We start from the raw sequence: 72,089 nt of genomic DNA, 5'->3' as shown, positions 1-72,089 counted from the left end.
AGATCTATTTTCTTTATATATTTCTTCTAATATTTAAATGAATTATTTTAAGGCCTTTATAGGAATTAAAAGCCATCATTATTATAGAAACTTGCCATCAACAACAATAGGGTTAAGTGGTGAAACAAGTGGGGAGCACACTGTACATTTAAAGACATGCATAACATAAAAACAAAGACAAAACATAAAAAGGTAAGCATGTATGTACAATTTAGTGATGGTATAGATCCAGACTACTTTCACAAATATATCGATGCATTAATGAACTAATCCATATATATTTACAGCAATTGTGACAGATAGACAAACAAAAAAAACAAATCGAGTTTATGTCACTCATTTACGGCAGCCAGAACTATGTGCTGCAAACAAAACAAGTGTGTGATCATAAACACATTCTTATCGAGGGGAAAATCAAAATCAAAATCAAAACAGGAGACGCATAACGTTACTCCCCAAGTATCAGCTGGGTCAGAAACCCAATCAGCTCCTTCGCTCTTCTCAGGAACATTAATGAAACGGAGATTGTTTATACGGCTCCTGTTTTCAGCTTCATCCACCTTCTCTTTTAGGTAAGCATTCTCCTCCTCCAATGTGTGCACTCTTGTTGTTAAGTTATCTACATTGTCCTCATTACTACTCACTTGCTGCTCAAGCTCAGATATTTGGTCTCCAAGCGATGATAAAGCACCATGAATATTGTTGAGACTTATCTGCAGTGGTTCGATTTTAGAGTCGATATGAGCAGTCATTTCAGCCTTGCTCTGTTGGATGGCCTCCCAAATTGTTTGTAAGGACATCTCAGCCATCTTGAAATTTGGGTTCAGTCAGTCTATCCTTTAAGGCTGTTCAGGATATATTAGACAACAATGAGAGCTTCAGATGTACATACAGTTGTTAATTGAGTTGTTCTGTCGATTTAGGATTTGCATTAAGTCATATAATCAAAAAAAAAAAGTAGTAGCCAGCGATCCTTCAGAAGCCAACTAGGCAGTTGCGGCCATGTTGTGCCTAAGGTGTTGTGCCCATCTCCAAAGGCCTTTCAGAGAATTTGGCAGTACATCCAACCGGCCTCACAACTGCAGACCATGTGTAACCACACCAGCCTAGACCTCCACATCCAGCATCTTCACCTCCAAGATCGTCTGAGACCAGCCACCCGGACAGCTGCTGCAACAATCGGTTTGCATAACCGAAGAATTTCTGCACAAACTGTCAGAAACTGTCTCAGGGAAGCTCATCTGCATGCTCGTTGTCCTCATCGGGGTCTCGACTGCAGTTCGTTGTCGTAACCGACATGAGTGGGCAAATGCTCACATTCGATGGCGTCTGGCACTTTGGAGAGGTGTTCTCTTCACGGATGAATCCCGTTTTTCACTGTACAGGGCAGATGGCAGACAGCGTGTATGGCGTTGTGTGGGTGAGCGGGTTGCTGATGTCAACGTTGTGGATCGAGTGGCCCATGGTGGCAGTGGGGTTATGGTATGGGCAGGCGTATGTTATGGACAACGAACACAGGTGCATTTTATTGATGGCATTTTGAATGCACAGAGATACTGTGACAAGATCCTGAGGCCCATTGTTGTGCCATTCATCCACGACCATCACCTCATGTTGCAGCATGAGAATGCACGGCCCCATGTTACAAGGATCTGTACACAATTCCTGGAAGCTGAAAACATCCCAGTTCTTGCATGGCCAGCATACTCACCAGACATGTCACCCATTGAGCACGTTTGGGATGCTCTGGATCGGCGTATACGACAGCGTGTTACAGGTCCTGCCAATATCCAGCAACTTCGCACAGCCATTGAATCAATCAACAACCTGATCAACTCTATGCGAAGGAGATGTGTTTCACTGCGTGAGGCAAATGGTGGTCACACCAGATACTGACTTGTTTTCGGACCCCCCTGGACCTCCCCAATACAGTAAAACTGCACATTTTAGAGTGGCCTTTTATTGTGGCCAGCCTAAGGCACACCTGTGCAATAATCATGCTGTCTAATTAGCATCTTGATAAGCCACACCTGTGAGGTGGATGGATTTTCTCGGCAAAGGAGAAGTGCTCACTAACACAGATTTAGACAGATTCCGTGAACAATATTTGAGAGAAATGTACAAGAAATGAGTACAAAAAGGCCTTTTGTGTACATAGAAAAAGTCTTAGATCTTTGAGTTAAGCTCATGAAAAATGGGGGCAAAAACAAAAGTGTTGCGTTTATAATTTTGGTCACTGTATATATAAAATGATAACTTGAAATGTCAATGGTCAAAGCAAAAGCAAAAAATCACCATTACCATCAATATTTGAATCTTTTAAGCAACAGAATACCTAATTGTGAAATGTAACCACTGCTGCTGTTGAAATTAAGATACCACTGAAATATTTTACTTTCAAAACAATCTGTTTCAATGTTATTATATTTTTTTTCACAAATTCAGATTCAACGCCAATTCAAGTACCCAATATTAAAAACAATAAAATCCTAATAACTTAAAACAGGGATATATTATGAGAAATTCTATTAAAGTGTGTTCTTTAGTTTCGGAATGCGAGAAAACAAACTTTCAAAGTTTATTTGTTTGCTTTATATACAAATCCTCTACACTGTAAAACCTCATAATCACATATACTGTATCACATGTAGAACATTTTATAATTTCACAATTAAAATGATGAGTTAACTAAATTTTTAACAGGCCCTTCATTAATCAAATTAAGTTCCATTAACACTGTTAACATATTAGCAAACTTGCCAGCATGCAATGTATTTGGATTAGATGTTTTTTTCTTTAAAAATGATAACAACGTATCCATTATCCCTATATGCTTGCATCTCTGATACCTTTAACTGGCTCTATGTATAGATTATGTTTACATTTTAATTATGCAGGTCGTGGCTACGGATCAAAAGCAACTGAAATGGCAGAATTGCCATTTATACTCATGCATGATATTTTTGTCCTTTTGAACTTCATATTCCTGAGTGCTGAGGGAAGCTAGTACATAATCAGGTGCTGTCAGATGAAGAGGGGAAAATATAACATATTCCATATCCCATCTTTTGTTTATTTTTACTGTGTCAAAGTGCCAACAGTCACGGTTGTTCTGCTTGCTTCGACTTTGACAGAGAGTTGATATCTCCCAGGTAGTTTTTTTTTTAACCGCTCCACCATGAGACACTGCTGACAGCTCTCAGCAGCACTGTCAATGTCACCACAAGTAAAACACTCATACAGTATATGCTTTTTCTCTATTGATCCATCTTTATTTCCACCTACTGCCACCATCCTGTTGTCCTCTTCCTGTCTCCAAATGTTCCAAAAACTTTAATTTGGCAAAAAAAAAAAAATGTATCTGTCTGTCCTTCTCACTTTATTTTACCCCTAAACATTATTGCAAAAGTTATTCAAAGGCTGAAATGTCAAGCAAAAAGTTTTTAGGGATGAAGCAATACACTGAAATCTGGGATTCACAGAGCGTGGTTATTTTATGGAGATTTCACAGCGATTTTACAGATGCTTTGAAAGCTTTATGGAGGTTCATGGGAGGTTATTTTGATTTTGATTACCCCAAAAGTATCTATATAGTTTGCACCAAATTATTAAAATCCAAACATTTCTATAAAGAGCTAATTCAGGACCCAAGGGAGGACCAAATACACAGGTATGAAAATTGATATCTTGTCTCTCAAAAATTAAATAATGTTGTCAGATTTAAAACAATGGCAATTTTGCAATTTTAGATGTAAATTTGTATGTAGTTTGTTAATGCTTTCCCAATATTTCCCCACTAAAGTTCATGTAGCATATTAGAAAGTGTTCTTTGGCAAATACCCAAACACCTCATAATATAACTGCTGCTATTATTATGCAACAAATAACGGTAGTAACAAAACCATTATTAACAATTAACTTTCACACTCACCCAATTTAAGGCTATGTTTCCTAACCTAGGGTCGGGTCCTCCCCTATGAGAGGACAAGATAAATCTTAGTGGGTTGCAATGTTCAGGGGTTCATAATGTCTTTCAACAATTTGAGTATCACAACAAGATGCACAGGAGAATAAGGGTTGGGGTGAAACTAGATATTATGAGAGTGTGTGTGTGTGTGTGTGTGTGTGTGTGTGTGTCTCGCTTTGCCAGACCCTCCTCTAAAGCGCGCCGAAGGAGGAGGAGGATGTGGCTACTCCACATAGCATTCGGGGATTTGAGGAAAAACGCTGCTCTGGTTTAATTGAATTTCTTTAAACCAATTACAATCATCATGGGCGGTGCTAAACTCCACACAGAGCCGCTGCAAAATAGTCGTGCGAGAGAAAACTCAGATTGGACAGATAGTCTAGCTAGCTGTCTGGATTTACCCTGCAGAGCTCTGAGGAGCAGTTAACCATAGTCCTCAGAAATCCACCAAATTTAAAATTCCAACACAAAGAAAGTGGAAGGAAACGAAAAATACATGCATTTGGCGCAATTTCCTGCGGCACCGGAGCAATCCCGGAAGTGGAGCGCGAAGGATATAGACTAATCACAGGCTGACCCAATGTGCGGAGGATAGCAGGACCATGGTCTGATCAGAGCAGCTAGGCTTGGTAGGGCCAGTTGGATAACTATCAGTAAAATGTATTTTATCATCATCATATTTCAGCTTATTAAAAAACTACTGGCCCGTCTCAGGTCTGATCCTGAGATCATCCCTGTCAGAAGCGGCCTAAAAACCTCAGGAGAGCATCTGCTTATTAGGAACTGATACGTTCAGAAGTGAAATTTTGTGGAGATCCAGACAAAAACATGGAAAAATACGGACACAACAATGTGGCACACCCTCACATTTACCTGAGGAAAAGCATTTGTGGTTGAAACTTTGTCATATCCGTTGTTACAACCCCTCCCTTTTCTACCTGCAGGAGCTGGCAGTTTGGGAGGGTTATGGCGCATTCCAGGCAACCCGTAACTCGTGTTTTCATTACTTTACATTACATGTCATTTAGCTGACGCTTTTATCCAAAGCAACTTACAATTGCTATATATGACATATATATAGTAATTGTAAGGTTACACGCCTCTGGAGCAACTATGGGTTAAGTGTCTTGCTTGCTCTTGGTTGATGTATCACAGTGGGAATCGAACCCGGGTCTCCCACACCAAAGGCATGTGTCATATCCACTGCGCCATCACCACCCAAGGTTTTCACAACCTTCTACCCATGAAAGTGCCCTGGAACAGCAGTCAAACCCGTAACTTACTACCCATGAGCTCGTACCAGATGGTTGTACTCCCAGTTACAGTTTCTGACGTCACACACACATAAACAACAATGGCGACCCCTGTTGATGCTGTACAGACGCCGGTGATTAACGGTGAGAAATAGAAATAAATAGACATAAATATGCAACGTAAAGTAATTCTGCACATTGTAATCAAAACAATACACATACAATTGTGTACTACTACAGGTTATGTTTATTAAATGAAGCCCAAAATATGTCAGCAACTAAATTTAGAAATCGCTAGCATACGCGGAGTTTGCGGGGGGACAGGGAGAGCACTACCCCCCCTGGCGGCTGAAGCGGGTAATTGCATTGTTTCATGGCATGACCAGATATTTTATAAATATTTTAAATAACACAAAACAACTGAATTGTGGTAGGTAATACATCTGATTTCATATAGCCTAGGCCTACTGCTTTAGTAAAAAAAATATTTTTTCAGGGCTCTGGCTCTCACCTGAGACTATTGTTGACGCATATGCAGGACGCAAAAAATGAAAATAAAATGCCATGTAGCCTATATAAATTTGCTGTCAGCTTACTAATTGATTGCGCGTTTTGTGTAGATTTGGACTTTTATATGTTTATTCCACTTTGTTTAAACGGCGTGAATCTACTGATCGCTGTGGATTACTTTTGTCCGTGTCATTGGATTACGGCAAAATACGGATCTTATTTCTTAACGTGTCTTAGCGGTTTATGGTGTGACTGCGCTTGGTTTCTGCGTTTGGATAGGCATCTCAACAGACTGTAGGTCTAACACTGATTGTTCACTGTTACATTTTAGTTGAATTTAAGGGTCGGGGCATTCCGCCACATCTGTCTATCGCATTCCAAGACAGCCGTGCCGCGATTGGATTTCATAAGGGCGAATTGTTAAATTGTTAGAATGTAATTTAAAATCTTCTTTAAAAATAAACATATATGTTTATTTAGCATGTTTGTTTTATCCATATGTGCTCGTGCTGTGTTCCCCAATTGGTAGGCCAGGTCTCAGCTTCTACAATGAGTTTTTTTTTTTTTTTTTTTCCCCCCCTTGGCTCGAATGTCAAACTCCGCCTATGATCGCTAGTATCAATTAGCGCTAGCAAACATCAACATTAGGTAGCCGCTAGCTAACGTTAACGTTAGGTAGCCTAACCTGAAGCCTGCCAACGGCACAATGTTTAGCTAGCTAGCTAGCTTTGACGGTGTGCCAAATATCATTATTTTTATCATCAGACGCACAAATCTGCTGTACATAAACGTAACTAAACCGACTTTCACTCAATCACAGTTTACCTGGATGATGACTTGTTGTGACTCTGCCTGGAACGCTACCAAGTCATGAGTCGTGACTTGAAGTTGTAACTTACAGGCTAAAAATTGTGTCTAGAACGCAGCATTAATTGGCTAATGGGCTGACACCTGGGTAGGCCTCAATCTAGGCCTCACCCAAGGCTATGAGAAATGACTTATACAGCCATGCCATGTCTTGTGTTGTATTGTGTTGTTCTGTCTCCTAGATCCACATCTCCTGGCTTTGGGTTCGTTTTGACACTTCTGTTGCAGTTAACATGCATCCATACATTCCTCACTCATCCATACACACCACTGATCCTATTTACTCACCACACCTCATGTTTTTGTAATTAGTTATCATGCTTATTTATCAATAAACCTTTCATTGGCACTTGAACCTGTTTGGACTCCACTCTTTTTGAGCTGGTTTGTGACACCATATAGAAAAAAAGAAGATATTAAAATAATAAATAAAAGGGGGATATTTCTTCGTCTTTTAGTGCACCAAACATTCATTTGGTACAGACAAAGGCTCACTTGCCCATTGTCTGTGGATACGTTTTATTCTATTGAACAGTGCTAAAACAGCAGAGTATCATGGTACTGTTATACAATATTAACTATATCTGAGCCGTTGACTGCAAAACACTCTACATCATCGTTTCGAACCAACCACTGTGCAAAACGAACGTCAAATCTCAAGATCACATCGCAAAGCAACAAAGGGACGCTTAACCACTGACTCATGTCACACCACATCAAGTGCAATCCAGTTATTCTGCATGTGTGCCCACCACGCACTTAAACCCTTGCAGTCAATTGTTCTAGTCATATACAGATGCTAAGGGGGTAAAAACTCACTCCTGCAAAGTCAAAACCCACAGGAGTCATGAGTATGCTATATAGTTCAGTGACCTTTGCCCTCTATCAGCATGGCTGCGCTTTTGCTGCATGATGTGCATCCATAGAGCCTCTGGATGGTGCTCTATGTGCCAGCCACAAACATCCTGCCATTATAAAGTAGGTGTAATGCAATTGAAGTAATTCCCCATTCTCTAACATCGCTCAAAATATGTTTCAATTGTTCAACACTAATAGTGGTAAAAGTATACTGTATGAGCAATTCAATTCCTTTATTCTCAATGATGGAGAGTAAGAAAACAAACAGAGATTTCAAGTAATAAGTAAAATAAAATTGTTTTGTGAAAAAACAGTTATGCTGATCTGAGGATAACGTTGTAACTATGAGAAGTCACTATATTACTAGAAAAAATATTTTGAAGCTTCTGGAAGATATTGGAAAACAAAAAACATAATATCTAGAAAATGCATCTTGTTGTTGTAAACATAGCAGATTATTCTTGACTCTGGAAATTGTATGTGGGACAAAAAGATGTCCACTCAATGGCCACAGAGCTTTCAACTGACAGTCTTGATCAAATCACAATCAGAATCAGCTTATATAACACATACAAGGAATTTGGCTCTGGCTTTTTGTTGCTCTCAATGTACAGTACATACACAGAAATAGACATACGGCCAATATATTAATATATTATAATATAGTATATATAGTATATATTACGGCCGTGTTCATTTTGACAGCCTTAATAGTGATGATATTAACATAAAGAAAGTTAAAGAACAGTGAGTATTTAAAGCAGCTACGAAGAACTTTCACTTTGTGTTGATTCTAGCGGCCCCTGTGTTTTTTCCACACCTGCTGTCGTAAAGATCGTTCCTAGCTGTCACAAGCCAAAGCGTTACCAAGAGTTTGTTGGAGCAACCAACGTAATAATAACTAGAACTGCAAGCAAGTCGCACCAGACGGACCGCGGAGGCAATGCAAGTCAGTTATATAGCGCCTTTAATGAAACCCAAGGACGCTTTACACAAGTACAGGGGGACAAAAAGTAAATAGTAAGCTTACACAAACACGGACAGAAAAGAAATAAAAACTGGGCGCTAAATGCAACGGGGACATAATTTCATGTAGGCTTCTGATGTACAACCACATTACACGCTGTAAAGTTATTTTATGGATGAAATAGACATATTACATACCTGTCTTGGAGGAACAGGGCCAATTCAGGGTTGGTTTTGAATCACTAACAATCCCTCAATTGTCTCCATCTGTTGAAAGCCTGACTGAAAATACAATTAGGCATATATAAATAAATCTCCTGCTACCTTTTACCTGGATGGATACTCAAACACAGGCTTTTCTGGTGTTACAACGAAATCTGTGACCCCTTAGAATGTGTTATTGTCTGCCAAAAATAATTTCGTGACTTTGCAGGGAAAATCTGACAAAGGCATTAATACATTTTCCTGACACAACAGACTGTTAACCGTTCATCATAGTGACGGCCTGTGGGGAGAAACTGTTGTGTCTGGTAGTGTTGGCGTATGGTGATCTTTAGCGCCTACCAGAGGGGCGAAAATGGAGCAGGTTGTGTCCAGGATGTGAAGGGTCTGTAGTGATGTTTCCTGACTGACAAAAGGAACTTGTGCAAGTGTTATATACGTGGATTTGTGCAATATAGTTTTCTTTCAAGCACCGCTGGGAAGGCCACTCGTAATTTTGTTGTATATATTGTAATATAATGACAATAAAGGCTTCTTATCTTATTCTTATCCGACCTAAGTGTGGAACGTCTGTCACTGAGAACATGTGGGGGATCGTAACTTCTAATGTGCTTTACTCACCGGAGTTTATATCTAAATTTAAACTCTAACCACTACATACAACATCCGATATCAGTGGTGAGGATCCTCCGGTGCAGAGCGCAACATCTTATCAGTGAGGAGTAGGCTAGAGCGAGGGAGGTGCAGCAGGTCTAGGGGGCAATCTGAGCCAACAGGTAGTGGATGATGAGAATCCAGCCCTGACCAGGACCGACACTACTAAATCAAAGGAGACAAGAGCATCTCAGCTGGACTCCTTATGTGGCTGGACTGTCACAAGAGCTATCATGTCTTTAAGTCACAAGGAGTCAGCACTTACAATAAATCATTCAATACCTCTATATCTCTGCAGGTGCACCCTAAAGACAGAAAGTTACACAGTCCTCTCATGTAAGCCTGAGCCTTGTAAGTGGACCTTGACATGAGTTTATTCTGTCCTACATTTTACTGTCTCCTGCTGAAGTTAATTTGTGTTCATTCACACACACACACACACTCATTCATTCATTCATTGAATGTAAAAGGTTATTCTTGGCCTTGGTAAAAGTAGTGTGACAAGAAAGGAGAAGGAGTCTGAGTGGGTTTAGTGCTAGCGACTTCAGAGCTGTTTCTGGTTCAACAGAAAGGTCTCAAAGAGGTTTTAAAGGTCTGTCTCTGAATCCTTTCCATAATGTTGTCAGACTCACACTCACACTCACTAATCTGAGCCTGTCAGTGGCAAAACGAGCACTTTTGTGAAGGTAAATACAAGCTGGACAATTGCCCTATTAACTCACATTGTAGCTTGTTTTGCCGCTGCCGACTGCAGCCATCTTGCTTAATACTGGACTAATGTTCCCATCAGTCACTTAGACGCAAAAACATAGGAAAATAGGGTTGAAGGTTGAAAAAAACAGTAGTTACCCTTTAAGGGGATCTGTGTTTTAATGGAAACCACAATCTTTTTTTAACTCTAACTAGTCGTTTTGGTGCCTTAACAGTTGTATATATCCCGGCTGCGGTTTAAAGCAATAGATGTTGTGCTCTGTGCGTGATTTTGCGGGATCTCGCGCGATAGCGCAATAGCAGCCGAGAGGAGTGTCCATCAGGCAAGTGTTATTTAAATATACTTCTGGTGTAGTTACAAACTTCCAAATGCCTTGTTTTATAAGTACAGAAACTATTTGTACTACTGTAGAAGTTTAGTATCATTCCGGGCATTATTAGTGGGGTAATTTACGAGATACAAACGTGGATCCATTAGCGCCTGCACTAAGCTAACCAGCTGATAACGCTAACTCGACCGACGTTATAACAAGGGAAAAAAGCTCGAGGTCAAGGTGCAAAGCAGCCTAGGGTGAAATTACTCTGAACCATCACTTTAAGAACACTTCAGCAGAGCAGAGGATTTCTAACCTCAAATTTCAGTTGACCTCTACCTCTGTGGCGACGTGCAGCGCCCGTGCAACAGAGAAAAATTAGCCTTCTCAATGTCACAACCAAACTGCTGACTTGTAAAGTAGGCTACTGTTAATTTGTCATTTGTAGATGACGTAACAGTAAGAGTGACTACGGTAGCGAGTAGTTGGTAAAGGCTGTTTTATGGTTCTGCGGAGGCTCCAAGCAGAGCTTTCGCCGTAGCCTACGTAAGTGGCCTGATGTTTATACTTGTGCGCTGGTGTGTGCATCGAGCCGGCATGTGTGTGTGTGTGTGTGGGGAGTGGGTGATAGAGCGAGGGAAAAAGTCAGAGAGTGATGGCGATTAGCTTCAGAGCAAGTTGTGACTCTAGAGAGAAACAAAGTGTCTCCCCTGTTCTTTCTTACCACGGTGGGAAATCTGGAGCAGGAAAAGTTAACCCTCTCCTTGATTTCATGTTGTTTATGGAGAAGGAGAACCAGGAAAGAGTAGGGGGAAATGCAACGCTACCAAGCCACGGCCAAGCGACGTGCGTCACCGCGATGTGTAGTTACATTTTTAGGTGCACGGCTACAGCATAGGTTCCGGCGTAGGTTCGTGTCTCCACGTACCTACCATTTTACGTAGAAGTATAAAACAGCCTTAAGGCTGAAATTCCGCGTAGGGAGTTTGGTTGGGGTGGTGGATGGGTCAAACACAGGACTTTCACCCAGGAGACCGGGGTTTGTGCCCCGCATGTCACATTTCCTAAAGTTGCTTTCTTCTTTTCCTAAACCCAACCGTCCCGTTCTTCCCGTGTGTCACGGAAACGTAAGCCCACCCACAACCTTTTCCTTAACATAACTACGTCAAAAGGGACGCCAATAGTTAAAGCGTGTTTAGATAAAGCGTGTTATATGACGCTAAAGGAGACTTTTAGCATCAATAACAACGACAAAGGCACCTGACCAAGCGTCTGTATTTTATGAGATAGGAATGAGAATCTGTTGCACACACACACACACACACACACACACACCCGAATGAGTTACCCAAAGGACTTAACACATCTAATCAGTGTTGTGGACATAACTTGTAGACGCTGGAACAAAGGAGAGAGGGGCAATGGATCTGAAATGATTTGGCTCGGAGAGAATTATTCAACAGTTTATCAGTCTTTTTTAAATTTCAAATTCAGAGGGAGCACACACAGTGAGACGCAAACAAGCAATACAATTCATTGAAATGATTAGACATCAGGTGGCAGCTCTTCCCCCATGTTATGTTTAGGTAGCGATAAAGAAGATTCCTAATATGACAGTTGCATGGTTGCGGAGTCTGTTGTGTGAGTGTAAAGAAACCTTTTGCGTGGTCAACAAAGCACTGTATCCATTATATTTGCATTCAATTACCTCAAATGTATCTTGCATCCATGTTTCTCTCAAAAAATGCATCACCGTAATTGTAATCATTTTTGTGCCTACATGGGGGCAGAAGAACTCCACAACTGTGACACAGCTGAGACATATTATCTATCTTATAAAGTGAATGTGGTTAAAGCTATAGTGCGTAGTTTCTGCTGGCCCCATGAGGAATTCTAAGTAATGTCAACAACACTGTCGGCGCGTCCACATGATACAAGCCACCCAGTGAATGTAGGTCCAATATTCACTCTCCTTTTAGCTCTGGTCCAGTCTCCACCAACTCCTGAGAAAAATATTTGGCACTTCAGCTGCTAAATGCTCCACTATGTTCACCAGCAAGTCTCTAACTGTGTCTGTCTGCTGTTTGGTGCTGGGCAGGCTAATCAGTGCTTCTTTTGCAGAAAACAGCAACAAACAACAGCCCAGGACCTGTCATTAGGTGAGGTTATTAAGGTTGCCAGGTTTGGTCTGGAAACCCACGCTATAGCCTATAGAGCACTACACAAAAGCACTGGGCAGATGGATAGTTGATGGACGATTGATGGTTGCCAATAGTGGTCCCAATATGGTTTGCATTGAATGCCCCTTAAAACTACAAAGGGGTGTTAATTATTCAGATTTATAGGTATTGGCAGGTGTATTTTTGAACTTTGGACAGAGTCTGGCTAGTTGTTTTCCCTGCGTCCAGTATTAATGCTAAGGTAGGCTAACCAAATCCTGACTCCAGCTTTGTATTGCTAGCAATCTTCTTACATCGCTCTCATAAAGAGAGTGAATATGCATATTTCCCAAAGTGTTGAACTATTATTCCTTTACGGGTTTCTTTAGTCTGGGTTTTAATCATATCATGTAATGGAGAATGGGTTAGGGTTAGGGTTGTATCATGATGGTCTAAAACCTGTTTCAGAGGCTTTTATACTGTAGGAATTATAGCTAAAATCCTGAACATGAACATGGAAATTGTTTTTATTTTGTATTTATAAATATTGGTATGAATATCAGTCTTTGAAAAGCAACATTGGTAAAAGTAACCTGTAGTAACAACACTAACAGTAACACAGCTTTTGGTGATAATAAAAGGAATAAAAGCAAAACTTCCTTAAATGTTACAGATACATGTTTTTTTTTTGTCATGCATCACATTCACAGTGGAGACTTCTCTTTCTCTTCGTTGCTCTGTCAGCTCATTTATCTCTCAAGCTACTAACATTATGATCGTCAACTTTAACTGCTTCTCATATCCTGTAATAATGACTAAGCGCACTGCAACACTGCTTTAAAAAATGATGGTTTTTGATTTTGACCCGTCTGGGCCATATGATCATCTAACAGTTGGTGTCTGTATAGATTAACCTCTAATGAAGAGAGTCAGGGAAAAAAAAAAAAGCTTTATGTAATGTCATGAGGTTGGCTCTCCATCAAGTGCAGCAATCTTCCACCCACCAAATCCAGATTAATTCTGCTTGTTTGTTTGTGAGCATGTGCGTGCATGCGTGCGTGCGTGCATGCCTGTGTGTGTATATGTGTGTGTGTGTGTGTGTGTGTGTGTGTGTGTGTGTGTGTGTGTGTGTGTGTGTGTGTGCGTGTGTGTGTGTGCATGTGTGACAGGGGTAAATCTGTCTGTTGAGAGAAACTGGCACACAGAGGTCTTGACTGATAAACACAGCACATTTCTGCCATACAATCTTAGAAATCAGTAGCCTATTTATTAGTATGACTCAGTGGCTGTACATTGCTGGGATAAAGCCTGACAGCTGGCGCACCTTTCACACGGCGGATGTCCCTCCCCATCTGCTATCTCTGCTATCTATTTTTGCAAGGGCAGCGTCACTGCAACCAGGGCTTAGCGCCGCACAAGGTGGTTGTGATTGGTTTAAAGAAATACAAACAAGCCAGAGCGTTTTTTTCCCCCTATCCCAGAATTGATACGCAGTGTAGCCAGACTATACTCCAGCAGGGCTTACAGTGCTGCTCATGAGCATTGGAACCCCTGCTACAGTTGACTAAAAGGAGGAATACAAAAATAATCTTTTGGAAATTGATCTTAATGCCTTAATTGAAAAAATCCAACCTCTGAGAAAACCAATTTTCTTTGTGAATGAATAATGTATCATAAATAAATACATGTTCTTCCTTAAAATACGTAAGTAAGTACACCCCTATGTTAAATTAAACCTCCGGTTCCTAACCCAACTCCCTATGGACTGACCTACTGCCACCCCCATGAGTTCCAGAGTGACACGATTTAAAATTCAGATGTATATCTGTAATATAGCCTATATCTCACATGATCTGGTCATTTAAATTGCAATTTTTTCCGAGATGGCAGACTTTCACTTTCAATGGCATTGGTCTTTCAGGGTTTAGCATTTGCTGCCCTCTACTGGTTAAATAGATCAAATGCAAAAGACCAGACCAATTGAACTAACATGGTCAGATTTTGAAAACATAATTTACAATCAACTTGATTTCACCGATTTCACATTAGGTGTACTATTCCACAAAATGTAACAAAGATTTGTATGCTCAGTGGATGTGATTTTATAGTTTATAAAGGTTCATGGTTTTGTACAGGATTGCAGTTGAATGAAATGCAGTTGTTCCTTTTGTATAGAGGATAAGGTGGAGTTGAGGAGGTACAAAAAATGTTCAACCAAAGGTACAGTCACAAAATAAGTGTGTTATAGTTGTATGACTGAAGGAACAAAGAGGGTAAACTTTTAACCTGTATTTGCCAGTTACATCATTAACAAATAGCCCATGAGCCATACTGATATAAGACTGGCAGAGCGGCTCCACTGATTGTAGCCCTTTCTTATTATTTATTAAGTTTGTGTACTTAGAAAGGGATCTGAATTCAAAGGTCACATTATGGTGTAGGTTGAACTAAAATCTTTAGATGACAGCAGTACTTTAACATCTGATGGAATAGCATAAAAGACAATTTCAGATTCTTGGGTTTACAGAAATGTTTTTCAGTGACATGTCTATTCTGGTGACATCACAGCGGTCTTATTCGTCGCGTTATATATGCGGTACAGTTTTTTACACATGGCTGTCTTGCCGTCTTGACTATGTACTGTTTGTAATGTCCTGTCTCTCTTGTATTCTTGGTGAAACCAAAGAAACATTTTCACATTTGTGGACAATAAAGTTTTTCGTATTCGTAAATAGGGGTGCCTGGCTAGCCCGCCTGGTAGAGCGTGTGCCCCATGTACAACGACAGAGTAAACTGTGGGGAGATGAACTACAGATGTTGGATGTTGTTGTGCTGGTTGTCTCTCAGGCTGTGACATGCACTCACATATCTCGCTGCTTCTACAGCGCTCACACTATTTTCTCCAAGTAGATGTTGCATTTTTGTCAATCTGGGAGTTTACATTTCATTTTCATAAAGAACTGAGTTCTGATGTCAGTATATGTGCTACATTGAAGCAGGAAGTGTTGCTCTGTGGACAGAGATGACACAGCCTCTCCTCTCGAGGCAGCCAGGTCTGTCTGTGGCGGCCGGTTTCAACAGCCAGACTGTGTCCACTCAGCCTGTACCTGCTCAGACTCTCTCTGAGTCTGTGGTCATGTATGGTGCTCAAGTATTCAGCTACTGTGTACTCGGTTTAGGGCTAGGTAACAATCCATTTTTCTTTGACGTTTAGTAGTTAGTAGTCTTTCCAATAGGTCATGTCTCTCTCTCTCTGTCTCACTTTCTCTCTGTCTCTCTCTTTCTCTGTCTCTTAGCCTCTCTCTGTCTCTCAGCCTGTCAGGACGCTGCAGAAGGTAAGGGACTCACCTGTGATCATCTGAGAGGTAGTTATACAATGTTATTATTATTACTAAAACAGAGGGGGACCTGTCCATGGTTCTGAAACAGAGCCTTGTTAATAAAACAGAGGTGACCTGTCCGTGGTGCTGAAACAGAGCCTTGTTAATAAAACAGAGGGGACCTGTCCATGGTTCTGAAACAGAGCCTTGTTAATAAAACAGAGGGGACCTGTCCATGGTGCTAAAACAGAGCCTTGTTACTAAAACAGAGGGGACCTGTCCGTGATGCTGAAACAGCCTTGTTAATAAAACAGAGGAGACCTGTCCGTGGTGCTGAAACAGAGCCTTGTTACTAAAACAGAGGGGACCTGTCCCTGGTGCTGAAACAGAGCCTTGTTACTAAAACAGAGGGTGGCTGTCGGTGCTTAAATAGAGCCTTGTTACTAAAACAGAGGGTGGCTTCTTCCATCACTGTAGCGTTGTCACTTGCTGTCTTTTGTCCTTCTCCCTCCTTACCTTGTAAAAACTAAGGGTGTGTTGATGAGAGGCGTATTTAAACTTTAAAATGGAAGCACGTCTGAACAGTTTTTGGCTGCGCATGTAAATCCAGTTTGTAGAAATGCAGGGAGTGATTTGCCTGCAGATGGCGGCAGAGCACTTTGGGTGGGCATCTCCAGCTGAGGTCGCCATCAGGAGAGCGTTTCTGTCCATGGGATGCTGGACCAGGCGCTACATTCCACCATCCACTGCATATCTGTTGCTATGGTTTTAAGGTCCTAGATCTGTCTTACGTTCCTCCTTCCTTCCTACGTTCCTGGATCCTGAGGTAGGTGATCATATCGTCACTGTAAAGCTCTCTTTGATAGCAGGAACATGCTCAGTGCTGCTGTAAAACTTTTGTCTTTCTTGGACTATATGGACTCTGATAGTTTTTTTCTTAAAAACGCATATCTTTTGCTATGGTTAGGTCTCGTATCCACACTACGCCGGCAAACGTAGTGGTGTCGATGTAGCCTTGGTAAATAATTAGCAGCTGATAGATAAATCTCCCCGTCGGGGAATCGGACCCCGGTCTTCCGCGTGACAGGCGGAGATACTGTCCACTATACTAACGAGGACTGCCCAAACCCTAGATTTGGCATGGCACTCACTAGGTGGCGCCATTCCAGCATTTAGGCTACAGTGAATATATGTAGAAACATTTAGATTTACTACAAATTCACTGTCACTCATATCCATGACAGAGCAGCTATGACTGAATCCTGTTTAACATATATATGTGTCAAAAATAAACATGTCAAACGGCATTGTGAACATTTGCAGTAAAATGTGATTGGTGCATTTCCCCACGAACATGCTAAAGAACCCTTTTCATCAGTTTCCGTAGTGTAGTGGTTATCACGTTTGCCTCACACGCGAAAGGTCCCCTGTTCGAAACTGGGCGGAAACACGTTTCTTTGTTCGTGTTTACTTCACACAATCAAACTCTGCTGAGTTAAAATCTCAATTACTTGCATGGAAATCTCCCTGTCGTGAAATTGTGGCTAGGCCTACCGAAGTGTCCATAGTACATTCGCCTAACACACAAAATGTCTCTTATACTCTCATTGTTGTTCTTAGCCTCATTGTTCTTACCTTAGCTGAGCCTCAACCTCTTAGCCTCATTGGTGTTATTTTACGTTCCTGGATCCGTCTTACGTTCCTGCTTCCTTCCTACGTATTTAAATAACATAATTGAGCATATTGTTATAAAAAAATATTTAAATGTTTATGTAATTCTTATACTCTAATTGTTGTTCTTAGCCTCATTGTTCTTACCTTAGCTGAGCCTCAACCTCTTAGCCTCATTGTTGTTGTTTTAAGTTCCTGGATCCTGAGGTAGGTGATCATATCGTCATTGTAAAGCTCTCTTTGATAGCAGGAACATGCTCAATGCTGCTGTAAAACTTTTGTCTTTCTTGGACTATATCCACTTTAATACCATTTTCCTTAAAAAAGCATATTTTTTGCTATGTTTAGGCCTTGTATCCACACTACTCCGGCATTTCCGCAACCCTTACACAAAGACATTTGGAAACATTGCTCACCCCGTTTAAGTTTGAAAACTGCAGGGATGCGTTGTAGTTTGTACAGGCAGAACCGGAGAAATTTGGAAACGAATGCAGACACCCACGTCAGTCAGTTTCATCGGTTAGGTAAGCTTACATGCCTTTCAGTAGCAGTTCCACCTCATGGTTGGTCCAAGCAAATGAATCCCTGGGCTTACTTTTCGCCATTGTTGTTCTTTCTCCAAATTCTTATCAGTATTTAAATAACATAATTGAGCATATATTAATAAAAAAATATTTCAACGTTTATGTATATTCTTATACTCTCATTGTTGTTCTTAGCCTCATTGTTCTTACTTTAGCTGAGCCTCAACCTTTTAGCCTCATTGTTGTTGTTTTACGTTCCTGGATCCGTCTTACGTTCCTTCTTCCTTCCTACGTATTTAAATAACATAATTGAGCATATTTTAATAAAAAAATATTTAAATGTTTATGTAATTCTTAAGGTCCCCTGTTCGAAACTGGGCAGAAACACATTTCTTTGTTCGTGTTTACTTCGCACAATCAAACTCTGCTGAGTTAAAATCTCAATAACCTGCATGGAAAACTCCCTGTCGTGAAATTGTGGCTAGGCCTACCGAAGTGTCCATAGTATGTTATTTAACATTATATTAAATAACATATTTGAGCACATTTGTAATTAAAAAATATTTTATGTAATTCTTATACTCTCATTGTTGTTCTTAGCCTCATTGTTCTTACCTTAGCTGAGCCTCAACCTCTTAGCCTCATTGTTGTTGTTTTACGTTCCTGGATCCTGAGGTAGGTGATCATATCGTCATTGTAAAGCTCTCTTTGATAGCAGGAACATGCTCAATGCTGCTGTAAAACTTTTGTCTTTCTTGGACTATATCCACTTTAATACTGTTTTCCTTAAAAAAGCATATCTTTTGCTATGTTTAGGCCTTGTATCCACACGACTCCGGCATTTCCGCGACCCTTACACAAAGACATTTGGAAACATTGATCACCCCGTTTAAGTTTGAAAACTGCAGGGTTGCGTTGTAGTCTGTACAGGCAGAACCGGAGAACTTTGGAAACGAATGCAGACACCCACGTCAGTCAGTTTCATCGGTTAGGTAAGCTTACATGCCTTTCAGTAGCAGTTCCACCTCATGGTTGGTCCAAGCAAATAAATCCCTGGGCTTACTTTTCGCCATTGTTGTTCTTTCTCCAAATTCTTATCAGTATTTAAATAACATAATTGAGCATATATTAATAAAAAAATATTTCAATGTTTATGTATATTCTTATACTCTCATTGTTGTTCTTAGCCTCATTGTTCTTACCTTAGCTGAGCCTCAACCTCTTAGCCTCATTGTTGTTGTTTTACGTTCCTGGATCCGTCTTACATTCCTGCTTCCTTCCTACGTATTTAAATAACATAATTGAGCATATTGTAATAAAAAAAAATTAAAATGTTCATGTAATTCTTATTAGCTAATTGTTGTTCTTAGCCTCATTGTTCTTATCTTAGATGAGCCTCAACCTCTTAGCTTCGTTGTTGTTTTAAGGTCCTGGATCTGTCTTACGTTCCTCCTTCCTTCCTACGTTCCTGGATCCTGAGGTAGGTGATCATATCGTCACTGTAAAGCTCTCTTTGATAGCAGGAACATGCTCAATGCTGCTGTAAAACTTTTGTCTTTCTTGGACTATATGGACTCTGATAGTTTTTTTCTTAAAAACGCATATCTTTTGCTATGGTTAGGTCTCGTATCCACACTACGCCGGCAAACGTAGTAGTGTCGATGTAGCCTTGGTAAATAATTAGCAGCTGATAGATAAATCTCCCCGTCGGGGAATCGGACCCCGGTCTTCCGCATGACAGGCGGAGAAACTGTCCACTATACTAACGAGGACTGCCCGAATCCTAGATTTGGCATGGCACTCGCTAGGTGGCGCCATTCCAGCATTTAGGCTACAGTGAATATATGTAGAAACATTTAGATTTACTACAAATTCACTGTCACTCATATCCATGACAGAGCAGCTATGACTGAATCCTGTTTAACATATCTATGTGTCAAAAATAAACATGTCAAACGGCATTGTGAGCAGTTGCAGTAAAGTGTGATTGGTGCATTTCCCCACGAACATGCTAAAGAACACTTTTCATCAGTTTCCGTAGTGTAGTGGTTATCACGTTCGCCTCACACGCGAAAGGTCCCCTGTTCGAAACTGGGCGGAAACACGTTTCTTTGTTCGTGTTTACTTCACACAATCAAACTCTGCTGAGTTAAAATCTCAATTACTTGCATGGAAATCTCCCTGTCGTGAAATTGTGGCTAGGCCTACCGAAGTGTCCATAGTACATGCGCCTAACACACATAATTGATTATATTGTAATAAAAAAAAATTTAAATGTTTACGTAATTCTTATTAGCTAATTGTTGTTCTTAGCCTCATTGTTCTTACCTTAGATGAGCCTCAACCTCTTAGCCTCGTTGTTGTTTTAAGGTCCTGGATCTGTCTTACGTTCCTCCTTCCTTCCTACGTTCCTGGATCCTGAGGTAGGTGATCATATCGTCACTGTAAAGCTCTCTTTGATAGCAGGAACATGCTCAGTGCTGCTGTAAAACTTTTGTCTTTCTTGGACTATATGGACTCTGATAGTTTTTTTCTTAAAAACGCATATCTTTTGCTATGGTTAGGTCTCGTATCCACACTACGCCGGCAAACGTAGTAGTGTCGATGTAGCCTTGGTAAATAATTAGCAGCTGATAGATAAATCTCCCCGTAGGGGAATCGGACCCCGGTCTTCCGCGTGACAGGCGGAGATACTGTCCACTATACTAACGAGGACTGCCCAAACCCTAGATTTGGCATGGCACTCGCTAGGTGGCGCCATTCCAGCATTTAGGCTACAGTGAATATATGTAGAAACATTTAGATTTACTACAAATTCACTGTCACTCATATCCATGACAGAGCAGCTATGACTGAATCCTGTTTAACATATATATGTGTCAAAAATAAACATGTCAAACGGCATTGTGAACATTTGCAGTAAAGTGTGATTGGTGCACTTCCCCACGAACATGCTAAAGAACCCTTTTCATCAGTTTCCGTAGTGTAGTGGTTATCACGTTCGCCTCACACGCGAAAGGTCCCCTGTTTGAAACTGGGCGGAAACACGTTTCTTTGTTCGTGTTTACTTCACACAATCAAACTCTGCTGAGTTAAAATCTCAATTGCTTGCATGGAAATCTCACTGTCGTGAAATTGTGGCTAGGCCTACCGAAGTGTCCATAGTACATTTGCCTAACACACATAATTGATTATATTGTAATAAAAAAAAATTAAAGTGTTTAAGTAATTCTTATTAGCTAATTGTTGTTCTTAGCCTCATTGTTCTTACCTTAGATGAGCCTCAACCTCTTAGCCTCGTTGTTGTTTCAAGGTCCTGGATCTGTCTTACGTTCCTCCTTCCTTCCTACGTTCCTGGATCCTGAGGTAGGTGATCATATCGTCACTGTAAAGCTCTCTTTGATAGCAGGAACATGCTCAGTGCTGCTGTAAAACTTTTGTCTTTCTTGGACTATATGGACTCTGATAGTTTTTTTCGTAAAAACGCATATCTTTTGCTATGGTTAGGTCTCGTATCCACACTACGCCGGCAAACGTAGTAGTGTCGATGTAGCCTTGGTAAATAATTGGCACCTGATAGATAAATCTCCCCGTCGGGGAATCGGACCCCGGTCTACCGCGTGACAGGCGGAGATACTGTCCACTATACTAACGAGGACTGCCCAAATCCTAGATTTGGCATGGCACTCGCTAGGTGGCGCCATTCCAGCATTTAGGCTCCAGTGAATATATGTAGAAACATTTAGATTTACTACAAATTCACTGTCACTCATATCCATGACAGAGCAGCTATGACTGAATCCTGTTTAACATATATATGTGTCAAAAATAAACATGTCAAACGGCATTGTGAGCAGTTGCAGTAAAGTGTGATTGGTGCATTTCCCCACGAACATGCTAAAGAACCCTTTTCATCAGTTTCCGTAGTGTAGTGGTTATCACGTTTGCCTCACACGCGCAAGGTCCCCTGTTCAAAACTGGGCGGAAACATGTTTCTTTGTTCGTGTTTACTTCACACAATCAAACTCTGCTGAGTTAAAATCTCAATTACTTGCATGGAAATCTCCCTGTCGTGAAATTGTGGCTAGGCCTACCGAAGTGTCCATAGTACATGCGCCTAACACACATAATTGATTATATTGTAATAAAAAAAAATTTAAATGTTTACGTAATTCTTATTAGCTAATTGTTGTTCTTAGCCTCATTGTTCTTACCTTAGATGAGCCTCAACCTCTTAGCCTCGTTGTTGTTTTAAGGTCCTGGATCTGTCTTACGTTCCTCCTTCCTTCCTACGTTCCTGGATCCTGAGGTAGGTGATCATATCATCACTGTAAAGCTCTCTTTGATAGCAGGAACATGCTCAGTGCTGCTGTAAAACTTTTGTCTTTCTTGGACTATATGGACTCTGATAGTTTTTTTCGTAAAAACGCATATCTTTTGCTATGGTTAGGTCTCGTATCCACACTACGCCGGCAAACGTAGTAGTGTCGATGTAGCCTTGGTAAATAATTAGCACCTGATAGATAAATCTCCCCGTCGGGGAATCGGACCCCGGTCTACCGCGTGACAGGCGGAGATACTGTCCACTATACTAACGAGGACTGCCCAAATCCTAGATTTGGCATGGCACTCGCTAGGTGGCGCCATTCCAGCATTTAGGCTCCAGTGAATATATGTAGAAACATTTAGATTTACTACAAATTCACTGTCACTCATATCCATGACAGAGCAGCTATGACTGAATCCTGTTTAACATATATATGTGTCAAAAATAAACATGTCAAACGGCATTGTGAACATTTGCAGTAAAATGTGATTGGTGCATTTCCCCACGAACATGCTAAAGAACCCTTTTCATAAGTTTCCGTAGTGTAGTGGTTATCACGTTCGCCTCACACGCGAAAGGTCCCCTGTTCGAAACTGGGCGGAAACACGTTTCTTTGTTCGTGTTTACTTCACACAATCAAACTCTGATGAGTTAAAATCTCAATTACTTGCATGGAAATCTCCCTGTCGTGAAATTGTGGCTAGGCCTACCGAAGTGTCCATAGTACATTCGCCTAACACACAAAATGTCTCTTATACTCTCATTGTTGTTCTTAGCCTCATTGTTCTTACCTTAGCTGAGCCTCAACCTCTTAGCCTCATTGTTGTTGTTTTAAGTTCCTGGATCCTGAGGTAGGTGATCATATCGTCATTGTAAAGCTCTCTTTGATAGCAGGAACATGCTCAATGCTGCTGTAAAACTTTTGTCTTTCTTGGACTATATCCACTTTAATACCATTTTCCTTAAAAAAGCATATTTTTTGCTATGTTTAGGCCTTGTATCCACACTACTCCGGCATTTCCGCAACCCTTACACAAAGACATTTGGAAACATTGCTCACCCCGTTTAAGTTTGAAAACTGCAGGGATGCGTTGTAGTTTGTACAGGCAGAACCGGAGAAATTTGGAAACGAATGCAGACACCCACGTCAGTCAGTTTCATCGGTTAGGTAAGCTTACATGCCTTTCAGTAGCAGTTCCACCTCATGGTTGGTCCAAGCAAATAAATCCCTGGGCTTACTTTTCGCCATTGTTGTTCTTTCTCCAAATTCTTATCAGTATTTAAATAACATAATTGAGCATATATTAATAAAAACATATTTCAACGTTTATGTATATTCTTATACTCTCATTGTTGTTCTTAGCCTCATTGTTCTTACCTTAGCTGAGCCTCAACCTTTTAGCCTCATTGTTGTTGTTTTACGTTCCTGGATCCGTCTTACGTTCCTTCTTCCTTCCTACGTATTTAAATAACATAATTGAGCATATTTTAATAAAAAAATATTTAAATGTTTATGTAATTCTTAAGGTCCACTGTTCGAAACTGGGCAGAAACACATTTCTTTGTTCGTGTTTACTTCGCACAATCAAACTCTGCTGAGTTAAAATCTCAATAACCTGCATGGAAAACTCCCTGTCGTGAAATTGTGGCTAGGCCTACCGAAGTGTCCATAGTATGTTATTTAACATTATATTAAATAACCTATTTGAGCACATTGTAATTAAAAAATATTTTATGTAATTCTTATACTCTCATTGTTGTTCTTAGCCTCATTGTTCTTACCTTAGCTGAGCCTCAACCTCTTAGCCTCATTGTTGTTGTTTTACGTTCCTGGATCCTGAGGTAGGTGATCATATCGTCATTGTAAAGCTCTCTTTGATAGCAGGAACATGCTCAATGCTGCTGTAAAACTTTTGTCTTTCTTGGACTATATCCACTTTAATACTGTTTTCCTTAAAAAAGCATATCTTTTGCTATGTTTAGGCCTTGTATCCACACTACTCCGGCATTTCCGCGACCCTTACACAAAGACATTTGGAAACATTGATCACCCCGTTTAAGTTTGAAAACTGCAGGGTTGCGTTGTAGTCTGTACAGGCAGAACCGGAGAACTTTGGAAACGAATGCAGACACACACGTCAGTGAGTTTCATCGGTAAGGTAAGCTTACATGCCTTTCAGTAGCAGTTCCACCTCATGGTTGGTCCAAGCAAATAAATCCCTGGGCTTACTTTTCGCCATTGTTGTTCTTTCTCCAAATTCTTATCAGTATTTAAATAACATAATTGAGCATATATTAATAAAAAAATATTTCAATGTTTATGTATATTCTTATACTCTCATTGTTGTTCTTAGCCTCATTGTTCTTACCGTAGCTGAGCCTCAACCTCTTAGCCTCATTGTTGTTGTTTTACGTTCCTGGATCCGTCTTACATTCCTGCTTCCTTCCTACGTATTTAAATAACATAATTGAGCATATTGTAATAAAAAAAAATTAAAATGTTCATGTAATTCTTATTAGCTAATTGTTGTTCTTAGCCTCATTGTTCTTACCTTAGATGAGCCTCAACCTCTTAGCCTCGTTGTTGTTTTAAGGTCCTGGATCTGTCTTACGTTCCTCCTTCCTTCCTACGTTCCTGGATCCTGAGGTAGGTGATCATATCGTCACTGTAAAGCTCTCTTTGATAGCAGGAACATGCTCAGTGCTGCTGTAAAACTTTTGTCTTTCTTGGACTATATGGACTCTGATAGTTTTTTTCGTAAAAACGCATATCTTTTGCTATGGTTAGGTCTCGTATCCACACTACGCCGGCAAACGTAGTAGTGTCGATGTAGCCTTGGTAAATAATTAGCACCTGATAGATAAATCTCCCCGTCGGGGAATCGGACCCCGGTCTACCGCGTGACAGGCGGAGATACTGTCCACTATACTAACGAGGACTGCCCAAATCCTAGATTTGGCATGGCACTCGCTAGGTGGCGCCATTCCAGCATTTAGGCTCCAGTGAATATATGTAGAAACATTTAGATTTACTACAAATTCACTGTCACTCATATCCATGACAGAGCAGCTATGACTGAATCCTGTTTAACATATATATGTGTCAAAAATAAACATGTCAAACGGCATTGTGAACATTTGCAGTAAAATGTGATTGGTGCATTTCCCCACGAACATGCTAAAGAACCCTTTTCATAAGTTTCCGTAGTGTAGTGGTTATCACGTTCGCCTCACACGCGAAAGGTCCCCTGTTCGAAACTGGGCGGAAACACGTTTCTTTGTTCGTGTTTACTTCACACAATCAAACTCTGTTGAGTTAAAATCTCAATTACTTGCATGGAAATCTCCCTGTCGTGAAATTGTGGCTAGGCCTACCGAAGTGTCCATAGTACATTCGCCTAACACACAAAATGTCTCTTATACTCTCATTGTTGTTCTTAGCCTCATTGTTCTTACCTTAGCTGAGCCTCAACCTCTTAGCCTCATTGTTGTTGTTTTAAGTTCCTGGATCCTGAGGTAGGTGATCATATCGTCATTGTAAAGCTCTCTTTGATAGCAGGAACATGCTCAATGCTGCTGTAAAACTTTTGTCTTTCTTGGACTATATCCACTTTAATACCATTTTCCTTAAAAAAGCATATTTTTTGCTATGTTTAGGCCTTGTATCCACACTACTCCGGCATTTCCGCGACCCTTACACAAAGACATTTGGAAACATTGCTCACCCCGTTTAAGTTTGAAAACTGCAGGGATGCGTTGTAGTTTGTACAGGCAGAACCGGAGAAATTTGGAAACGAATGCAGACACCCACGTCAGTCAGTTTCATCGGTTAGGTAAGCTTACATGCCTTTCAGTAGCAGTTCCACCTCATGGTTGGTCCAAGCAAATAAATCCCTGGGCTTACTTTTCGCCATTGTTGTTCTTTCTCCAAATTCTTATCAGTATTTAAATAACATAATTGAGCATATATTAATAAAAACATATTTCAACGTTTATGTATATTCTTATACTCTCATTGTTGTTCTTAGCCTCATTGTTCTTACCTTAGCTGAGCCTCAACCTTTTAGCCTCATTGTTGTTATTTTACGTTCCTGGATCCGTCTTACGTTCCTTCTTCCTTCCTACGTATTTAAATAACATAATTGAGCATATTTTAATAAAAAAATATTTAAATGTTTATGTAATTCTTAAGGTCCACTGTTCGAAACTGGGCAGAAACACATTTCTTTGTTCGTGTTTACTTCGCACAATCAAACTCTGCTGAGTTAAAATCTCAATAACCTGCATGGAAAACTCCCTGTCGTGAAATTGTGGCTAGGCCTACCGAAGTGTCCATAGTATGTTATTTAACATTATATTAAATAACATATTTGAGCACATTGTAATTAAAAAATATTTTATGTAATTCTTATACTCTCATTGTTGTTCTTAGCCTCATTGTTCTTACCTTAGCTGAGCCTCAACCTCTTAGCCTCATTGTTGTTGTTTTACGTTCCTGGATCCTGAGGTAGGTGATCATATCGTCATTGTAAAGCTCTCTTTGATAGCAGGAACATGCTCAATGCTGCTGTAAAACTTTTGTCTTTCTTGGACTATATCCACTTTAATACTGTTTTCCTTAAAAAAGCATGTCTTTTGCTATGTTTAGGCCTTGTATCCACACTACTCCGGCATTTCCGCGACCCTTACACAAAGACATTTGGAAACATTGATCACCCCGTTTAAGTTTGAAAACTGCAGGGTTGCGTTGTAGTCTGTACAGGCAGAACCGGAGAACTTTGGAAACGAATGCAGACACACACGTCAGTGAGTTTCATCGGTAAGGTAAGCTTACATGCCTTTCAGTAGCAGTTCCACCTCATGGTTGGTCCAAGCAAATAAATCCCTGGGCTTACTTTTCGCCATTGTTGTTCTTTCTCCAAATTCTTATCAGTATTTAAATAACATAATTGAGCATATATTAATAAAAAAATATTTCAATGTTTATGTATATTCTTATACTGTCATTGTTGTTCTTAGCCTCATTGTTCTTACCTTAGCTGAGCCTCAACCTCTTAGCCTCATTGTTGTTGTTTTACGTTCCTGGATCCGTCTTACATTCCTGCTTCCTTCCTACGTATTTAAATAACATAATTGAGCATATTGTAATAAAAAAAAATTAAAATGTTCATGTAATTCTTATTAGCTAATTGTTGTTCTTAGCCTCATTGTTCTTATCTTAGATGAGCCTCAACCTCTTAGCTTCGTTGTTGTTTTAAGGTCCTGGATATGTCTTACGTTCCTCCTTCCTTCCTACGTTCCTGGATCCTGAGGTAGGTGATCATATCGTCACTGTAAAGCTCTCTTTGACAGCAGGAACATGCTCAGTGCTGCTGTAAAACTTTTGTCTTTCTTGGACTATATGGACTCTGATAGTTTTTTTCTTAAAAACGCATATCTTTTGCTATGGTTAAGTCTCGAATCCACACTACGCCGGCAAACGTAGTAGTGTCGATGTAGCCTTGGTAAATAATTAGCAGCTGATAGATAAATCTCCCCGTAGAGGAATCGGACCCCGGTCTTCCGCGTGACAGGCGGAGATACTGTCCACTATACTAACGAGGACTGCCCAAACCCTAGATTTGGCATGGCACTCGCTAGGTGGCGCCATTCCAGCATTTAGGCTACAGTGAATATATGTAGAAACATTTAGATTTACTACAAATTCACTGTCACTCATATCCATGACAGAGCAGCTATGACTGAATCCTGTTTAACATATCTATGTGTCAAAAATAAACATGTCAAACGGCATTGTGAGCAGTTGCAGTAAAGTGTGATTGGTGCATTTCCCCACGAACATGCTAAAGAACCCTTTTCATCAGTTTCCGTAGTGTAGTGGTTATCACGTTCGCCTCACACGCGAAAGGTCCCCTGTTCGAAACTGGGCGGAAACACGTTTCTTTGTTCGTGTTTACTTCACACAATCAAACTCTGCTGAGTTAAAATCTCAATTACTTGCATGGAAATCTCCCTGTCGTGAAATTGTGGCTAGGGCTACCGAAGTGTCCATAGTACATGCGCCTAACACACATAATTGATTATATTGTAATAAAAAAAAATTTAAATGTTTACGTAATTCTTATTAGCTAATTGTTGTTCTTAGCCTCATTGTTCTTACCTTAGCTGAGCCTCAACCTCTTAGCCTCATTGTTGTTGTTTTAAGTTCCTGGATCCTGAGGTAGGTGATCATATCGTCATTGTAAAGCTCTCTTTGATAGCAGGAACATGCTCAATGCTGCTGTAAAACTTTTGTCTTTCTTGGACTATATCCACTTTAATACCATTTTCCTTAAAAAAGCATATTTTTTGCTATGTTTAGGCCTTGTATCCACACTACTCTGGCATTTCCGCGACCCTTACACAAAGACATTTGGAAACATTGCTCACCCCGTTTAAGTTTGAAAACTGCAGGGATGCGTTGTAGTTTGTACAGGCAGAACCGGAGAAATTTGGAAACGAATGCAGACACCCACGTCAGTCAGTTTCATCGGTTAGGTAAGCTTACATGCCTTTCAGTAGCAGTTCCACCTCATGGTTGGTCCAAGCAAATAAATCCCTGGGCTTACTTTTCGCCATTGTTGTTCTTTCTCCAAATTCTTATCAGTATTTAAATAACATAATTGAGCATATATTAATAAAAACATATTTCAACGTTTATGTATATTCTTATACTCTCATTGTTGTTCTTAGCCTCATTGTTCTTACCTTAGCTGAGCCTCAACCTTTTAGCCTCATTGTTGTTGTTTTACGTTCCTGGATCCGTCTTACGTTCCTTCTTCCTTCCTACGTATTTAAATAACATAAGTGAGCATATTTTAATAAAAAAATATTTAAATGTTTATGTAATTCTTAAGGTCCACTGTTCGAAACTGGGCAGAAACACATTTCTTTGTTCGTGTTTACTTCGCACAATCAAACTCTGCTGAGTTAAAATCTCAATAACCTGCATGGAAAACTCCCTGTCGTGAAATTGTGGCTAGGCCTACCGAAGTGTCCATAGTATGTTATTTAACATTATATTAAATAACATATTTGAGCACATTGTAATTAAAAAATATTTTATGTAATTCTTATACTCTCATTGTTGTTCTTAGCCTCATTGTTCTTACCTTAGCTGAGCCTCAACCTCTTAGCCTCATTGTTGTTGTTTTACGTTCCTGGATCCTGAGGTAGGTGATCATATCGTCATTTTAAAGCTCTCTTTGATAGCAGGAACATGCTCAATGCTGCTGTAAAACTTTTGTCTTTCTTGGACTATATCCACTTTAATACTGTTTTCCTTAAAAAAGCATATCTTTTGCTATGTTTAGGCCTTGTATCCACACTACTCCGGCATTTCCGCGACCCTTACACAAAGACATTTGGAAACATTGATCACCCCGTTTAAGTTTGAAAACTGCAGGGTTGCGTTGTAGTCTGTACAGGCAGAACCGGAGAACTTTGGAAACGAATGCAGACACACACGTCAGTGAGTTTCATCGGTAAGGTAAGCTTACATGCCTTTCAGTAGCAGTTCCACCTCATGGTTGGTCCAAGCAAATAAATCCCTGGGCTTACTTTTCGCCATTGTTGTTCTTTCTCCAAATTCTTATCAGTATTTAAATAACATAATTGAGCATATATTAATAAAAAAATATTTCAATGTTTATGTATATTCTTATACTCTCATTGTTGTTCTTAGCCTCATTGTTCTTACCTTAGCTGAGCCTCAACCTCTTAGCCTCATTGTTGTTGTTTTACGTTCCTGGATCCGTCTTACATTCCTGCTTCCTTCCTACATATTTAAATAACATAATTGAGCATATTGTAATAAAAAAAAATTAAAATGTTCATGTAATTCTTATTAGCTAATTGTTGTTCTTAGCCTCATTGTTCTTATCTTAGATGAGCCTCAACCTCTTAGCTTCGTTGTTGTTTTAAGGTCCTGGATCTGTCTTACGTTCCTCCTTCCTTCCTACGTTCCTGGATCCTGAGGTAGGTGATCATATCGTCACTGTAAAGCTCTCTTTGATAGCAGGAACATGCTCAGTGCTGCTGTAAAACTTTTGTCTTTCTTGGACTATATGGACTCTGATAGTTTTTTTCTTAAAAACGCATATCTTTTGCTATGGTTAAGTCTCGAATCCACACTACGCCGGCAAACGTAGTAGTGTCGATGTAGCCTTGGTAAATAATTAGCAGCTGATAGATAAATCTCCCCGTAGGGGAATCGGACCCCGGTCTTCCGCGTGACAGGCGGAGATACTGTCCACTATACTAACGAGGACTGCCCAAACCCTAGATTTGGCATGGCACTCGCTAGGTGGCGCCATTCCAGCATTTAGGCTACAGTGAATATATGTAGAAACATTTAGATTTACTACAAATTCACTGTCACTCATATCCATGACAGAGCAGCTATGACTGAATCCTGTTTAACATATCTATGTGTCAAAAATAAACATGTCAAACGGCATTGTGAGCAGTTGCAGTAAAGTGTGATTGGTGCATTTCCCCACGAACATGCTAAAGAACCCTTTTCATCAGTTTCCGTAGTGTAGTGGTTATCACGTTCGCCTCACACGCGAAAGGTCCCCTGTTCGAAACTGGGCGGAAACACGTTTCTTTGTTCGTGTTTACTTCACACAATCAAACTCTGCTGAGTTAAAATCTCAATTACTTGCATGGAAATCTCCCTGTCGTGAAATTGTGGCTAGGCCTACCGAAGTGTCCATAGTACATGCGCCTAACACACATAATGTCTCTTATACTCTCATCGTTGTTCTTAGCCTCATTGTTCTTACCTTAGCTGAGCCTCAACCTCTTAGCCTCATTGTTGTTGTTTTACGTTCCTGGATCCTGAGGTAGGTGATCATATCGTCATTGTAAATCTCTCTTTGATAGCAGGAACATGCTCAATGCTGCTGTAAAACTTTTGTCTTTCTTGGACTATATCCACTTTAATACTGTTTTCCTTAAAAAAGCATATCTTTTGCTATGTTTAGGCCTTGTATCCACACTACTCCGGCATTTCCGCGACCCTTACACAAAGACATTTGGAAACATTGATCACCCCGTTTAAGTTTGAAAACTGCAGGGTTGCGTTGTAGTCTGTACAGGCAGAACCGGAGAACTTTGGAAACGAATGCAGACACACACGTCAGTGAGTTTCATCGGTAAGGTAAGCTTACATGCCTTTCAGTAGCAGTTCCACCTCATGGTTGGTCCAAGCAAATAAATCCCTGGGCTTACTTTTCGCCATTGTTGTTCTTTCTCCAAATTCTTATCAGTATTTAAATAACATAATTGAGCATATATTAATAAAAAAATATTTCAATGTTTATGTATATTCTTATACTCTCATTGTTGTTCTTAGCCTCATTGTTCTTACCTTAGCTGAGCCTCAACCTCTTAGCCTCATTGTTGTTGTTTTACGTTCCTGGATCCGTCTTACATTCCTGCTTCCTTCCTACATATTTAAATAACATAATTGAGCATATTGTAATAAAAAAAAATTAAAATGTTCATGTAATTCTTATTAGCTAATTGTTGTTCTTAGCCTCATTGTTCTTATCTTAGATGAGCCTCAACCTCTTAGCTTCGTTGTTGTTTTAAGGTCCTGGATCTGTCTTACGTTCCTCCTTCCTTCCTACGTTCCTGGATCCTGAGGTAGGTGATCATATCGTCACTGTAAAGCTCTCTTTGATAGCAGGAACATGCTCAGTGCTGCTGTAAAACTTTTGTCTTTCTTGGACTATATGGACTCTGATAGTTTTTTTCTTAAAAACGCATATCTTTTGCTATGGTTAAGTCTCGAATCCACACCACGCCGGCAAACGTAGTAGTGTCGATGTAGCCTTGGTAAATAATTAGCAGCTGATAGATAAATCTCCCCGTCGGGGAATCGGACCCCGGTCTTCCGCGTGACAGGCGGAGATACTGTCCACTATACTAACGAGGACTGCCCAAACCCTAGATTTGGCATGGCACTCGCTAGGTGGCGCCATTCCAGCATTTAGGCTACAGTGAATATATGTAGAAACATTTAGATTTACTACAAATTCACTGTCACTCATATCCATGACAGAGCAGCTATGACTGAATCCTGTTTAACATATCTATGTGTCAAAAATAAACATGTCAAACGGCATTGTGAGCAGTTGCAGTAAAGTGTGATTGGTGCATTTCCCCACGAACATGCTAAAGAACCCTTTTCATCAGTTTCCGTAGTGTAGTGGTTATCACGTTTGCCTCACACGCGAAAGGTCCCCTGTTCGAAACTGGGCGGAAACACATTTCTTTGTTGGTGTTTACTTCACACAATCAAACTCTGCTGAGTTAAAATCTCAATTACTTGCATGGAAATCTCCCTGTCGTGAAATTGTGGCTAGGCCTACCGAAGTGTCCATAGTACATGCGCCTAACACACATGATTGAATATATTGTAATAAAAAAAAATTTAAATGTTTACGTAATTCTTATTAGCTAATTGTCTCTTTGATAGCAGGAACATGCTCAATGCTGCTGTAAAACTTTTGTCTTTCTTGGACTATATCCACTTTAATACCATTTTCCTTAAAAAAGCATATTTTTTGCTATGTTTAGGCCTTGTATCCACACTACTCCGGCATTTTCGCAAACCTTACACAAAGACATTTGGAAACATTGCTCACCCCGTTTAAGTTTGAAAACTGCAGGGATGCGTTGTAGTTTGTACAGGCAGAACCGGAGAAATTTGGAAACGAATGCAGACACCCACGTCAGTCAGTTTCATCGGTTAGGTAAGCTTACATGCCTTTCAGTAGCAGTTCCACCTCATGGTTGGTCCAAGCAAATAAATCCCTGGGCTTACTTTTCGCCATTGTTGTTCTTTCTCCAAATTCTTATCAGTATTTAAATAACATAATTGAGCATATATTAATAAAAACATATTTCAACGTTTATGTATATTCTTATACTCTCATTGTTGTTCTTAGCCTCATTGTTCTTACCTTAGCTGAGCCTCAACCTTTTAGCCTCATTGTTGTTGTTTTACGTTCCTGGATCCGTCTTACGTTCCTTCTTCCTTCCTACGTATTTAAATAACATAATTGAGCATATTTTAATAAAAAAATATTTAAATGTTTATGTAATTCTTAAGGTCCACTGTTCGAAACTGGGCAGAAACACATTTCTTTGTTCGTGTTTACTTCGCACAATCAAACTCTGCTGAGTTAAAATCTCAATAACCTGCATGGAAAACTCCCTGTCGTGAAATTGTGGCTAGGCCTACCGAAGTGTCCATAGTATGTTATTTAACATTATATTAAATAACATATTTGAGCACATTGTAATTAAAAAATATTTTATGTAATTCTTATACTCTCATTGTTGTTCTTAGCCTCATTGTTCTTACCTTAGCTGAGCCTCAACCTCTTAGCCTCATTGTTGTTGTTTTACGTTCCTGGATCCTGAGGTAGGTGATCATATCGTCATTGTAAAGCTCTCTTTGATAGCAGGAACATGCTCAATGCTGCTGTAAAACTTTTGTCTTTCTTGGACTATATCCACTTTAATACTGTTTTCCTTAAAAAAGCATATCTTTTGCTATGTTTAGGCCTTGTATCCACACTACTCCGGCAATTCCGCGACCCTTACACAAAGACATTTGGAAACATTGATCACCCCGTTTAAGTTTGAAAACTGCAGGGTTGCGTTGTAGTCTGTACAGGCAGAGCCGGAGAACTTTGGAAACGAATGCAGACACACACGTCAGTGAGTTTCATCGGTAAGGTAAGCTTACATGCCTTTCAGTAGCAGTTCCACCTCATGGTTGGTCCAAGCAAATAAATCCCTGGGCTTACTTTTCGCCATTGTTGTTCTTTCTCCAAATTCTTATCAGTATTTAAATAACATAATTGAGCATATATTAATAAAAAAATATTTCAATGTTTATGTATATTCTTATACTCTCATTGTTGTTCTTAGCCTCATTGTTCTTACCTTAGCTGAGCCTCAACCTCTTAGCCTCATTGTTGTTGTTTTACGTTCCTGGATCCGTCTTACATTCCTGCTTCCTTCCTACATATTTAAATAACATAATTGAGCATATTGTAATAAAAAAAAATTAAAATGTTCATGTAATTCTTATTAGCTAATTGTTGTTCTTAGCCTCATTGTTCTTATCTTAGATGAGCCTCAACCTCTTAGCTTCGTTGTTGTTTTAAGGTCCTGGATCTGTCTTACGTTCCTCCTTCCTTCCTACGTTCCTGGATCCTGAGGTAGGTGATCATATCGTCACTGTAAAGCTCTCTTTGATAGCAGGAACATGCTCAGTGCTGCTGTAAAACTTTTGTCTTTCTTGGACTATATGGACTCTGATAGTTTTTTTCTTAAAAACGCATATCTTTTGCTATGGTTAAGTCTCGAATCCACACTACGCCGGAAAACGTAGTAGTGTCGATGTAGCCTTGGTAAATAATTAGCAGCTGATAGATAAATCTCCCCGTAGGGGAATCGGACCCCGGTCTTCCGCGTGACAGGCGGAGATACTGTCCACTATACTAACGAGGACTGCCCAAACCCTAGATTTGGCATGGCACTCACTAGGTGGCGCCATTCCAGCATTTAGGCTACAGTGAATATATGTAGAAACATTTAGATTTACTACAAATTCACTGTCACTCATATCCATGACAGAGCAGCTATGACTGAATCCTGTTTAACATATCTATGTGTCAAAAATAAACATGTCAAACGGCATTGTGAGCAGTTGCAGTAAAGTGTGATTGGTGCATTTCCCCACGAACATGCTAAAGGACCCTTTTCATCAGTTTCCGTAGTGTAGTGGTTATCACGTTCGCCTCACACGCGAAAGGTCCCCTGTTCGAAACTGGGCGGAAACACGTTTCTTTGTTCGTGTTTACTTCACACAATCAAACTCTGCTGAGTTAAAATCTCAATTACTTGCATGGAAATCTCCCTGTCGTGAAATTGTGGCTAGGCCTACCGAAGTGTCCATAGTACATGCGCCTAACACACATAATTGATTATATTGTAATAAAAAAAAATTAAAATGTTTACGTAATTCTTATTAGCTAATTGTTGTTCTTAGCCTCATTGTTCTTACCTTAGCTGAGCCTCAACCTCTTAGCCTCATTGTTGTTGTTTTAAGTTCCTGGATCCTGAGGTAGGTGATCATATCGTCATTGTAAAGCTCTCTTTGATAGCAGGAACATGCTCAATGCTGCTGTAAAACTTTTGTCTTTCTTGGACTATATCCACTTTAATACCATTTTCCTTAAAAAAGCATATTTTTTGCTATGTTTAGGCCTTGTATCCACACTACTCCGGCATTTTCGCAAACCTTACACAAAGACATTTGGAAACATTGCTCACCCCGTTTAAGTTTGAAAACTGCAGGGATGCGTTGTAGTTTGTACAGGCAGAACCGGAGAAATTTGGAAACGAATGCAGACACCCACGTCAGTCAGTTTCATCGGTTAGGTAAGCTTACATGCCTTTCAGTAGCAGTTCCACCTCATGGTTGGTCCAAGCAAATAAATCCCTGGGCTTACTTTTCGCCATTGTTGTTCTTTCTCCAAATTCTTATCAGTATTTAAATAACATAATTGAGCATATATTAATAAAAACATATTTCAACGTTTATGTATATTCTTATACTCTCATTGTTGTTCTTAGCCTCATTGTTCTTACCTTAGCTGAGCCTCAACCTTTTAGCCTCATTGTTGTTGTTTTACGTTCCTGGATCCGTCTTACGTTCCTTCTTCCTTCCTACGTATTTAAATAACATAATTGAGCATATTTTAATAAAAAAATATTTAAATGTTTATGTAATTCTTAAGGTCCACTGTTCGAAACTGGGCAGAAACACATTTCTTTGTTCGTGTTTACTTCGCACAATCAAACTCTGCTGAGTTAAAATCTCAATAACCTGCATGGAAAACTCCCTGTCGTGAAATTGTGGCTAGGCCTACCGAAGTGTCCATAGTATGTTATTTAACATTATATTAAATAACATATTTGAGCACATTGTAATTAAAAAATATTTTATGTAATTCTTATACTCTCATTGTTGTTCTTAGCCTCATTGTTCTTACCTTAGCTGAGCCTCAACCTCTTAGCCTCATTGTTGTTGTTTTACGTTCCTGGATCCTGAGGTAGGTGATCATATCGTCATTGTAAAGCTCTCTTTGATAGCAGGAACATGCTCAATGCTGCTGTAAAACTTTTGTCTTTCTTGGACTATATCCACTTTAATACTGTTTTCCTTAAAAAAGCATATCTTTTGCTATGTTTAGGCCTTGTATCCACACTACTCCGGCATTTCCGCGACCCTTACACAAAGACATTTGGAAACATTGATCACCCCGTTTAAGTTTGAAAACTGCAGGGTTGCGTTGTAGTCTGTACAGGCAGAGCCGGAGAACTTTGGAAACGAATGCAGACACACACGTCAGTGAGTTTCATCGGTAAGGTAAGCTTACATGCCTTTCAGTAGCAGTTCCACCTCATGGTTGGTCCAAGCAAATAAATCCCTGGGCTTACTTTTCGCCATTGTTGTTCTTTCTCCAAATTCTTATCAGTATTTAAATAACATAATTGAGCATATATTAATAAAAAAATATTTCAATGTTTATGTATATTCTTATACTCTCATTGTTGTTCTTAGCCTCATTGTTCTTACCTTAGCTGAGCCTCAACCTCTTAGCCTCATTGTTGTTGTTTTACGTTCCTGGATCCGTCTTACATTCCTGCTTCCTTCCTACATATTTAAATAACATAATTGAGCATATTGTAATAAAAAAAAATTAAAATGTTCATGTAATTCTTATTAGCTAATTGTTGTTCTTTGCCTCATTGTTCTTATCTTAGATGAGCCTCAACCTCTTAGCTTCGTTGTTGTTTTAAGGTCCTGGATCTGTCTTACGTTCCTCCTTCCTTCCTACGTTCCTGGATCCTGAGGTAGGTGATCATATCGTCACTGTAAAGCTCTCTTTGATAGCAGGAACATGCTCAGTGCTGCTGTAAAACTTTTGTCTTTCTTGGACTATATGGACTCTGATAGTTTTTTTCTTAAAAATGCATATCTTTTGCTATGGTTAGGTCTCGTATCCACACTACGCCGGCAAACGTAGTAGTGTCGATGTAGCCTTGGTAAATAATTAGCAGCTGATAGATAAATCTCCCCGTCGGGGAATCAGACCCCGGTCTTCCGCGTGACAGGCGGAGATACTGTCCACTATACTAACGAGGACTGCCCAAACCCTAGATTTGGCATGGCACTCGCTAGGTGGCGCCATTCCAGCATTTAGGCTACAGTGAATATATGTAGAAACATTTAGATTTACTACAAATTCACTGTCACTCATATCCATGACAGAGCAGCTATGACTGAATCCTGTTTAACATATATATGTGTCAAAAATAAACATGTCAAACGGCATTGTGAACATTTGCAGTAAAGTGTGATTGGTGCATTTCCCCACGAACATGCTAAAGAACCCTTTTCATCAGTTTCCGTAGTGTAGTGGTTATCACATTGGCCTCACACGCGAAAGGTCCCCTGTTCGAAACTGGGCGGAAACACGTTTCTTTGTCTGTGTTTACTTCACACAATCAAACTCTGCTGAGTTAAAATCTCAATTACTTGCATTGAAATCTCCCTGTCGTGAAATTGTGGCTAGGCCTACCTTAGTGTCCATAGTATGTTATTTAACATTATATTAAATAACATATTTGAGCACATTGTAATTAAAAAATATTTTATGTAATTCTTATACTCTCATTGTTGTTCTTAGCCTCATTGTTCTTACCTTAGCTGAGCCTCAACCTCTTAGCCTCATTATTGTTGTTTTACGTTCCTGGATCCTGAGGTAGGTGATCATATCGTCATTGTAAAGCTCTCTTTGATAGCAGGAACATGCTCAATGCTGCTGTAAAACTTTTGTCTTTCTTGGACTATATCCACTTTAATACTGTTTTCCTTAAAAAAGCATATCTTTTGCTATGTTTAGGCCTTGTATCCACACTACTCCGGCATTTCCGTGACCCTTACACAAAGACATTTGGAAACATTGATCACCCCGTTTAAGTTTGAAAACTGCAGGGTTGCGTTGTAGTCTGTACAGGCAGAACCGGAGAACTTTGGAAACGAATGCAGACACCCACATCAGTGAGTTTCATCGGTAAGGTAAGCTTACATGCCTTTCAGTAGCAGTTCCACCTCATGGTTGGTCCAAGCAAATAAATCCCTGGGCTTACTTTTCGCCATTGTTGTTCTTTCTCCAAATTCTTATCAGTATTTAAATAACATAATTGAGCATATATTAATAAAAAAATATTTCAATGTTTATGTATATTCTTATACTCTCATTGTTGTTCTTAGCCTCATTGTTCTTACCTTAGCTGAGCCTCAACCTCTGAGCCTCATTGTTGTTGTTTTACGTTCCTGGATCCGTCTTACATTCCTGCTTCCTTCCTACGTATTTAAATAACATAATTGAGCATATTGTAATAAAAAAAAATTAAAATGTTCATGTAATTCTTATTAGCTAATTGTTGTTCTTAGCCTCATTGTTCTTATCTTAGATGAGCCTCAACCTCTTAGCTTCGTTGTTGTTTTAAGGTCCTGGATCTGTCTTACGTTCCTCCTTCCTTCCTACGTTCCTGGATCCTGAGGTAGGTGATCATATCGTCACTGTAAAGCTCTCTTTGATAGCAGGAACATGCTCAGTGCTGCTGTAAAACTTTTGTCTTTCTTGGACTATATGGACTCTGATAGTTTTTTTCTTAAAAACGCATATCTTTTGCTATGGTTAGGTCTCGTATCCACACTACGCCGGCAAACGTAGTAGTGTCGATGTAGCCTTGGTAAATAATTAGCAGCTGATAGATAAATCTCCCCGTAGGGGAATCGGACCCCGGTCTTCCGCGTGACAGGCGGAAATACTGTCCACTATACTAACGAGGACTGCCCAAACCCTAGATTTGGCATGGCACTCGCTAGGTGGCGCCATTCCAGCATTTAGGCTACAGTGAATATATGTAGAAACATTTAGATTTACTACAAATTCACTGTTACTCATATCCATGACAGAGCAGCTATGACTGAATCCTGTTTAACATATCTATGTGTCAAAAATAAACATGTCAAACGGCATTGTGAACATTTGCAGTAAAGTGTGATTGGTGCATTTCCCCACGAACATGCTAAAGAACCCTTTTCATCAGTTTCCGTAGTGTAGTGGTTATCACGTTCGCCTCACACGCGAAAGGTCCCCTGTACGAAACTGGGCGGAAACACGTTTCTTTGTTCGTGTTTACTTCACACAATCAAACTCTGCTGAGTTAAAATCTCAATTACTTGCATGGAAATCTCCCTGTCGTGAAATTGTGGCTAGGCCTACCAAAGTGTCCATAGTACATTTGCCTAACACACAAAATGTCTCTTATACTCTCATTGTTGTTCTTAGCCTCATTGTTCTTACCTTAGCTGAGCCTCAACCTCTTAGCCTCATTGTTGTTGTTTTAAGTTCCTGGATCCTGAGGTAGGTGATCATATCATCATTGTAAAGTTCTCTTTGATAGCAGGAACATGCTCAATGCTGCTGTAAAACTTTTGTCTTTCTTGGACTATATCCACTTTAATACCATTTTCCTTAAAAAAGCATATTTTTTGCTATGTTTAGGCCTTGTATCCACACTACTCCGGCATTTCCGCGACCCTTACACAAAGACATTTGGAAACATTGCTCACCCCGTTTAAGTTTGAAAACTGCAGGGATGCGTTGTAATTTGTACAGGCAGAACCGGAGAAATTTGGAAACGAATGCAGACACCCACGTCAGTCAGTTTCATCGGTTAGGTAAGCTTACATGCCTTTCAGTAGCAGTTCCACCTCATGGTTGGTCCAAGCAAATAAATCCCTAGGCTTACTTTTCGCCATTGTTGTTCTTTCTCCAAATTCTTATCAGTATTTAAATAACATAATTGAGCATATATTAATAAAAAAATATTTCAACGTTTATGTATATTCTTATACTCTCATTGTTGTTCTTAGCCTCATTGTTGTTGTTTTACGTTCCTGGATCTGTCTTACGTTCCTTCTTCCTTCCTACGTATTTAAATAACATAATTGAGCATATTTTAATAAAAAAATATTTAAATGTTTATGTAATTCTTAAGGTCCACTGTTCGAAACTGGGCAGAAACACATTTCTTTGTTTGTGTTTACTTCGCACAATCAAACTCTGCTGAGTTAAAATCTCAATAACCTGCATGGAAAACTCCCTGTCGTGAAATTGTGGCTAGGCCTACCGAAGTGTCCATAGTATGTTATTTAACATTATATTAAATAACATATTTGAGCACATTGTAATTAAAAAATATTTTATGTAATTCTTATACTCTCATTGTTGTTCTTAGCCTCATTGTTCTTACCTTAGCTGAGCCTCAACCTCTTAGCCTCATTGTTGTTGTTTTACGTTCCTGGATCCTGAGGTAGGTGATCATATCGTCATTGTAAAGCTCTCTTTGATAGCAGGAACATGCTCAATGCTGCTGTAAAACTTTTGTCTTTCTTGGACTATATCCACTTTAATACTGTTTTCCTTAAAAAAGCATATCTTTTGCTATGTTTAGGCCTTGTATCCACACTACTCCGGCATTTCCGTGACCCTTACACAAAGACATTTGGAAACATTGATCACCCCGTTTAAGTTTGAAAACTGCAGGATTGCGTTGTAGTCTGTACAGGCAGAACCGGAGAACTTTGGAAACGAATGCAGACACCCACGTCAGTGAGTTTCATCGGTAAGGTAAGCTTACATGCCTTTCAGTAGCAGTTCCACCTCATGGTTGGTCCAAGCAAATAAATCCCTGGGCTTACTTTTCGCCATTGTTGTTCTTTCTCCAAATTCTTATCAGTATTTAAATAACATAATTGAGCATATATTAATAAAAAAATATTTCAATGTTTATGTATATTCTTATACTCTCATTGTTGTTCTTAGCCTCATTGTTCTTACCTTAGCTGAGCCTCAACCTCTGAGCCTCATTGTTGTTGTTTTACGTTCCTGGATCCGTCTTACATTCCTGCTTCCTTCCTACGTATTTAAATAACATAATTGAGCATATTGTAATAAAAAAAAATTAAAATGTTCATGTAATTCTTATTAGCTAATTGTTGTTCTTAGCCTCATTGTTCTTATCTTAGATGAGCCTCAACCTCTTAGCTTCGTTGTTGTTTTAAGGTCCTGGATCTGTCTTACGTTCCTCCTTCCTTCCTACGTTCCTGGATCCTGAGGTAGGTGATCATATCGTCATTGTAAAGCTCTCTTTGATAGCAGGAACATGCTCAATGCTGCTGTAAAACTTTTGTCTTTCTTGGACTATATCCACTTTAATACTGTTTTCCTTAAAAAAGCATATCTTTTGCTATGTTTAGGCCTTGTATCCACACTACTCCGGCATTTCCGCGACCCTTACACAAAGACATTTGGAAACATTGATCACCCCGTTTAAGTTTGAAAACTGCAGGGTTGCGTTGTAGTCTGTACAGGCAGAACCGGAGAACTTTGGAAACGAATGCAGACACACACGTCAGTGAGTTTCATCGGTAAGGTAAGCTTACATGCCTTTCAGTAGCAGTTCCACCTCATGGTTGGTCCAAGCAAATAAATCCCTGGGCTTACTTTTCGCCATTGTTGTTCTTTCTCCAAATTCTTATCAGTATTTAAATAACATAATTGAGCATATATTAATAAAAAAATATTTCAATGTTTATGTATATTCTTATACTCTCATTGTTGTTCTTAGCCTCATTGTTCTTACCTTAGCTGAGCCTCAACCTCTTAGCCTCATTGTTGTTGTTTTACGTTCCTGGATCCGTCTTACATTCCTGCTTCCTTCCTACGTATTTAAATAACATAATTGAGCATATTGTAATAAAAAAAAATTAAAATGTTCATGTAATTCTTATTAGCTAATTGTTGTTCTTAGCCTCATTGTTCTTATCTTAGATGAGCCTCAACCTCTTAGCTTCGTTGTTGTTTTAAGGTCCTGGATCTGTCTTACGTTCCTCCTTCCTTCCTACGTTCCTGCATCCTGAGGTAGGTGATCATATCGTCACTGTAAAGCTCTCTTTGATAGCAGGAACATGCTCAGTGCTGCTGTAAAACTTTTGTCTAAATTGGACTATATGGACTCTGATAGTTTTTTTCGTAAAAACGCATATCTTTTGCTATGGTTAAGTCTCGAATCCACACTACGCCGGCAAACGTAGTAGTGTCGATGTAGCCTTGGTAAATAATTAGCAGCTGATAGATAAATCTCCCCGTAGGGGAATCGGACCCCGGTCTTCCGCGTGACAGGCGGAGATACTGTCCACTATACTAACGAGGACTGCCCAAACCCTAGATTTGGCATGGCACTCGCTAGGTGGCGCCATTCCAGCATTTAGGCTACAGTGAATATATGTAGAAACATTTAGATTTACTACAAATTCACTGTCACTCATATCCATGACAGAGCAGCTATGACTGAATCCTGTTTAACATATCTATGTGTCAAAAATAAACATGTCAAACGGCATTGTGAGCAGTTGCAGTAAAGTGTGATTGGTGCATTTCCCCACGAACATGCTAAAGAACCCTTTTCATCAGTTTCCGTAGTGTAGTGGTTATCACGTTCGCCTCACACGCGAAAGGTCCCCTGTTCGAAACTGGGCGGAAACACGTTTCTTTGTTCGTGTTTACTTCACACAATCAAACTCTGCTGAGTTAAAATCTCAATTACTTGCATGGAAATCTCCCTGTCGTGAAATTGTGGCTAGGCCTACCGAAGTGTCCGTAGTACATGCGCCTAACACACATAATTGATTATATTGTAATAAAAAAAAATTTAAATGTTTACGTAAATCTTATTAGCTAATTGTTGTTCTTAGCCTCATTGTTCTTACCTTAGATGAGCCTCAACCTCTTAGCCTCGTTGTTGTTTTAAGGTCCTGGATCTGGCTTACGTTCCTCCTTCCTTCCTACGTTCCTGGATCCTGAGGTAGGTGATCATATCGTCACTGTAAAGCTCTCTTTGATAGCAGGAACATGCTCAGTGCTGCTGTAAAACTTTTGTCTTTCTTGGACTATATGGACTCTGATAGTTTTTTTCGTAAAAACGCATATCTTTTGCTATGGTTAGGTCTCGTATCCACACTACGCCGGCAAACGTAGTAGTGTCGATGTAGCCTTGGTAAATAATTAGCACCTGATAGATAAATCTCCCCGTCGGGGAATCGGACCCCGGTCTACCGCGTGACAGGCGGAGATACTGTCCACTATACTAACGAGGACTGCCCAAATCCTAGATTTGGCATGGCACTCGCTAGGTGGCGCCATTCCAGCATTTAGGCTCCAGTGAATATATGTAGAAACATTTAGATTTACTACAAATTCACTGTCACTCATATCCATGACAGAGCAGCTATGACTGAATCCTGTTTAACATATATATGTGTCAAAAATAAACATGTCAAACGGCATTGTGAACATTTGCAGTAAAATGTGATTGGTGCATTTCCCCACGAACATGCTAAAGAACCCTTTTCATAAGTTTCCGTAGTGTAGTGGTTATCACGTTCGCCTCACACGCGAAAGGTCCCCTGTTCGAAACTGGGCGGAAACACGTTTCTTTGTTCGTGTTTACTTCACACAATCAAACTCTGCTGAGTTAAAATCTCAATTACTTGCATGGAAATCTCCCTGTCGTGAAATTGTGGCTAGGCCTACCGAAGTGTCCATAGTACATTCGCCTAACACACAAAATGTCTCTTATACTCTCATTGTTGTTCTTAGCCTCATTGTTCTTACCTTAGCTGAGCCTCAACCTCTTAGCCTCATTGTTGTTGTTTTAAGTTCCTGGATCCTGAGGTAGGTGATCATATCGTCATTGTAAAGCTCTCTTTGATAGCAGGAACATGCTCAATGCTGCTGTAAAACTTTTGTCTTTCTTGGACTATATCCACTTTAATACCATTTTCCTTAAAAAAGCATATTTTTTGCTATGTTTAGGCCTTGTATCCACACTACTCCGGCATTTCCGCAACCCTTACACAAAGACATTTGGAAACATTGCTCACCCCGTTTAAGTTTGAAAACTGCAGGGATGCGTTGTAGTTTGTACAGGCAGAACCGGAGAAATTTGGAAACGAATGCAGACACCCACGTCAGTCAGTTTCATCGGTTAGGTAAGCTTACATGCCTTTCAGTAGCAGTTCCACCTCATGGTTGGTCCAAGCAAATAAATCCCTGGGCTTACTTTTCGCCATTGTTGTTCTTTCTCCAAATTCTTATCAGTATTTAAATAACATAATTGAGCATATATTAATAAAAAAATATTTCAACGTTTATGTATATTCTTATACTCTCATTGTTGTTCTTAGCCTCATTGTTCTTACCTTAGCTGAGCCTCAACCTCTTAGCCTCATTGTTGTTGTTTTACGTTCCTGGATCCGTCTTACATTCCTGCTTCCTTCCTACGTATTTAAATAACATAATTGAGCATATTGTAATAAAAAAAAATTAAAATGTTCATGTAATTCTTATTAGCTAATTGTTGTTCTTAGCCTCATTGTTCTTATCTTAGATGAGCCTCAACCTCTTAGCTTCGTTGTTTTTTTAAGGTCCTGGATCTGTCTTACGTTCCTCCTTCCTTCCTACGTTCCTGGATCCTGAGGTAGGTGATCATATCGTCATTGTAAAGCTCTCTTTGATAGCAGGAACATGCTCAATGCTGCTGTAAAACTTTTGTCTTTCTTGGACTATATCCACTTTAATACTGTTTTCCTTAAAAAAGCATATCTTTTGCTATGTTTAGGCCTTGTATCCACACTACTCCGGCATTTCCGCGACCCTTACACAAAGACATTTGGAAACATTGATCACCCCGTTTAAGTTTGAAAACTGCAGGGTTGCGTTGTAGTCTGTACAGGCAGAACCGGAGAACTTTGGAAACGAATGCAGACACACACGTCAGTGAGTTTCATCGGTAAGGTAAGCTTACATGCCTTTCAGTAGCAGTTCCACCTCATGGTTGGTCCAAGCAAATAAATCCCTGGGCTTACTTTTCGCCATTGTTGTTCTTTCTCCAAATTCTTATCAGTATTTAAATAACATAATTGAGCATATATTAATAAAAAAATATTTCAATGTTTATGTATATTCTTATACTCTCATTGTTGTTCTTAGCCTCATTGTTCTTACCTTAGCTGAGCCTCAACCTCTTAGCCTCATTGTTGTTGTTTTACGTTCCTGGATCCGTCTTACATTCCTGCTTCCTTCCTACGTATTTAAATAACATAATTGAGCATATTGTAATAAAAAAAAATTAAAATGTTCATGTAATTCTTATTAGCTAATTGTTGTTCTTAGCCTCATTGTTCTTACCTTAGATGAGCCTCAACCTCTTAGCCTCGTTGTTGTTTTAAGGTCCTGGATCTGGCTTACGTTCCTCCTTCCTTCCTACGTTCCTGGATCCTGAGGTAGGTGATCATATCGTCACTGTAAAGCTCTCTTTGATAGCAGGAACATGCTCAGTGCTGCTGTAAAACTTTTGTCTTTCTTGGACTATATGGACTCTGATAGTTTTTTTCGTAAAAACGCATATCTTTTGCTATGGTTAGGTCTCGTATCCACACTACGCCGGCAAACGTAGTAGTGTCGATGTAGCCTTGGTAAATAATTAGCACCTGATAGATAAATCTCCCCGTCGGGGAATCGGACCCCGGTCTACCGCGTGACAGGCGGAGATACTGTCCACTATACTAACGAGGACTGCCCAAATCCTAGATTTGGCATGGCACTCGCTAGGTGGCGCCATTCCAGCATTTAGGCTACAGTGAATATATGTAGAAACATTTAGATTTACTACAAATTCACTGTCACTCATATCCATGACAGAGCAGCTATGACTGATTCCTGTTTAACATATATATGTGTCAAAAATAAACATGTCAAACGGCATTGTGAACATTTGCAGTAAAATGTGATTGGTGCATTTCCCCACGAACATGCTAAAGAACCCTTTTCATAAGTTTCCGTAGTGTAGTGGTTATCACGTTCGCCTCACACGCGAAAGGTCCCCTGTTCGAAACTGGGCGGAAACACGTTTCTTTGTTCGTGTTTACTTCACACAATCAAACTCTGCTGAGTTAAAATCTCAATAACCTGCATGGAAATCTCCCTGTCGTGAAATTGTGGCTAGGCCTACCGAAGTGTCCATAGTACATTCGCCTAACACACAAAATGTCTCTTATACTCTCATTGTTGTTCTTAGCCTCATTGTTCTTACCTTAGCTGAGCCTCAACCTCTTAGCCTCATTGTTGTTGTTTTACGTTCCTGGATCCTGAGGTAGGTGATCATATCGTCATTGTAAAGCTCTCTTTGATAGCAGGAACATGCTCAATGCTGCTGTAAAACCTTTGTCTTTCTTGGACTATATCCACTTTAATACTGTTTTCCTTAAAAAAGCATATCTTTTGCTATGTTTAGGCCTTGTATCCACACTACTCCGGCATTTCCGCGACCCTTACACAAAGACATTTGGAAACATTGATCACCCCGTTTAAGTTTGAAAACTGCAGGGTTGCGTTGTAGTCTGTACAGGCAGAACCGGAGAACTTTGGAAACGAATGCAGACACACACGTCAGTGAGTTTCATCGGTAAGGTAAGCTTACATGCCTTTCAGTAGCAGTTCCACCTCATGGTTGGTCCAAGCAAATAAATCCCTGGGCTTACTTTTCGCCATTGTTGTTCTTTCTCCAAATTCTTATCAGTATTTAAATAACATAATTGAGCATATATTAATAAAAAAATATTTCAATGTTTATGTATATTCTTATACTCTCATTGTTGTTCTTAGCCTCATTGTTCTTACCTTAGCTGAGCCTCAACCTCTTAGCCTCATTGTTGTTGTTTTACGTTCCTGGATCCGTCTTACATTCCTGCTTCCTTCCTACGTATTTAAATAACATAATTGAGCATATTGTAATAAAAAAAAATTAAAATGTTCATGTAATTCTTATTAGCTAATTGTTGTTCTTAGCCTCATTGTTCTTATCTTAGATGAGCCTCAACCTCTTAGCTTCGTTGTTGTTTTAAGGTCCTGGATCTGTCTTACGTTCCTCCTTCCTTCCTACGTTCCTGGATCCTGAGGTAGGTGATCATATCGTCACTGTAAAGCTCTCTTTGATAGCAGGAACATGCTCAGTGCTGCTGTAAAACTTTTGTCTTTCTTGGACTATATGGACTCTGATAGTTTTTTTCGTAAAAACGCATATCTTTTGCTATGGTTAGGTCTCGTATCCACACTACGCCGGCAAACGTAGTAGTGTCGATGTAGCCTTGGTAAATAATTAGCAGCTGATAGATAAATCTCCCCGTCGGGGAATCGGACCCCGGTCTTCCGCATGACAGGCGGAGATACTGTCCACTATACTAACGAGGACTGCCCGAATCCTAGATTTGGCATGGCACTCGCTAGGTGGCGCCATTCCAGCATTTAGGCTACAGTGAATATATGTAGAAACATTTAGATTTACTACAAATTCACTGTCACTCATATCCATGACAGAGCAGCTATGACTGAATCCTGTTTAACATATCTATGTGTCAAAAATAAATATGTCAAACGGCATTGTGAGCAGTTGCAGTAAAGTGTGATTGGTGCATTTCCCCACGAACATGCTAAAGAACCCTTTTCATCAGTTTCCGTAGTGTAGTGGTTATCACGTTCGCCTCACACGCGAAAGGTCCCCTGTTCGAAACTGGGCGGAAACACGTTTCTTTGTTCGTGTTTACTTCACACAATCAAACTCTGCTGAGTTAAAATCTCAATTACTTGCATGGAAATCTCCCTGTCGTGAAATTGTGGCTAGGCCTACCGAAGTGTCCATAGTACATGCGCCTAACACACATAATTGATTATATTGTAATAAAAAAAAATTAAATGTTTACGTAATTCTTATTAGCTAATTGTTGTTCTTAGCCTCATTGTTCTTACCTTAGATGAGCCTCAACCTCTTAGCCTCGTTGTTGTTTTAAGGTCCTGGATCTGTCTTACGTTCCTCCTTCCTTCCTACGTTCCTGGATCCTGAGGTAGGTGATCATATCGTCACTGTAAAGCTCTCTTTGATAGCAGGAACATGCTCAGTGCTGCTGTAAAACTTTTGTCTTTCTTGGACTATATGGACTCTGATAGTTTTTTTCGTAAAAACGCATATCTTTTGCTATGGTTAGGTCTCGTATCCACACTACGCCGGCAAACGTAGTAGTGTCGATGTAGCCTTGGTAAATAATTAGCACCTGATAGATAAATCTCCCCGTCGGGGAATCGGACCCCGGTCTACCGCGTGACAGGCGGAGATACTGTCCACTATACTAACGAGGACTGCCCAAATCCTAGATTTGGCATGGCACTCGCTAGGTGGCGCCATTCCAGCATTTAGGCTCCAGTGAATATATGTAGAAACATTTAGATTTACTACAAATTCACTGTCACTCATATCCATGACAGAGCAGCTATGACTGAATCCTGTTTAACATATATATGTGTCAAAAATAAACATGTCAAACGGCATTGTGAACATTTGCAGTAAAATGTGATTGGTGCATTTCCCCACGAACATGCTAAAGAACCCTTTTCATAAGTTTCCGTAGTGTAGTGGTTATCACGTTCGCCTCACACGCGAAAGGTCCCCTGTTCGAAACTGGGCGGAAACACGTTTCTTTGTTCGTGTTTACTTCACACAATCAAACTCTGCTGAGTTAAAATCTCAATTACTTGCATGGAAATCTCCCTGTCGTGAAATTGTGGCTAGGCCTACCGAAGTGTCCATAGTACATGCGCCTAACACACATAATTGATTATATTGTAATAAAAAAAAATTAAAATGTTTACGTAATTCTTATTAGCTAATTGTTGTTCTTAGCCTCATTGTTCTTACCTTAGCTGAGCCTCAACCTCTTAGCCTCATTGTTGTTGTTTTAAGTTCCTGGATCCTGAGGTAGGTGATCATATCGTCATTGTAAAGCTCTCTTTGATAGCAGGAACATGCTCAATGCTGCTGTAAAACTTTTGTCTTTCTTGGACTATATCCACTTTAATACCATTTTCCTTAAAAAAGCATATTTTTTGCTATGTTTAGGCCTTGTATCCACACTACTCCGGCATTTCCGCAACCCTTACACAAAGACATTTGGAAACATTGCTCACCCCGTTTAAGTTTGAAAACTGCAGGGATGCGTTGTAGTTTGTACAGGCAGAACCGGAGAAATTTGGAAACGAATGCAGACACCCACGTCAGTCAGTTTCATCGGTTAGGTAAGCTTACATGCCTTTCAGTAGCAGTTCCACCTCATGGTTGGTCCAAGCAAATAAATCCCTGGGCTTACTTTTCGCCATTGTTCTTTCTCCAAATTCTTATCAGTATTTAAATAACATAATTGAGCATATATTAATAAAAAAATATTTCAACGTTTATGTATATTCTTATACTCTCATTGTTGTTCTTAGCCTCATTGTTCTTACCTTAGCTGAGCCTCAACCTTTTAGCCTCATTGTTGTTGTTTTACGTTCCTGGATCCGTCTTACGTTCCTTCTTCCTTCCTACGTATTTAAATAACATAATTGAGCATATTTTAATAAAAAAATATTTAAATGTTTATGTAATTCTTAAGGTCCACTGTTCGAAATTGGGCAGAAACACATTTCTTTGTTCGTGTTTACTTCGCACAATCAAACTCTGCTGAGTTAAAATCTCAATAACCTGCATGGAAAACTCCCTGTCGTGAAATTGTGGCTAGGCCTACCAAAGTGTCCATAGTATGTTATTTAACATTATATTAAATAACATATTTGAGCACATTGTAATTAAAAAATATTTTATGTAATTCTTATACTCTCATTGTTGTTCTTAGCCTCATTGTTCTTACCTTAGCTGAGCCTCAACCTCTTAGCCTCATTGTTGTTGTTTTACGTTCCTGGATCCTGAGGTAGGTGATCATATCGTCATTGTAAAGCTCTCTTTGATAGCAGGAACATGCTCAATGCTGCTGTAAAACTTTTGTCTTTCTTGGACTATATCCACTTTAATACTGTTTTCCTTAAAAAAGCATATCTTTTGCTATGTTTAGGCCTTGTATCCACACTACTCCGGCATTTCCGCGACCCTTACACAAAGACATTTGGAAACATTGATCACCCCGTTTAAGTTTGAAAACTGCAGGGTTGCGTTGTAGTCTGTACAGGCAAAACCGGAGAACTTTGGAAACGAATGCAGACACCCACGTCAGTGAGTTTCATCGGTAAGGTAAGCTTACATGCCTTTCAGTAGCAGTTCCACCTCATGGTTGGTCCAAGCAAATAAATCCCTGGGATTACTTTTCGCCATTGTTGTTCTTTCTCCAAATTCTTATCAGTATTTAAATAACATAATTGAGCATATATTAATAAAAAAATATTTCAACGTTTATGTATATTCTTATACTCTCATTGTTGTTCTTAGCCTCATTGTTCTTACCTTAGCTGAGCCTCAACCTCTTAGCCTCATTGTTGTTGTTTTACGTTCCTGGATCCGTCTTACATTCCTCCTTCCTTCCTACGTTCCTGGATCCTGAGGTAGGTGATCATATCGTCACTGTAAAGCTCTCTTTGATAGCAGGAACATGCTCAGTGCTGCTGTAAAACTTTTGTCTTTCTTGGACTATATGGACTCTGATAGTTTTTTTCTTAAAAACGCATATCTTTTGCTATGGTTAGGTCTCGTATCCACACTACGCCGGCAAACGTAGTAGTGTCGATGTAGCCTTGGTAAGTAATTAGCAGCTGATAGATAAATCTCCCCGTCGGGCAATCAGACCCCGGTCTTCCGCGTGACAGGCGGAGATACTGTCCACTATACTAACGAGGACTGCCCAAACCCTAGATTTGGCATGGCACTCGCTAGGTGGCGCCATTCCAGCATTTAGGCTACAGTGAATATATGTAGAAACATTTAGATTTACTACAAATTCACTGTCACTCATATCCATGACAGAGCAGCTATGACTGAATCCTGTTTAACATATATATGTGTCAAAAATAAACATGTCAAACGGCATTGTGAACATTTGCAGTAAAGTGTGATTGGTGCATTTCCCCACGAACATGCTAAAGAACCCTTTTCATCAGTTTCCGTAGTGTAGTGGTTATCACATTCGCCTCACACGCGAAAGGTCCCCTGTTCGAAACTGGGCGGAAACACGTTTCTTTGTTTGTGTTTACTTCACACAATCAAACTCTGCTGAGTTAAAATCTCAATTACTTGCATTGAAATCTCCCTGTCGTGAAATTGTGGCTAGGCCTACCGAAGTGTCCATAGTACATGCGCCTAACACACATAATTGATTATATTGTAATAAAAAAAAAGTTAAATGTTTACGTAATTCTTATTAGCTAATTGTTGTTCTTAGCCTCATTGTTCTTACCTTAGATGAGCCTCAACCTCTTAGCCTCGTTGTTGTTTTAAGGTCCTGGATCTGTCTTACGTTCCTCCTTCCTTCCTACGTTCCTGGATCCTGAGGTAGGTGATCATATCGTCACTGTAAAGCTCTCTTTGATAGCAGGAACATGCTCAGTGCTGCTGTAAAACTTTTGTCTTTCTTGGACTATATGGACTCTGATAGTTTTTTTCGTAAAAACGCATATCTTTTGCTATGGTTAGGTCTCGTATCCACACTACGCCGGCAAACGTAGTAGTGTCGATGTAGCCTTGGTAAATAATTAGCCGCTGATAGATAAATCTCCCTGTCGGGGAATCGGACCCCGGTCTTCCGCGTGACAGGCGGAGATACTGTCCACTATACTAACGAGGACTGCCCAAATCCTAGATTTGGCATGGCACTCGCTAGGTGGCGCCATTCCAGCATTTAGGCTACAGTGAATATATGTAGAAAAATTTAGATTTACTACAAATTCACTGTCACTCATATCCATGACAGAGCAGCTATGACTGAATCCTGTTTAACATATATATGTGTCAAAAATAAACATGTCAAAAGGCATCGTGAACATTTGCAGTAAAATGTGATTGGTGCATTTCCCCACGAACATGCTAAAGGAGCCTTTTCATCAGTTTCCGTAGTGTAGTGGTTATCACGTTCGCCTCACACGCGAAAGGTCCCCTGTTCGAAACTGGGCGGAAACTCGTTTCTTTAATGGTGTTTACTTCGCACAATCAAACTCTGCTGAGTTAAAATCTCAATTACTTGCATGGAAATCTCCCTGTCGTGAAATTGTGGCTAGGCCTACCGAAGTGTCCATAGTACATTCACCTAACACACAAAATGTCTCTTATACTCTCATTGTTGTTCTTAGCCTCATTGTTCTTACCTTAGCTGAGCCTCAACCTCTTAGCCTCATTGTTGTTGTTTTAAGTTCCTGGATCCTGAGGTAGGTGATCATATCGTCATTGTAAAGCTCTCTTTGATAGCAGGAACATGCTCAATGCTGCTGTAAAACTTTTGTCTTTCTTGGACTATATCCACTTTAAAACCATTTTCCTTAAAAAAGCATATCTTTTGCTATGTTTAGGCCTTGTATCCACACTACTCCGGCATTTCCGCGACCCTTACACAAAGACATTTGGAAACATTGCTCACCCCGTTTAAGTTTGAAAACTGCAGGGTTGCGTTGTAGTCTGTACAGGCAGAACCGGAGAACTTTGGAAACGAATGCAGACACTCACGTCAGTGAGTTTCATCGGTAAGGTAAGCTTACATGCCTTTCAGTAGCAGTTCCACCTCATGGTTGGTTGTTTTTGGCTATTGTGCATGAAAGACACCAAATCCCAGAATGCACTTGCTTCGCTGCTTTAGCGTCTACTCCCAAGCCACGCCTACCGTTTACAGACAGTGAGACAGTCAACTCAACTTAAGTGTGTTTTATTGTCATTTCAATTATATACATGAAACGTTTCTCCGTAGCTCAAGTGGTTACACAATTAAAATATATAAAAACGACATTATATAAAAACCACATACGAAACAGGCTACATTGAGTGCACACACATTATATGCTCCGTAAAGTTCAGCTAACACATAGCTACTAGCATTAGCGCTTGGTGGGCTGTTAACACCGAGTATAAACACAGCTGTAAATTTGCGTGGAATGTAGAATGGTCGGCATTTAACAGTCACAAACTCCACCAGCAGTTAGCAGTTAGTTGGATACAAGCACCCCATTTCTGCACCAGGCAGTCCGTGTAAACGCAGCCCACCTCGACTAGCTAGTCTTAAAGTAAAAAACACAGCAGTCTCTGAACTCGCGTTGGGAGTTTCGTTGAAGTTGGATGTAGTCCAGTTTGTTGTCTAATGAGCGGACACTTGCAAGCAGGATTGATGGAACAGGTGGCCGGCTAACGTTAGCTTTCCACCGGCACACTCGTTCAACGTTCCCCTCTGATGATGTCCCTTTAACAGCCAGAGGCATCGAGCAACACCACTGGTCTCCATACCCGACGGGCGAAACTCGCGCAGTGTGTCGAGTATTCCGTCTGTAATAAAGTGTCCTGCATATTCTCCCATCTGTACCAATGTATCCCGGTGGTACACGTGTAGTTTGAATGCACATAATTGTTGTTCTAAAATTTCCTTCAGGATGACTAAATCTATCTATTTAAAAGTTTTCTGCTGAGAAGCCAGTAAGCGAGGATTCAAGATGACTGATGCTTGTTTTGCCTCGGCAATCTTCTGAGAAAGACGACAGTCCAACCCCCTATGGGCTGGTTGAAAACATGCAGAAGTAGCTCTACTACTGGCTGTAGTCCTTTGCCTCTGGGCAAAAATCCCTCTGATGACGGAAAATGACGATTTTTGCGTCATCAGAGGCCTTTTTCCAGACCCACAATACAGAGATCTCTAGTCTCAAGGGAACATGAGGGAGGGAAGCACGGTCATTCAAAAATACTACTGGGTTTCTACAGATACAAAGCTTAATGCTAAATCAGTGAAGTATCCCTTTAACGCAGCTGCCTGTTCAACTCTCGATCGTTAAATCGGTGCGTGAAGGATAACATCTGCGCGTGTGAAATGATATAATTTGCTCGTGAGCATGTTTTATCGCACTCGTGAGATATGACATAATCGTGACTTCATAGAAAACCTCCTTTTGTATGAAAACATGCAACTGATTAAGACAGACATTAAAAGAGTAGCTTCTTATTGTATAAGTGGTGCAGAGGTGCATGGAGCAAAAGTCTGTATTGCTGCTGCGCATGCTCTCTACTTATTTTACAATCCTCTTGTCAGAATGTTTTTCTGCCACAAAAGCAAACGTTCCTTCGGGTAAACTCGCCATATAACGCCGCGGCTTGCTGGTCCGATGTGCAGAATCAGGTGACTGCCGGGGCGGACTGATTATGCTCCGGATGTGGGCTGCGCACTGGATCACAGGTGTCCTCCTGTGTCGGGCGGTGGCACAATGGCCCAGCGATCAGGATTACAATAATATGTTTATCCACTACAATTATCCATGTACACAGACAACTGCGTTCAGACAGCCTGCATCAGCTGTCACACGGTCCGGCAAAAACGGAGGTCTTTCCATTCATGTTGAATGGGAGTAGTGTGTTTAGGCTGTGGCGGGGGTTGCTGCAGGGGGCCAATCATGTTACAGAGATCAGACTTGTGGGTGTGTTTTGAGGTGGTGTGAGAGTCCCAGACAGGAAACAGGAAACATCACTGCCTCTATCTCTGCCACAAGAAAGTTTCTAAACACCAAACACTAGCTCTGAACTGCCCGGGAGTTTGTGGAACAGCTGACTGTTTCCTCCGTCCCTCCGTCTCTTTTCTTTCTCTCTTTCTCCGGGAAATGAAGCTGCCTTCAAGTGCGCTCGGAAACGTCCAGATCTATAAACCATCTGACGGGAAACAGGAACTGTGAAATATAAGAGAACACAACAGGAGGTCACACAGATGGGACAATTAATGACACTACCTCCACCACACAACCCTGCATCACACAATCACTTTTTTCGTGTGAATGCACACATAAGCTGCTTATGAGAGACGCAGTTACGCAGGTGTTTAGGGGTGTACCTACTCACCGCACGAGGTGGCGGTACTCATGGGGACAACAGAAGTGCCGGTACTCAGTACTGGTGAGTTCAGACCCATTTCCGGCACTGTTTTTATGCTTTTCAGCTTTTCCCTCACACTGAGCTCACTGATTTAGTTATCTGGTGGAGTTTGGTATCCAGACTGGATATATTTGAGTTTGGCAAATACTGCTTCACATATCTCAGCTACCAGACCATCATCTATCTCCTCGTCTTCCACCATTTTGTCAGGTCCGTTGGTCGCTGGTCCCGGACTTGTTTGTTTTCAGGTGCGCGATCACGGAAGGCTTGTATCATGTGGACGCGTTGACGGTGTTGTTGTCATTACTTAGAATTCCTCATGGGGGAGACAGAAACTAAACACTATAGCTGGGATTCTCAAACTTTATATTCAAAAGGTCCAAATCTGATTTATATACAAGGTCAAAGGTCGGGAACGATTGGTGATAAGCGATTTACTTTTATTAAACTTGCTTATAAATTACAAGCAATACGTTTGTTAGGTTAATTCAAGTTTAAGGCAGTCAGATAAAAATTACATTCAAGCCTAGTGGAAAAAAATGTTTGACTGCAATCTGTTGCCTAAATTAAAGAAACTCTAACTTTAAAAGCAACATACATTAAAGTGTCAGACATTTTCAAAATACATTCCAACTAGGGCAAAAGAAATGGCACTGTCTGCCCCGAAATGGTTGCTTTTGAACCTAAGCAGCTCCAACATTTATGATAAAATGTACAGGTGTACAGTATAGTTTTAGAAGAAATATTAACAAAAAGAGAACAATCTTCACTGATTGATTTTCATGCCTAAAAAAGTAAATGTTACAAACTAAATAAGCAACCTTTTTGTTTTCATGCCTGAAAAAAGTGATTAAACCAACTGACCTTAAAAACAACAAGGCCCAGTAATATAAAGACTACTCAGAGAGAGACTTCACTCTCTCGCTGTGTCACAGATCTCACAGAAAACGTGGTAGTTGATTCATAGGAAGATTCTAACTGACCAAGTCTTGTTGTTCTCACCTCTGTATTCTGAGGATACTGCTGTTGGAAATATCCGTGCTTAGTGTCATAGTGGAGTTTAACATTTCCACTCTTCCCAACTCCAACAGTCTCTGTGCTAATCAAACACAAGGGCTTCATGCTGGATTGGGGGGAAATGAACGCATATGTTTCAGTCCACTCGTCTTTGAAAACTCTGTATTCTTGTTTTCTTTTCTTTACATATTTGGAAAGTGACATCCTCACCGCGACGTAGCCTTCACTGACAGAATACGCCCAAGTCTCACTTTCTCGTGCCCGCAGGACAGTTAGCCGACCCTGAACTCACTATGAAAGTTTGGTTTAGCTAGTATTGAACGTGAACGCCATCCGACCTATAACTCGGTAATATTAAACGTGTAGCATAGCCTGTTATCAGACAGTTAACTCGGTAATATTAAACATGTAGCATAGCCTGTTATCAGACAGTTAACTCAGTAATATTAAACATGTAGCATAGCCTGTTATCAGACAGTTAACTCAGTAATATTAAACATGTAGCATAGCCTGTTATCAGACAGTTAACTCTGTAATATTAAACATGTAGCATAGCCTGTTATCAGACAGTTAACTCAGTAATATTAAACATGTAGCATAGCCTGTTATCAGACAGTTAACTCAGTAATATTAAACATGTAGCATAGCCTGTTATCAGACAGTTAACTCAGTAATATTAAACATGTAGCATAGCCTGTTATCAGACAGTTAACTCTGTAATATTAAACATGTAGCATAGCCTGTTATCAGACAGTTAACTCTGTAATATTAAACATGTAGCATAGCCTGTTATCAGACAGTTAACTCTGTAATATTAAACATGTAGCATAGCCTGTTATCAGACAGTTAACTCTGTAATATTAAACATGTAGCATAGCCTGTTATCAGACAGTTAACTCAGTAATATTAAACATGTAGCATAGCCTGTTATCAGACAGTTAACTCGGTAATATTAAACATGTAGCATAGCCTGTTATCAGACAGTTAACTCTGTAATATTAAACATGTAGCATAGCCTGTTATCAGACAGTTAACTCTGTAATATTAAACATGTAGCATAGCCTGTTATCAGACAGTTAACTCTGTAATATTAAACATGTAGCATAGCCTGTTATCAGACAGTTAACTCAGTAATATTAAACATGTAGCATAGCCTGTTATCAGACAGTTAACTCTGTAATATTAAACATGTAGCATAGCCTGTTATCAGACAGTTAACTCTGTAATATTAAACATGTAGCATAGCCTGTTATCAGACAGTTAACTCTGTAATATTAAACATGTAGCATAGCCTGTTATCAGACAGTTAACTCGTAATATTAAACATGTAGCATAGCCTGTTATCAGACAGTTAACTCTGTAATATTAAACATGTAGCATAGCCTGTTATCAGACAGTTAACTCTGTAATATTAAACATGTAGCATAGCCTGTTATCAGACAGTTAACTCAGTAATATTAAACATGTAGCATAGCCTGTTATCAGACAGTTAACTCAGTAATATTAAACATGTAGCATAGCCTGTTATCAGACAGTTAACTCTGTAATATTAAACATGTAGCATAGCCTGTTATCATACAGTTAACTCTGTAATATTAAACATGTAGCATAGCCTGTTATCAGACAGTTAACTCTGTAATATTAAACATGTAGCATAGCCTGTTATCAGACAGTTAACTCAGTAATATTAAACATGTAGCATAGCCTGTTATCAGACAGTTAACTCTGTAATATTAAACATGTAGCATAGCCTGTTATCAGACAGTTAACTCTGTAATATTAAACATGTAGCATAGCCTGTTATCAGACAGTTAACTCTGTAATATTAAACATGTAGCATAGCCTGTTATCAGACAGTTAACTCTGTAATATTAAACATGTAGCATAGCCTGTTATCAGACAGTTAACTCGTAATATTAAACATGTAGCATAGCCTGTTATCAGACAGTTAACTCTGTAATATTAAACATGTAGCATAGCCTGTTATCAGACAGTTAACTCTGTAATATTAAACATGTAGCATAGCCTGTTATCAGACAGTTAACTCAGTAATATTAAACATGTAGCATAGCCTGTTATCAGACAGTTAACTCTGTAATATTAAACATGTAGCATAGCCTGTTATCAGACAGTTAACTCAGTAATATTAAACATGTAGCATAGCCTGTTATCAGACAGTTAACTCTGTAATATTAAACATGTAGCATAGCCTGTTATCAGACAGTTAACTCTGTAATATTAAACATGTAGCATAGCCTGTTATCAGACAGTTAACTCTGTAATATTAAACATGTAGCATAGCCTGTTATCAGACAGTTAACTCAGTAATATTAAACATGTAGCATAGCCTGTTATCAGACAGTTAACTCTGTAATATTAAACATGTAGCATAGCCTGTTATCAGACAGTTAACTCTGTAATATTAAACATGTAGCATAGCCTGTTATCAGACAGTTAACTCGGTAATATTAAACATGTAGCATAGCCTGTTATCAGACAGTTAACTCTGTAATATTAAACATGTAGCATAGCCTGTTATCAGACAGTTAACTCTGTAATATTAAACATGTAGCATAGCCTGTTATCAGACAGTTAACTCTGTAATATTAAACATGTAGCATAGCCTGTTATCAGACAGTTAACTCTGTAATATTAAACATGTAGCATAGCCTGTTATCCGACCTATAACTCGGTAATATTGACCGCATGACGCATGTTAAAATCCAGCGCTAATACGGCACCGGTGCCAAACCAACCGCTATCTACTGGACGGAAAACCAACGTGGATTTTGGTGCAACTTAAATGCTCTCTGATGCTCCGAAAACACACATACACACACAGACCTACACACACACACACACACACACACACACACACACACACAAAATGCTCCAATTTCCTGTTCCCAAAAGTTACAAATCAACGTTTTGGTCAACTGATGGACTGATTTATATTTATTTATAAATTATATGTATGGATATATTTTAGATTAGTATAACATGTGACACCCTCCCCCCTTTGAAGTTGATTCATTTCTTCTTCCAGCTTTGACAGCATCACAGATTAAGCCTTCAACTTTTCATAAATATATTTTTCAGCTGGTAGCTTCTTCTTCTTCGGTCTGGAAGCTCCCAGTCAACAACTTCCTTAGAAAACTGGCTGGTACTGGATGTACTGGCCCTTTAAAAAGGTATTTCAACAGGTAGAAAGTTCAGCGTGGGCTACAATCTGTCAGATAAAAGCCTCATGAAGAAAATCTAGTCATTTTGAGGCAGAAACTACCTTTTTAAACACAAGGCAGAAGCTGCAATCACTTTTTGGCCAGTGGAAAAAAGACTGGATGGTTATAATGTAGGCAGCGCTGCAATGTAACTAAGTACATTTACTCCAGTACTGTACTTCAGTGCAAATGTTGAGGTACTTGTACTTTACTTGAGTCTTTTCTTTTCATGCCACTGGTATTAGTACTTTAACTGCAGTAAAGGGTCTGAGTACTTCTTCCAGAACTGAATGTAGGACAGCGGATGTTGTTCTTGCAGCTGAAGGACTGTGAGGATAAAGTTAGCACGCTTATATAAAAACACGTTAGCTTCAGGAGCTAGCTGCATGCGGCTAACAGGCTAACGTTAGCTTAGCGTGATTATGAGAGCAGTTCGACTGTCAGACTAACCTTCTCCCCGCAGCTTGGTCTCCTCCGTGTGTTCCCGGTGTCGCTCCATCTCTGATGAACAAACTAAGAAACGCTGTTTGGGTCAGGGTACTAAAGTATAATCCGTTTTTCGTTTTAAACCAAAAACGAAAAAACGGGTCGATATTTCGTTTTTGGTTTCAAACTAAAAACGGAAAAACAAAACTATGAGCTCTGTTTTCTCGTTTTTCCAATGTCCATACAAATTAAAAATTAACTGGAAAACTGCTCGTTTTTCAACTGTTGTTTTTTTGTTATTCATGTTTCCGTTTTAACCCAAGAGCGAGAATACGGGCTCATTTTTATAATGTGCATAATCATTGAAAATCCTATGGAACACAGGTCTCGTTTATAATGTTATTTTGGTCTTACGTGTTAAGATCAAGGTTGACTAAAACTATCTACATCATACAACATCTAACACTTGTGTTGTCTTCGGGTTAAATGTGTCGTGTTTTCAAAGTTTCTTATAAGAAATATGTGTTGAAAGATTTTTTTGGGGCATTTTAGGTTTTATTTGTATAGGACCTAGGGGAGAGAGAGAGGGGGGAATGACATGAGCAAAGGGCCGCAATTTTGACCTGGTAGTGCAATAGGGCACTATTGAGCTTTACAGAAGATAAACACACAGGACACACGTGCATGCACACACACACACAGACAGACACACACACACACACACACACACACACACACACACACACACACACACACACACACACACAGACAGACAGACAGACAGACAGACAGACAGACAGACAGACACACACACACACACATAAACACACACATACACAGACAGACAGAAAGACACAGACACACACACACACACACACACACACACACACACGCCTACCAAGAGCCTGGGTCTGTCCAAGGTTTCTTCCTAAAAAGGGAGTTTTTCCTCACCACTGTCACATTTACGCATTTATGCTTGCTCTTGGGGGGAATCACTGGAATTGTTGGGTCTTTGTAAATTATAGAGTATGGTCTAAACCTACTCTATCTGTAAAGTGTCCTGAGATAACTCTTGTTATGATTTGATACTATAAATAAAATTGAATTGAATATACCAGTCTGTTATAATCCAAAACAACTAATCGTATATCCTCATTTTACTTAGAAATTAGGTATAATTCATGTAAATAAGGTCTGTTGACCATGAATGCAAAAAATAATTGTAAAACTAATGAGTGAAATGAAGTTGGATAAAAGGGGTAACCCAGAATTGAGTGATAAATTACTTCATGCTTTATGAAATGGTCAATTTTGTTATGCCAGTAACATTTATAATGACCCAATTTATAAGACAACACAAGGGCTAAACCACTTGACCACTTAAATGAAAAGGCTTCTTTTTATTGCAACTCTGCAGAATATTCATGTGACATGGTTGACCAACTTAACTGCCATTAGTTTTGAGTGTGATGAAGAACTCTTGCAGATACAACTGGGCCATATTGCAAACCTCTCATCATATTAGTGAGGAAGCTGCCATGTTGCTTCTCTCATCCTGGTCTCCTCAGGCTCTGCAGACTGGACCACACTTGTGGTTTACTGCTAGAATATTACAGTAGGCCACATTTCTGATTCAGATTTGCCACTTGAGTCCACAGCACCATACAATACATGATAAACATGCACCAGCCTTTGTGAAAGTGTATGTTCTGAGAGAGAGAGAGAGAGAGAGAGAGAGAGAGAGAGAGAGAGAGAGAGAGAGAGAGAGAGATATATCTCGGTTGTAACATTTAACGTTTGCACGATTCTGTGCCATCTGCTGCTGCTCCAACAATACAATGGCAGTACATATTTATATTGCTTACCAGGGTTCCAACCCAGTACCTTCTTGCTGTGAGGCCACAGTGCTTACCATTGACCATTCCTTATTGTAATTCAACCACACAATACCTATCGTATTATATTTTATTATCCAATATTGGCCAACTACTGTTTCAAGGGCTTAGTATGATCAGTGAACATCTAACGAGCTGGGTGATCCAGGCACAGGCCCAGCAGTGAGGAGGTCTACCATGCTCACCATGAACTCTGGTCCAGTCTGCAGGGCCTGAGGAGACCAGACCAGAATGAAAGACTCTCCAGTACACATTAACTTGTTAATTTATGTTCTTCATCACATTGACATGTTCATTGGCAGCTAATGTGGTCAACCATGTCACATACAATATTCTGCAGAGCAATTTAAAAAAGCCCTTATATTTTTTGCCTTTTTTTACTGGCTGGTGTAAGATTAGAGTAAAAGTAGTCAATAACGCCACACATAATGCTAGGGGAATACAGATTTTATTTAAAATGTGATTTAAAACTTATTATAATCCTATTTCTATTTTAAAACAATATCCATTCTTACTCCCTTTGTGGCTATTAATGAATGTTGCTCAATTAAATACTTTATATAACCCTAAATAATTAACTGTAGCTTAATCTGACAAGCTACAGGCAAAAGCTAAAGTACATTGTTCTTCTGGCAGTTATTACAGCTCTCATACTTTTATTTTGACATGTTAATGTTACTTCCTGTCCAGAGCGCATCGGTTTTAGTCAACTTTTGACTTAACACGTAAGACCCAAATAACATTATAAACGAGACCTGTATTCCATCAGATTTTCAATGATTATGCACATTATAAAAATGAGCCCGTATTCTCGCTCTTAGGTTAAAACAGAAACATGAATAACAAAAAAACAACAGTTGAAAAACGAGCAGTTTTCCAGTTAATTTTTAATTTGTATGGACATTGGAAAAACAAGAAAACGGAGCTCATAGTTTTGTTTTTCCGTTTTTGGTTTGAAACCAAAAACGAAACATCGACCCGTTTTTTCCTTTTTTCGTTTTTGGTTTAAAACAAAAAACGGATTATACTTTAGTACCCTGGGTCCGTGTACGTTTTGATAGTTTGTTTTTTCGTTTGAACCACAAAACAAAATAACGAGAAACCACCTGTTTTTCGTTTGTAGTTTCAAACCAAAAACAAAGAAACGGTAAAAAAAAGAGCCGTTCTCCCGTTTTTGGTTTCTGAATCCAAAAACGAAAAACGACTAAACCAAATTCAAATAACGGTCCGATTTTGTTTTTTTTTTAAATTCCTTTTTTCATTTCTCCGTTTGAATATCTACATTAAAAGAAAGACAAGTTGGCCAAGTGACCCGGAAGTAATAGTAAATATGGCCTATAAAAATAAAAGCCAAGCTTTTAGAACGGTCATAATATGCAGCACTAACGTTATACCAGAGTAACGTTAGAAGAAAAAAAATCAATCAATAAATAAATAGGCTTATATAAACCTGGACCGAAAGAAATCTGTTAGCAACAGTAGTTTATTACAGTGATTTAATATCGTGCCTATCCACGTATACATCACCAGTCACGTTTAATGAGCGCATTGTTTGGTTCAATACAGTTGGTAATAGTTAACCTAAGAACTTATTGTGTGTGCAGAGTTGTTACTGTTATATAATTAAATTAATATGATGGAAAAGCTACAGAAAAGTGTTGGGCCCATGGTGGGGCTATCATTGGATACCGCCTGATGCATTTTGTTTTTCTAGCACCTCATATTCATTCAAGTAGTCTTCTTTGAAATGTGTACCTTGACAATGTTTTGTTTACATTCCAGATTGATTATAAAGGCTAGTTGTTGTCAGCAATTACTAGGCATATTGGTAATATTAAGCAGAATAGCCTACACTCTTAGAAATCGCTGTATATTTAGCAGCACAGTAGGCTACTGTAAAAATCTACAGTGCAATACCACATTTCTTCATTACAGTAAAATACTTCATTTTATGTTGCATTGTGGGTAATTTTGATGAAGCGGGAATATTTTACAGTATATTTTAGGCTTGCTGTTACCTGGCTGTAATATGCCATGGCAATAATACAGCATTGCTGTAAAAAACGACTCCTGATGTCAGTTACTCAGACAGAACACCAAACTGGCCCCCAGATACTGAAGGAGAAGCCTTGCTAGCGGGGGATGTTTGGAAGTTTTGGTAAGTTTGGTTTATTTTATGTATTTCATGCTAACTTTTATCATAATGTTTCATGATTATACGCTCAAGTGTAACGTTACCACAACATCGTTCTTTTTTTTTATAGTGTGGGGTGCACTGGGCATCCTAAAGTTGCGATATCCTCACACAGGATTAGTAATAGAGTAATTTTCTAGCTAACCTTGTGACTTTAGTGTGGATAGCAAGTGGCTATCCTCTGAACATATTGTAGCCTACAGTTAATTGCATATCTTGTTTTTTTTTCTCTGAACAAAATACCCTTACATTTGTTCATACTAACTTACTTGTTACAGTTAACGTTACGTTAACATTAGTCTAGCTAGTAAGTGCGTGTTCTGCCCATTACTTTCCAGACTCCGTTAATATATTGCTCAATTTAAAAGATCTGGGTTCCCCTTGACACATATAGCTAGCTAATACTCCTATTTTATAACGTATGACTTTGTATGACTCCTAAAGAAAGGCTTTTCATTTCAGCTTGTATTTAACTTAAACAGCTATTCTGTAAACTACCTTTAAACTAAAGTGAGATGAAAAAAACCTAGCTAGCTAACGTTACTGTTTGACATCCCGAAACAACGCCAGTTAGCATGTCCACGGAGCTTTTATAACTTATTATTTCATTAAATTAGAGTTCTGCTTCGTGAAACATGATGCCGATTTGATCAGAATAACTTAGTGAATTACGAAAAGTCTGTTTGATAATTTTATTTACAGAAATGACTGACAACGAGGCAAATAAAATCTTCAACTCGTTCACTGTCTGAGGCAAACGTCCATTAATATATCATTACATTAAACAGAGCCGAGCTTTACCAGTAAACATCTACTCCTTCTTAAAGATCATTTATGTTTTCTTACGACTCATAAACATTCACTAACTATTTCGGCGATCATGATTTAACATAATTTGGTTTTAACTTTAACTCCATGTAAAGAGATTAATGATGTTTCCCAGGTAACGTTAATATTCGTCTGCTTAACGTCGCAGTTTACACATTTTTATTATTACTGATTCATTAAATCGGAGTTCTACAGAGTCAATCATGACGCCGAATTTAATGGTAGCAGAATAACTAACTTATTAAGACAAGGTTTTTTTTGTCAGGTAACAAACATTAGTGCCTATTGTCTCATAACCAATAATGACATCCAAAGTGAACCCACATTCATCACTATAGTCTACTCATGTTTCCTGGGACACTGTAACAACTCTTTGCTTAATGTTGTTTTATCATGATGCAGGTCACTGCAACCCAAGCAGACATTGAGGCACATCAGATGACCAGACAGACAGCCCCACCCTCATTATGATGGTAAGTAAAATACAACCCCTTTATAATGGAATCCAGTCAGTTCCTTCCATTTGTGCAACACAATAGTAATAATATATGTGTATGATTTCAGAATAAAATACTGTAGGTAACAGGTTTTTTTTATTATTTTCAGGTGGATCTATTGAGGGAATTTTCATTATGAGAGCTGGACAGCAGTGAAACATTTGCAGCTGCCTGCTGCTGCTCTTTGTGGAAACATGTTGAAGGATATCAACATTATCACATTTGACTGAAAGTTGCTGCAGCTCTCTGGGCTGAACTTGCAGGAAAAATGTGAATGTCGTCGAAGACAGGAAAATGTTGAAAATTTTAAAAATGTTTAAATAAAATTATTTTTTAAATTAAGAACAATGTTTGGATTGCCTTTTGATTTGTATTTGTTATTCTGAAGTATACCTTATTAGTAGTAGAATATTAGTAGCTAGAGATTATTATATAATATTATTTATAATAGTAATGATCAATAATATAGTAATAATTAACAGTAATGTATCAATATTAATAAAACCATATTACAGTACAATAGCATCAAATTACAAAATACCATAAAAATATAGTAAAATACTGTTTGTGCTTTTACAGTATTGTTATATATACTGTAAATTGCATTACAGTACAGCTGCAGTAGTTTGCTGTAAAATCGATTTACAGTAACTTACTGGCAACCGTGCTACCTGTAATTTACTGTAAATATACAAAAATTGTTTACACTTAACAACTGCCATCATTATGTATTGCTACAGGACCACAGAGAACACCTCCTAAAGTTTGGATAATATTTATGGAATATCATTTATGGAATTGTATTTTTACTTTTACATACACACATTTTTCAGATAAAGTTCATGCAGTGATGCACAGTTCACTTCTCCATCATCTATTGCTACGATATCTGTCATTGCACAGTCCAAATGATATACTGAGCTACAGTCAGAGGAGTGAAAGCAAACAAATGTTGATTGCTTATGCTGCTTAAGACACATAGGTGTACAGACACATTCTCATTTCTTAATTTTATGCCATTCTAAAACATTTTTATGTTAACATTTAAGCTTTCATGAAATATAAAGACAGTGCTGCAAGTCTGATCATAAGTAAGGACAGTCAAAGTGTGGACAGATGAGGTCACCACCCAGGAGAGCCTTGAGGATTATACATCATCAGTGTGACATCTTACATCAGCAAATGTGTTGATGATGTGGTGATCACCTGACTGGAAACATCACAAACTGGTATGGGATGTGCACGGCCCAGGACCGGAGGGCTCTGCAGCGGGAGATTAAAACTGCTCAGAAGATCATTGGTACCCATCTCCCGAGCATCAGTGATGTCGGTGAGGTGAGGTGAGGTGCCTACGCAGAACCCAAAGGATACTAAAGGACAGTACCCACCCAGCCACAGCCTGTTCACCCTGCTGCCTTCTGGGAAGAGATATAGAAGTTTCTGCTGCCGCACCACCAGACTGCAGAGCAGCTTTTCCCCTAAGCTATCAGACTCTTAAACTCTAGTTCATCCTCAGCACTGCTCCACTGATTAACATTAATTTGATTTTAAATAAAATCAAAATCAAAAACCAAATGAAATGAACAACAATAAATACATCTGTATCAGTAATCTTGATTTAAAACAGTTACCAAAGACACCATACAGTCAGTCATTTAAATACTGCCACCTGCTGGTAGAAAGGGGGAACATTACGGTGGAAACCACATTAAATATTCATTTAATTATATAATATAGTGCTAACAGTAACAACTCTGCACACACAATAAGTTCTTAGGTTAACTATTACCAACTGGATTGAACCAAACAATGCGCTCATTAAACGTGACTGGTGATGTATACGTGGATAGGCACGATATTAAATCACTGTAATAAACTACTGTTGCTAACAGATTTCTTCCGGTCCAGGTTTATATAAGCCTACTTATTGATTGATTTTTTTCTTCTAACGTTACTCTGGTATAACGTTAGTGCTGCATATTATGACCGTTCTAACAGCTTGGCTTTTATTTTTATAGGCCATATTTACTATTACTTCCGGGTCACTTGGCCAACCTGTCTTTCCTTTAATGTAGATATTCAAACGGAGAAATGAAAAAAGGAATTAAAAAAACCAAAATCGGACCGTTATTTGAATTTGGTTTAGTCGTTTTTCATTTTTGGATTCAGAAACCAAAAACGGGAGAACGGCTCTTTTTTTACTGTTTCTTTGTTTTTGGTTTGAAACTACAAACGAAAAACAGGTGGTTTCTCGTTATTTTGTTTTGTGGTTCAAACGAAAAAACAAACTATCAAAACGTATACGGACCACCCTGGTCAAAAACGAGCAGTTTCCAGTTAATTTTTAATTTGTATGGACATTGGAAAAACAAGAAAACGGAGCTCATAGTTTTGTTTTTCCGTTTTTGGTTTGAAACAAAAAACGAAACATCGACCCGTTTTTTCCTTTATTCGTTTTTGGTTAAAAAAAACCGGAAAAACGGATTATACTTTAGTACCCTGACCCATAGAGCTGTGAAGTTTGCCGGTGTTCGCGCAAGCGTAGAACTGATCAGGCAGTGCACAGAACGGATTTTACAGGCGGTACGGATCGGGTACTGACAAAGGAATAAGATTTATACACACATTTTAATTTCCGAGTTCCATCTACAAATACATCAAAGTCAATCGGATAACGAGATTGTTTTTCGTTTTCCGTTTTTTAATATCAAAACAAAAAACGAATAATGGTTTGTTTTCCGTTTTTTGTTTTCCTATTTACTAATGGTAATTGGGAAACTGGCCGTTTTTCGTTTTTGTTTTTTTCCTTTCAAAACGAAAATCCGTTGGCCGCCAAGTACACGGACCGGTCATAATATGCAGCACTAACGTTATACCAGGGTAACGTTAGAAGAAAAAAAATCAATCAATAAATAGGCTTAAACCTGGACCGAAAGAAATATGTTAGCAACAGTAGTTTATTACAGTGATTTAATATTGTGCCTATCCACGTACACATCACCAGTCACGTTTAATGAGCGCATTGTTTGGTTCAATACAGTTGGTAATAGTTAACCTAAGAACTTATTGTGTGTGCAGAGTTGTTACTGTTAGCACTATATTATATAATTAAATTAAATTAATATTTAATGTGGTTTCCACCTAATGTTCCCCCTTACCAACGGGATACATTGGTACAGATCGGAGATATGCAGGACACTTTATTACAGACGGAATACTCGACACAGCTTCGCCCGCCGGCTATGGAGACCAGCGGTGCTGCTCGAAGCCTCTGGCCGGTAAAGGGACATCATCAGCGGGGGATGTTGAGCGAGTTTGCGGGTGGAAAACTAACGTTAGCCGGCCATCTGTTCCATCAATCCTGCTTGCAAGTGTCCGCTCATTAGACAACAAACTGGACTACATTCAACTTCAACGAAACTCCCAACGCGAGTTCAGAGACTGCTGTGTTTTTGTTGTTGTGGAAACATTGCTATATCGGACTATCCAGCTACCAGTCTAGCTACTCTACTAGCTCTGTCCCCGGGTAAGGCTAGCTAGTGGAGGTGAGCTGTGTTAACACGGACTGTCTGGTGCAGAAATGGGGGTGCTTGTATCCAACTAACTGCTAACTGCTGGTGGAGTTTGTGACTGTTAAATGCCGACCATTCTACATTACACGTAAATTTGTTTACTCGGTGATACAGTCTACCAAGCACTAATACTAGTAGCTAGCTATGTGTTAGCTGAACTTTACGGAGCATATCATGTGTGTCCATTGGAGGGACAGTCGCAGCTAACGAAACCCCTAATGTTCACAAAAATGCATTAAATTGAAATCGGACACCATTGTTAGCTTTATAAGACCTTGGGGTAGATGTTATGTAAGTGGCGTGACGAAATTCAAACTGTAAATATACGAAAGTTATGCCGAAAATGAAGCTAACTAGCTGCTATCTGTACACATAGGATTGGGAAGACAGTCGCAGCTAACAAAACCCGAGAAACGATGACTTTCACTGGGTATGGAGGTTGCCGCTTTCTCGTCAGACTGTGTGGAGCTCCTAAAGTCCAACACAGCTTACCAAATTTGCAATTAGGCATCAATTTTCGTAAAACGGCCCATATTTGAGCTTTATATAGTTGATTTCTCGCTTAAAAAAGTATCAGAAGTGAATTTAATAACGAAATAGCCCGACAAACAATGTATAACTTTGCAGTGTCTGAAATATGAGACTGTCTCGTCTCCAATGTGTTGTACAGCCTACCAAGCGCTAATGCTGTTAGCTGAACTTTACGGAGCATATAATGTGTTTCATATGTCGTTTTTATATATTTGATTTGTGTAACCACTTGAGCCACGGTGAAACATTGTTTCGTGTATATGGTTGAAATGACAATAAAACACAGTTGAATTGAGTTGACCGTCTCTGTCTGTCTGTAAGCGGTAGGCGTGGCTTGGGAGTGGACTCAGAGCAGCGAAGCAAGTGCATTCTGGGATTTGGTGTCTTTCATCCACATGAGCCAAAAACACATTTCCTGGCTTACACTCTTGGCCTAGAAGGCACCAATTTCAATTTTGTTTTCACATTTATACTACATAAGTGACCCAATTTAAAAATATATTCTGCTTTCCAGCGGTGAAATATCCCTTTAAGAGTCTGATAGCTTGGGTGAAAAGCTGCTTTGCAGTCTGGTGGTGCGGCAGCAGAAACTTCTATATCTCTTCCCAGAAGGCAGCAGGGTGAACAGGCTGTAGCTGGGTGTGTACTGTCCTTTAGTATCCTTTGGGCTCTGCGTAGGCACCTCACCTCACCGACATCACTGATGCTCAACTTGTAAGGATTCTCTTCACTTGCATGACACAGTGGGAGTGTTGTATGTTATACACACTGGAATGTGTATAGAAGAAAGATTCACACAGTATATAGCACACTGGTAAATCATTCTTTTGGCCAGATGGCCTACATTAGGACATTTCTGAGGTGAGTTTGTTGTCTGAGCTGCTAAGAAGCTGATAGCAGCGTTAAATCAGGTTAAAACAAAAGGGCATGAGGTTTAACTCTGGGTTGGGGGTGAATGATGACGATGATAACTAGGTTGCAAATAACCTACACGTCTGTTCAGTCTCTACATAAATGACCTGCCCACTGTTGGTCCATCTGTACATTTACAAATGTATGCAGATGACACAGTCCTCTATGTGCATGCTAAAAATAAACAACAAGCTGCACAACTGACTGAGGCAATGAGTAAGGTATCCATATGGCTAACTAATTCATGCTTACACCTGAACATAAGTAAAAACAGTATGAATGTATTTTACAAAACAAACTACTGTGACTTATGACCCTGAGGTAATTGTTGACCAAGAGAAGGTTAGATTGGTATCTGACTTTTAATATCTGGGAATCATCCTAGACTCACAACTCTCATTTAAAAAGCATATAAAAAGGTGGCCAATACTGTTAAATTCAACCTGGCAAATTTTAAGCATATAAGACCATACCTACCAATGAAGGCAGCAAAGCTCTTCTTGCATGCAATGATCTTCTCACATTTTTCTTACTGTTTTACTAGCTGGTCGCAAGCCAATAAAACAACATTGCAACCATTGGAGTCACTTTATAAACAGGCATTAACCCTTATGTTGTCCATCGGGTCACAATGACCCGTTCAGTTTAGTTGACTTTTTGTATTGGCCTGGCGTTGCGCTTCGGGTCTCTGTGACCCATACGTTACTCGATGGTATATCTCCGCTACCGCAGCGCTGGCCTTCGGGTCACTATGACCCATACGTTATTCTATGGTATTTCTCCACTGCCGCGGCTCTGGCCTTCGGGTCTCTGTGACCCATACGTTACTCGATGGTATTTCTCCACTGCCGCAGCACTGGCCTTCGGGTCACTGTGACCCATACGTTGTTCCATGGTATTTCTCCACGGCCGCGGCTCTGGCCTTCGGGTCTCTGTGACCCTGGCCAGTATTCAATGGTATTGCTCCACGGCCGCGGCTCTGGCCTTCGGGTCTCTGTGACCCTGGCCAGTATTCAATGGTATTGCTCCACGGCCGCGGCTCTGGCCTTCGGGTCTCTGTGACCCTGGCCAGTATTCCATGGTATTGCTCCACTACCGCGGCCCTGGCCTTCGGGTCACTGTGACCCATACGTTACTCCGTGGTATTTCTCCACGGCCGCGGCCGCGGCTCTGGCCTTCGGGTCTCTCTGACCCACGCGTTATTCCGTGGTATTTCTCCACTGCCGCGGCTCTGGCCTTCAGGTCTCTCTGACCCATACGTTACTTGATGGTATTGCTCCACGGCCGCGGCTCTGGCCTTCGGGTCACCGTGACCCTGGCCAGTATTCAATGGTATTGCTCCACTTCAGCAGCTCTGGCCTTGGGGTCACTGTGACCCACACGTTATTCCATGGTATTTCTCCCTGCCACCGAGACTCTGGCCTTCGGGTCTCTGTGACCCGCACGTTACTCAATGGCATTTCTCCAATTGAGCAGCTCTGGCC

General features: G+C 39.7%; 19 non-coding genes and 1 pseudogene across 19 annotated transcripts; all 20 read left to right on the top strand.

Moving 5' to 3' along the window:
- The first annotated feature begins 17,178 nt into the window (after positions 1 to 17,178).
- trnav-cac lies at positions 17,179 to 17,251 on the top strand. Its single transcript has one exon. It is a non-coding gene; the product is annotated as a tRNA-Val (tRNA).
- Positions 17,252 to 20,027: 2,776 nt separating this feature from the next.
- trnav-cac lies at positions 20,028 to 20,100 on the top strand. The gene has a single exon. It is a non-coding gene; the product is annotated as a tRNA-Val (tRNA).
- Positions 20,101 to 20,970: 870 nt separating this feature from the next.
- Positions 20,971 to 21,043, top strand: trnav-cac. Its single transcript has one exon. It is a non-coding gene; the product is annotated as a tRNA-Val (tRNA).
- An 870-nt stretch (positions 21,044 to 21,913) lies between these two features.
- trnav-cac lies at positions 21,914 to 21,986 on the top strand. Its single transcript has one exon. It is a non-coding gene; the product is annotated as a tRNA-Val (tRNA).
- An 870-nt stretch (positions 21,987 to 22,856) lies between these two features.
- trnav-cac lies at positions 22,857 to 22,929 on the top strand. Its single transcript has one exon. It is a non-coding gene; the product is annotated as a tRNA-Val (tRNA).
- A 2,592-nt stretch (positions 22,930 to 25,521) lies between these two features.
- On the top strand, positions 25,522 to 25,594 carry trnav-cac. The gene has a single exon. It is a non-coding gene; the product is annotated as a tRNA-Val (tRNA).
- A 2,592-nt stretch (positions 25,595 to 28,186) lies between these two features.
- On the top strand, positions 28,187 to 28,259 carry trnav-cac. The gene has a single exon. It is a non-coding gene; the product is annotated as a tRNA-Val (tRNA).
- A 2,631-nt stretch (positions 28,260 to 30,890) lies between these two features.
- Positions 30,891 to 30,963, top strand: trnav-cac. The gene has a single exon. It is a non-coding gene; the product is annotated as a tRNA-Val (tRNA).
- A 1,601-nt stretch (positions 30,964 to 32,564) lies between these two features.
- Positions 32,565 to 32,637, top strand: trnav-cac. The gene has a single exon. It is a non-coding gene; the product is annotated as a tRNA-Val (tRNA).
- Positions 32,638 to 35,155: 2,518 nt separating this feature from the next.
- On the top strand, positions 35,156 to 35,228 carry trnav-cac. Its single transcript has one exon. It is a non-coding gene; the product is annotated as a tRNA-Val (tRNA).
- Positions 35,229 to 37,859: 2,631 nt separating this feature from the next.
- On the top strand, positions 37,860 to 37,932 carry trnav-cac. Its single transcript has one exon. It is a non-coding gene; the product is annotated as a tRNA-Val (tRNA).
- A 1,643-nt stretch (positions 37,933 to 39,575) lies between these two features.
- On the top strand, positions 39,576 to 39,648 carry trnav-cac. The gene has a single exon. It is a non-coding gene; the product is annotated as a tRNA-Val (tRNA).
- Positions 39,649 to 43,006: 3,358 nt separating this feature from the next.
- trnav-cac lies at positions 43,007 to 43,079 on the top strand. Its single transcript has one exon. It is a non-coding gene; the product is annotated as a tRNA-Val (tRNA).
- Positions 43,080 to 43,949: 870 nt separating this feature from the next.
- Positions 43,950 to 44,022, top strand: trnav-cac. Its single transcript has one exon. It is a non-coding gene; the product is annotated as a tRNA-Val (tRNA).
- A 2,406-nt stretch (positions 44,023 to 46,428) lies between these two features.
- Positions 46,429 to 46,501, top strand: trnav-cac. The gene has a single exon. It is a non-coding gene; the product is annotated as a tRNA-Val (tRNA).
- Positions 46,502 to 48,102: 1,601 nt separating this feature from the next.
- trnav-cac lies at positions 48,103 to 48,175 on the top strand. The gene has a single exon. It is a non-coding gene; the product is annotated as a tRNA-Val (tRNA).
- Positions 48,176 to 49,044: 869 nt separating this feature from the next.
- Positions 49,045 to 49,117, top strand: trnav-cac. The gene has a single exon. It is a non-coding gene; the product is annotated as a tRNA-Val (tRNA).
- A 2,448-nt stretch (positions 49,118 to 51,565) lies between these two features.
- On the top strand, positions 51,566 to 51,638 carry trnav-cac. Its single transcript has one exon. It is a non-coding gene; the product is annotated as a tRNA-Val (tRNA).
- Positions 51,639 to 52,508: 870 nt separating this feature from the next.
- On the top strand, positions 52,509 to 52,581 carry trnav-cac. The gene has a single exon. It is a non-coding gene; the product is annotated as a tRNA-Val (tRNA).
- Positions 52,582 to 66,826: 14,245 nt separating this feature from the next.
- LOC116063594 overlaps positions 66,827 to 72,089 on the top strand; it is a 10,504-nt pseudogene continuing 5,241 nt past the window's right edge.

The sequence above is a fragment of the Sander lucioperca genome, chromosome 19 (assembly GCF_008315115.2).
Source record: "Sander lucioperca isolate FBNREF2018 chromosome 19, SLUC_FBN_1.2, whole genome shotgun sequence".
Lineage (NCBI taxonomy): Eukaryota > Metazoa > Chordata > Actinopteri > Perciformes > Percidae > Sander > Sander lucioperca.
Note: the sequence above shows the minus strand (reverse complement) of the source record. Positions and strands in the feature narration are given on the sequence as shown.